This window comes from Lissotriton helveticus, chromosome 3_1, assembly GCF_964261635.1.
Source record: "Lissotriton helveticus chromosome 3_1, aLisHel1.1, whole genome shotgun sequence".
In the NCBI taxonomy this organism is placed as follows: domain Eukaryota; kingdom Metazoa; phylum Chordata; class Amphibia; order Caudata; family Salamandridae; genus Lissotriton; species Lissotriton helveticus.
In genome coordinates, this window is record NC_136061.1 from 876,274,307 (window position 1) to 876,346,395 (window position 72,089).

The 72,089-nt window shown below is 43.3% G+C and overlaps 1 protein-coding gene across 1 annotated transcript; it reads left to right on the forward strand.

Annotated features, from left to right (window-relative positions):
* Positions 1 to 8,412: 8,412 nt before the first annotated feature.
* On the forward strand, positions 8,413 to 60,431 carry ZC3H12A (zinc finger CCCH-type containing 12A). Its single transcript, XM_078681212.1, has 6 exons — positions 8,413 to 8,716; positions 13,708 to 14,326; positions 49,176 to 49,315; positions 54,581 to 54,815; positions 56,807 to 56,913; positions 57,017 to 60,431. Exons 2-6 carry the CDS (start codon positions 13,752 to 13,754, stop codon positions 58,120 to 58,122), a joined length of 2,163 nt encoding a protein of 720 aa, XP_078537338.1. The 5' UTR covers positions 8,413 to 8,716; positions 13,708 to 13,751; the 3' UTR covers positions 58,123 to 60,431.
* Positions 60,432 to 72,089: the final 11,658 nt, after the last annotated feature.

Below are 72,089 nucleotides of genomic sequence, written 5' to 3' on the forward strand. Positions count from 1 at the left end.
ATTAGCATAGTCCCAGACTCCTGCTCCATATGGAGCTATAGTAATACATTGTGTCTTTTATATTTCTAACATTGGAGCAATTGGTTTACTTTCAAGAGTTGGGTGTGGGATGAATAGTGGGCAACTGAGTCCAGCTACCCCTGCAGCCCCTTAAGAATCTTAAAGTATGTCCCAAAATCATACGAGGCTGATTAGGATATAACATAATTGTGAACACAAACTCGGTCCCCTAATAATGTCCTTCAAGTGAGTTTCAGGACATCAGAATGTTGTAGAATCAAATTAGACTTGCCTGTCAAAGATTTGTGTGGCCTGACGTTAAAACTTGAGGTGGGTATAATGGATGCATCTTACATTGTTGCCAGGTATCTTAAGCCCGGATTTAAAATATAAAACAAAACACATGCTCAACAGAAATAGAAAATAAAGCAGCTAAGGCACCTTGTGCCATGCAGTGGTATAGGTTTGTAAGATGATTCATTATTCATGAAGACAGACAAGTTTGATTTAACTAAAAAGCTATAAATAAATATTATTTCAGGAGCATAGAGCCCTGAAATGTGTAGGCTCTGGGTCAAAATACCCCCATTTCCCCCTGCTTGCGATGGCCTTGTTATCCCCTTGTTTTGTTACCAAAGGTAATTTACTATTTCTTTAAGAACTTAAAGTTAAAACAAGATTACAAGGGGGTAAGAAAAACTTCACTTTTTGTTTCTTTCAATTAATGAAAAAGAGTGTAGCAGATATTTGCGATGCTTTGCATACGACTGTGGCTTACTCGTCGAAAAACTATAGCAAATCATATCTACATTGGTAATTAATTATACTAGGTCACAGGAAAAAAATATGAATTGGGTCCTGTTTGTCCTAATGAAGCCCTTTAATGTACAAAATCCAAGACAACTGTTTGTCGTGCATGTTTTATAATAGTTGTGTTGGCAGTGCTACAGCTGGCAGTTACCACTGGTGAGATGCTCTTTGAGGACTGAGCGGTGAATGCAAAGTCAGTGTACTTCCCTCTTCCTGTCTGGTAAGGTGAATCACTGTGCTTGAGAGAAATAAAGAGCTGTACTTCCTGCTTGCTGCGAACAGCAGAAGGTATGAGGAAGTGAGGCCTAGCTCTGCCTCAGTGCCTGTGGGTTCGGCAGAAGGTTTAGGAGTCCACTCTAGTCCTGTATAAAACTGTATTTGGGGAAAGAGAAGCTTATATATTAAATAAGGATACCTTCTAAGCACGACCTAGGAGGGTTTACAAAAAAAAGGGGATGAATCTGAGTTTGCACTTCCCTGAGACTGGAGTAGAGAGTCTAGACTCTAGAGCATATCGGTGGATTGACACTGCTCCCTCTGGCCCCTTGTGGATGAGTTCAAATCATAATGGGAGAGCGCTAGAAGTAATGTAATGCCACCTAAATGTGCTTATATATTAATTTGTGCAATTACTGTAACCTTGCAGGTCAATGTATAACTTATTTTACCCCAGGATCCTACTTTGAGTATGATTGCTTTGTTTCTGATGCCAGTAGTGTTAGAAAGAGCAGGCGCTGGGCGGATCCAGTTACAGCAGCTATACTTGAGCCAGAGTAGGGTAGCAGCCAGGCCCCAACAGATCATCTCATGTAATATTGCTGTGTGTCAGTGCTGTGACTAATCCAGTGACATGTAGTGTGAGCGTTAGAGCAGCAGCCTGCATGAGCTGGGGGTGGAAGGCTAATGTTCCCCTCCAGCAAGGGCCAGCAGTACAATAAATGCCTCCGTTCATGTAAAATCACGAATTTATTTGATTCAAATTAAGTCCTGGATGGGAGTAGGTTTGGGTGGTCAATTGTAACACAGCAAGTTACTCACACCCCGCAGCAGCAACCAACAGCCAAACAGGGGTATACATTCAGCATGTCACTTCACAAATGGACAAGAAATAAGCTGCAACCTGAAAGTGTTTTCGACTTTCTAATGCTCTATATCTTTGTAAGATACAAAAGTTTATGTCTGTTCTGTGGGAATGTGCGTGAGTGTGATAATACACTAATCACAACCCACATCGTAAACTACAATCTGTTTAGTCTGAGGCACATAATAATGTGTGTTTTCTCTAGGCAACAGAACCCGTTTTCACAAACTTAGAATAAGCAAAAAACGATTCAAGGTATCTGCTTGCTGATGAGGCACATAACATATTAAGCAAGGGTACTGATATTTTAACTTGTGGTACAGGGTTACATATGGATCTCTGTGAAAAACATATCTACCGAATTTTACATAGAATATAAATCTGAAACATACGTTTTAGACATAATCACTGCTTAATTTAAGCCAGTGGATGCAGGTGGGTCCACCTGCACTCATTTTTAGGGGCAGACACATATTTTTCCTCATTAGATTTTAACCCATAGCAATTGAGATAAAATCCCACAAGAGGGAAAGAAGGATGAAGAGAAAGTCAGAAAACCATGACAAAGGAACAAGGCAGGAATGAAAACGAACCTGCAAGAGTGAGATAAAGAGGCAAAGAGTCTCTAGTTTTGGAGCACAGAGTCAAGAGGTGGAATCAAGACTACACAGCATTCCTTGATATTCGGCACACTGACATTGAAAAGGTATCGGCCAGGGACCCCTGAGCCAAACTTTGGGCCTTAACCACATCGATGCTATGCATTTTCCCGCTGTGTGCTGGAAACAACAAAAACACATGTTACATGACGAGCTGGGCTCGTCATCAGCGTAGCAGGAGGCTACCTCATGACGAGCCCAGCTCGTCATGAGTGTGGAAGGGGTTAACACTAAGGGGCTTATTACGATGTTGGTCCGAGTTGCCTCCGACCAACATTGTCTTGGACTAGGGACCGACCGCATTGAGGTCGGCGGTTCCGACTGCCTGATTACGATGCAACCAAACACTGTTCGGTCGGATTCCCAATGTTCTCTAAGGGAGCTTGTGTTATGGTCATAAACAGGTCCTAAGATAGGCTCCTATAGAGAAATGGGTGTGTGTGAAACCCTGCACACTGTGGCAGGCACCCCATGGAGCCTGCCACGCAGTGTAGGCTTTTACAGGGTATTTACGAGGTACCCCGTCGACCACCAACTGTAGACTGCAGGGGCAAGGGAGCCCTGCTAGAGGCCCAATGTTGCTTTCAGAAAAGCCTTTCCATGTCGGAAAGGTTGGCGCGGAAAGGCTGTGAGAAACCGACATTGGACCGACGACGGAAACGCCGTCCATAGGGGATTACGGCGTGGTTCCGACTGACAGGAAGACTACGAGAGCCGGTTGGAACCGAGTCGGTATGACCGGCCGGTTTACGTTCCAACCGCCGACGTTGTAATTGGCCAGTCGGACTGCAAACTGACCTAGTCGGTTTGAAAGCCTCCGACCGCGGTCAGAAAGCTTCCGACTAAAGGTCGAAGGCTTGTTTTTTCATTTGTCACCTCGAGTGGGACGGGTATGTTCAGATGTGAGTCCCGTGCTCTCCATGTCACTGGAATCAAGCTATTCTGGCTGATGAGGGCTGAAAGCCTGAAACCGGTCCTAGGATGCTTGTTTCGAGTCCTGGGAGGACCTGGCTTGGCAGTTCGGGCTGAACTGTTCTCATGGGGCACAGGGTCAAGACTGATTTGCATATGGCTAGGTTCAAACTGGAATGGCATGGTGAGCAGAAAAACGATGGATTTAGGCCCAGATCTCTGTACTGGGGTGAATGTACGACAATGTTCTGCATTCTGTCCATTAACTGTTGTTTTTGCATTGGAGGTGGGGGCGGCGCTCCTCCACCTAAATGGAGAGGTTTGTAACTCACATTTGCTTGCTTTCTATTTACTGCCTTTATTTGTTTTAGGCTGTCCAGATTGAGTTTGTCCCTTCCCCTGCCCAAACACTATTTATTGTATTCCTCCACCAGTACTGAATTTCTGTAAACAATAATAAATCTTGTTCCTATCTTATCACATTTGTTGTGCATTCACTGAAAGGGGTCAAATGTCATGCTCCATCTTCCAGGGAGCTTGGTGTTTACTTTTCTGTCTATGACATCAAAGTCAGAGGATTATCGTGACAATCATGCTGGCCACTCGGGTGTGCAGTACAATGTTATTTTTCTAGCACAAAACAAAATGTACATTTTTTTAAATGCACTGTGCAGATATTTCAGAATACGGAAAGAACCAATGAAGCACATTTTTGGTTAATTTTGAAGAATGGTGGAAACAAATATTTAAATAAGATCAAAACAAATCAATAAACTAGGTGATGACATTTCCCCGACACTATTGTTTATTTGCTGAATATGTTTATGACTAAAACTGTATGTCTGGGAGTAGGAAAGTGGGCCTTTATGACATGGTCACCCCCTTTTTTGCCTGGTACTTTATGTTGTTTCGACTGGAAGCGCAATGGGTTCCTGCTAACCAGGTATCTAGTGCCAGATCTCTTTCCCAAAACTGTGTGATTGTACCTGAATTGGCAGTACCTTTGGCCCTCCCTGTAAGTCCACTGCATTTTATGTGACTCTACGACACAACTTCGCTCTATGACACTCTAGGCAGGTCCCTCTATGACACTTTATTCTACGACCCACTACTTCACTGCTTCACTCTACGTCACTCCATAACACTCTATGCTATTTCACTCTCCTACACTACTCCACCCTATGACAATCTACCCCGCTCTACGCCACCCTACTCTACAACACTCTACCCAACACCCTCTATGCAACCCGACTCTGCTCTACACCACTCCACGCCCTTTCACTCTACTCCCTCCATGACACTCCACAACTCTCTACATCATTCCATGACACTCCACGACACTCAACTGTACTCCACACCACAACGCTACACTCTATGACTCTCTGAGCCTCTCCATGACACCAGTCGTGGCCGGCATGGCTCGCGGGAGAGGTGGCAGGTAGGGGGGGTCATGCAGGGGAAGGGGGTTGATTAAAAGAAAATAATAATAAACTTACCTTCCCTGTTCCCGCCCTGTCTCAGCTTCAGCCGGGTCCCGCGTCTGAACAGGAAGCAGGCAGAGTAGTCAGCCTCCCACCCTTCCCTAAGCCAATCACAACGCTGCAATGGCAGCTTTGTGATTGGCTGGGACGCCGACCACACAGGCATCTATGGGGAGGCCATTTTCTCCATATAGCCTGCATGCAGCCTACATGGAGAAAATGCAGAGTTTGTATGACTGGTTTGGGCAAGCCACTCCTCCCCCGGACTCCAGCAGACCTGCCCAACCACAACCATACCCTTCTGCTTTTCACAGTGCGAGAAGCAGAAACATAAAATGGTAGTTTTATCAATTTATGTTTCTGCTTCTTGCACTGCGATAAAGCAGTGGGGCGACACTCCTCTGCCCTAATAGAGGAGCCACCCCTGCATAACACTCCATTTTACCACACTCTACTCCACTCTCCCTTACCCGCCTAACTTTTAGCCATGCTGAACAGCAGCCACGTTCACGTAGTGAACAATATGGCTAAAACATATTAACAAAGCCAATAGCTATTGCATAGGTTAGACCTATGGGCTTTGCCAATGCATTTTTAGGTTGAGCCTAGAGCAGTGCATGCGCTGTTTGCTCGACTTTTAGTAAAGGGTAAAAAAAGTGCTACCTACCAGAGGCTTTGGCTGGCCTGAAGCTTGAGTGCACGTGCACGCACGCAGCCACCATCGGTCTCCTCTATCACGGGTCATTAAGTTGCTTACCCCTCTGCCTCCGTCCGATCACTTTAACTTTCACTTTCATGGCTTGACTTATTTTTTTTCTTTTGCGTTCAGCACTCAGCCTTCAACTTCATTTGTGTCTTCTAGCTGTGAATCATGCTCCTCTGCTCCACTCCACCTCCCTTCTCCCCCTCCTCTTCATCAGTTTCACTTGTGTCTTCTATCACTGTGAATGTTCCTGCTTCCACCAGGCACACACACCATCAGTCGTCAGTGCACGCTTTCACCAGGCACACGCACAACCAGCTGTCAGTGCACGCTTCCACCAGGCACACACACCAACAGCTGTCAGTGCACACTTCCACCAGGCACACACACCACCAGGCACACACACCACAACACGTCAGTGCACAATTCCACCAGGCACACACACTACCAGTCGTCAGTGCACGCTTCCACCAGGCACACACACCACCAGCCATCAGTGCATGCTTCCACTGGGCACACACATCACCAGACGTCAGTGCATGCTTCCACCAGGCACACACACCACCAGATGTTGGTGCATGCTTTCACCAGCCACTCACACCACCAGCAGTCAGTGCATGCTTTCACCGGGCACACACAACACCAGACGTCAGTGCATACTTTCACCGGGCACACACACAACCAGCCGTCAGAGCACGCTTCCACCAGTCACACACACCAACAGCTGTCAGTGCACACTTCCACCAGGCACACACACCACCAGGCACACACACCACAACACGTCAGTGCACAATTCCACCAGGCACACACACTACCAGTCGTCAGTGCACGCTTCCACCAGGCACACACACCACCAGCCGTCAGTGCATGCTTCCACTGGGCACACACATCACCAGACGTCAGTGCATGCTTCCACCAGGCACACACACCACCAGATGTTGGTGCATGCTTTCACCAGCCACTCACACCACCAGCCGTCAGTGCATGCTTTCACCAGGCACACACACCAACAGCTGTCAGTGCACACTTCCACCAGGCACACACACCACCAGGCACACACACCACAACACGTCAGTGCACAATTCCACCAGGCACACACACTACCAGTCGTCAGTGCACGCTTCCACCAGGCACACACACCACTAGCCGTCAGTGCATGCTTCCACTGGGCACACACTTCACCAGACGTCAGTGCATGCTTCCACCAGGCACACACACCACCAGATGTTGGTGCATGCTTTCACCAGCCACTCACACCACCAGCCGTCAGTGCGTGCTTTCACCGGGCACACACAACACCAGACGTCAGTGCATACTTTCACCGGGCACACACACAACCAGCCGTCAGAGCACGCTTCCACCAGTCACACACACCGCCAGCCGTCAGTGCATGCTTCCACCAGGCACATACACCACCAACTGTCAGTGCACACTTCCACCAGGCACACACACCACCAGCCGACAGTTCACACTTCCATCAGGGATACACACCACCAGCCGTCAGTACACACTTTCACCAGACACCAACACTACCAGTCGTCACACACTACCAGCCGTCGGTGCACGCTTCCACCAGCCGTCAGTGCACGCTTTCACCAGGCACACACACACCACCAGCCGTCGGTGCACGCTTTCACCAGGCACACACACCAACAGAAGTCAGTGCATGCATCCACCAGGCACACAAACCACCAGCCATCAGTGCACGCTTTCACCAGGCACACACACCACCAGCCGTCAGTGCAGCAGGTAAGCTCTTCTCAGAGTTTCTTTGTAAATATGTGTTCGATGCCTGGGAGGGAGTGGGTTGTGTTTCCTTAAACCATGCTGAGTACGCAGGTGCAGTGCATGAACTCCTGTGTGACTGAGTCATGCTGCATGGGGCTCACTCACTCCACACTTGTAAATTGCACCTGCACCAGGCTTTTTCTCATTTGCAAAGTTCGGCGCATGCGCACAGCTAGGCAGCCCCCACAGCCCCGGGAATGACTGCTTCCTTCAACCAGAATGGAAACAACATTGAGAGCAATGAAAACAAGTTCATTTGATGCAAAGAACTGTTAATATAAACCATGTCCAGCTATTGTAGATCTGGCAACTTAAACAAAACAGCAACAAAAAACAAACAAGCATTGGCATAGCCAATAGGTCTCGCTTTTTGGACCCTATAAGTATTTAGTTATGCAGCAGAATATCCTTGGTGCAACAACACCAACTGTTGCATGGCTAAACACTTATAAGGTCTCAAATGCGAGACCTAATGGATATGCCAATGCTTGTTTTTTTATCCAACTTAAAGCCCTGCGTATGCCCCCACTGAAGCCTGGGCTGGTCTGGAAGGGTGCTTGATATGAGAGCAGGGTGTGCCTTCTCAGAGCCTCGCTATCAAGGAACTAACTCAGTCGAATAGAAGGCAAAATATATTTTGCGCTTGTTGCTAAAAGAGAGTAACATAAATGGATTGACCACTGCTGGGAAGACTAATGCTGTACATCGTGTGCCATTCATTGTATGCCTCTGTTTATCTTTTCTTTTTACTTTCGCAATACGAGTGTGGTTTTCATAAAACAAACCACTTTTTAAAAAAAAAACTTTTTATTGTGGATATAACTGATGGCGGGGCGAGCGTACGCCCAACGAACATGCGATGTTATTCAGCCCGCAGATGAGCCAGGCTGCTATTATTCAGAGGTGCCGGGTGTGGGAGGGCAGACCGAGGGGGGCGTGGGCTCCAGCTAGTCAGGAGGCGGGTGAACACACTCCCTCATAGCCTGGGCAGGCCGTCGCTGTACAGGAAGTGCACAGAGCACCTAGCACCTTCACCCAGGCAGCAGCAGAACCTTTGCTGTTCCAAGTCGAAAAGAGACAGTGGTCCGAGCTACTCCTCTCGGAGCCGAGGGGAGAAAACACGCAGTAGCAGCCACTTCACAGATGTGTGCCACAGCCTGATGCCCTCTCCCGCGGCTCTGTTGTGCCTTCTGTCCACCTCTCTGAACATAACAATAAGAAATACGGCCTACTGTGGAAGTAACCCACCCAGAAATGAAGCAGCAAAGGGTCGAAAACTCACGTAAGTTTACAATTGTTCCGTCTGAGCGGGAGGTAACGCCGAGGGAGATGTTACTTTAAATCTGGGCGCCTGGTTTACTGAATTATGTAACTGCGTGGCTTATGTAACTTTATAAGCAATCGTTCTTTACTGGCAGGCTAGGGGGAAGGCGGGGGACTGGACATTTTACTTTCTAACGCGTCCTTTTTCCCCTCTGGTTGTTGCGATCCCCGCTTCCTCTAAACCCGGAAGCGGACGTCTGCGATGAGGCCCTTTGAGATCAGGAAGAGGTCACGTGACCGGTCAAGGCAATGTCAGGTCACGCGAGACTCACCAATGCCTGTTTTTTCCGACCTTGCAATAAAGTCAACATATCCTGTTCTGACTGTGGTAGTTTACATTTTCCTGCATCTTTGTCGTATTAGAAAGTTGGAAAGCGGGACGTGTTGAGTAAGGGAAAGAGACCATAGTTTCGATCCCAATAAGCGCTCCTCTAAAGATGGACGAGGTCCCTCTTGTACTTAGACCGTTTTACAACTGGCGTTTCATTGGAAACTGAACAAAATGAGTGGTCAATCGTGTAGGCCGTATATCCCAGTTTAAATTTAGCTCTAACCCCGATCGTCCTTGCCTCCCAGGCCTGACATTTTATAAGTGGATAGCACGCACACACTTATTGATGTTGTACGTACCTAAAGTAATACTTCGCAGGAGTTATTGATTCAGTGACACTGGGTCACAGCGTTTCCTAAACTCTTAAATATCCCGATTCAATGTGGGGGTAGATTATCCTGGCCTGGGGTTTTACGTTGCAGTCTGATCCAGTTAAAAATGGAATTCACAGACCACTGAGAGCAAACCTGGACTGAAGAGCTCATAGCCCATGGGAATAGGGAAACCCATGGCCTCAAAATTAATCTGAACTAAAACTACAGCTCCCTCAATACACCATACTTGAAGAATATACCATATTTGCATGAAAGGGCAGTCTTGGTAACACAGAGACATCTGCCAACTCTACAGTACCACCCACCCTTTTTCTTTCCTCATAATGCAAATGGCAGGTCCTCCTGTCCCAGTGACTCCAGGGGTTACTGACCACCAGCGTGCAGGTTGGTGGGTGTATGTGTAAGGTAGATACCGTACATTACATATTATTCGTCCGGTGCTCCATGATTTGACTGGCATCTTCCTAGCTGATGAATACTTTGACATACATACACTGAGATCATTTATGCTATAATTACAGACTCCTAGGAATTATTATGGTGCAATACCTGCATAGCGCGCCCAAGTAACTTGCCACTGGCACTTTAGTCACTATGGACCTTTAAGCAAGCAGGATTTGTACCATGGTTTTTGTGCCCATACTAATAACCTCAAATATGCGCACAAATGTACCAGTTTACAACTGTGACAATTTAGAACTCAAAGTGGGATACATTCACCACTATTTAATAGTTGTATTTTTCAATGGAAAAAAACCTCCATATTCATCAATTTCCCTTTTGGCGTCGTAATTGTGTGCAGTCACTGTGTTCCTCTTGGTGAACTCACTGTGCAAAATGTATTTTAACGGGAGTTTGTGATTATCTGAAATACAAAACATTATTATGAGCTCTGTGGTGTCTCAATCTTTCCCGGTCCTCCTGTGAGTCCAGACCTTTATAGTTTGCTTTTCCTTTGTAATCCTGATTTTATTAATGTGATACAACTAAAACTCCAGGGTGTAAACTGGGCTAGCTACTCACATGGGCGTTGAAAGCATGAGGGCTCTGTTGTGAGTTGCTTTGCCTGCATTTGCATAACACATTCCTACTATTTATACTGTACCAAAGCTCTTTCATGGTCTCAGAAGTTCAAAAGGGCTTGGTATTCTCCTTGACCAGGGTCATGGTGGTCTTTCATAATTGTGTTTGGCTAGAGATATCCTGCTCACAATTTTAGTCGCTGTGGGTGAATGGTCTCATAGAAATAACCAATGCAATCCAGTAACGTTTTAGGAACTGTGTGAATGGAGGTGAGCACCGTTTATTTCTTGCTATGATCTTCCATAATACTCCCTAATATAAGCCAAGTTATTTGTAAGGGTACCAAGCTTGCCCAGTACTGTCCCATCTCTGAATCTGAGGAAGGTGCGGTGCTTCTGCACTTGTGTATTTTTTTCTTATTTTTTTAAATGTGGTTCTGCTGTCTTTTGGACAGATAATATTACAAAGGCAGAAACACTGCGTGAAACAAATGCCCGCTCCCATCTTATTTTAATTTCTGCAACTGGACTGCACTTCTGCTACTTTGTGAAAATACGATTGGGCAGAATTTACCTTAGATTTGTATCTTTTTGCTTTGCAGGCACCTTCCTTGAAATGCTTACTGTACCGTACTTTTCTGAATATAGGCACGCACTTTTTTATCCTCCTATTAACAGCTTTAGTTGTCTTGCCAGCCCATTGTCATTACAAATCGTAAATAGAAATAGAGGGGCTTTAGACTGACCCTGTTCATCCGTTTGCCTGTTCAGTTATCATTCATATATTTATTCTACCCAACACAACATACAACGTGGGCAGTCAGTCCCCTTCAACTATTGACTCTGTTGCTTTGAGTGTCTGCATTTTTCATATTCACCTAAAAGTAAATGGACTTGAGTGCTAGTACTCGTGGTCAAATGCTTTTCTTCTTTTCATTTTTTTGTCATACATGTGTGTTTGAACTATGTTTTCACGTTATAGTGAATTAAAACTAAAAGTACCTTTTTGTGCCAATAAAATCGTAATTCCTTGTGATATGTATTCAAACTAACAAGGGTTTCTATGCCTGTTTTAAGTACACCTCTCTCCTAGGAAGCATAAACAAATTTCTATTAAAATTACATGCAATAGTTCATTTGTTTTTAATCAACATTTTTTGCAAGGATAGTGCCACCTCGTATATGCAGTGGTAGGTTTTCTTTTATTTTAGTGGCATAAGTTTGCAACAATTGACTTAAAATAAAAAAAAGATTGCACCAACTTGCCAAGCCCAGATTGATTGGCATTGGCAATGCTATTGCTTCAAAGTGGCAGCGCATTAAAAAAAGTACGCATAGTAGTTTTTTATTGAAAATAGCACGCCCCTGTTGATGTTGAGGTGTGCATTCTGTAAACCTTAACATGAGTGAACTTGGGAAGAGGCTGGACGTGTATTCCTCGCAGATGCCATTTTGCAGGCAAATACGTGTTGCTACAGGAAATACAGATGCCTGCCTGTCTAAGGGCGCGTCTCACCTATTGAGATTGTGCCATTTTTAACCTAAGGTCAGTTAATTGTCAAGAATGCTATTTTCCATCCTCTTGACGCGTACGTTCTTTATGATCTGCTTTTCTAAGAATAGGAGTTGGCTCTTTCGAACCTGTGTTGTGCAGGAAGTGGAGGTGCATACAGGACTCCCGCCTTTCTTTGCTTTGTGATTGTTGCTAGAGGGGATTTTCCAGTTCTTGTTTCCTCTTGACACTGAGAGTGATTGTGATAACATTATCTATTTGCACTCCCAATATACCCTAGTTAACCAACCTGCGGTCAAAGGGATTTATTTTCTCAGTGCACTGTAATAACCTGTTGCTTTGAGGTTGGTGCCCAATGGAAATCCTCATTAGTCGAACACACTCATAGTATGCGAATGTAAACAATTTCCTGATAAAACTTACAGTGGGGTTCAAAATGGCAAGGGTGCCGCTTGGAGCTGATCATAGACTTTTTAGTGTTGGCAACAACTATACTTTTGTTCTTGTAGATTCCTTGTGTAGCACTGCTGCTTTATGCATTTGTATTCTAGTTTAAGCATCACAACTCCCTAAATTGATTTTTAATGTGTTATGATCCGTTCAATTGCCAGATCCTTTTACTCTTCTCGTAATTACCCAGCCCTCCCTCTTTCAGTTACTGGGTGCAACTGTTGACCTGTACCTTTGCTTTACGTATTTTTCCAAAGTACGGGGCAGATTTACAAGCCCCTTGCGCCACTTTTCCCATGTTAAAAGTGACGCAAATGTGGCACATGGGACTTGTAAATTTGCCCCTTAGTGTTTTTACATTCCTGGGACGACAAAGTCCATTTCACGTTTAACCCATTTAGTCACTCGTAACAAAATGGTGCTAAGTAGAACTGCGTTGCTAAACACTTTGGGGCAGATTTACAAGCCCTTTGCGCCACCATTGCATCACTTTTGTGACGCAGCAGCGGCGCAAAACCAGCGCCATGCTGCTGCGGGGTATTTACAACATGACACATCTGGGAGATGCGTCACGTTGTAAAGCCCTGCGCCACATGTAGGCGTTCCGGCGCAGGAACGCCTCCTAAAAGTGGCTGAGTGAAATCTACAAGATTTCACTCAGTCACTTTTAAGGCCAATCAGTGTCAAAACCCTGCGCCTGCTTGAAGCAGGCGTAAGGATTGACACACCATGTTAGGGACAGGGCACCCCAAGCCTTGCTGGAGCTGCATCGCGCTTGCGACGCAACTCCAGCAATGCGCCACCTTTCCGACGGGAGATGCAACACGCATCTGCCCATCAGAGCGCCGCATTGTAAATGCGGCGCATCAGTGGTGGCGCAGGGGTGGGCAGATGCATCGCAACTCTTCTGGCGCATCCCTGCAGATTAGCAGAGATGCACCAGAAGTAGTAAATCTGCCCCTTAATCTGAGAAGTCAGCCACTTGCTATACACATATCAAGTATTTTTTAAAGTATGTGAAAGACGGGTTGCAGCAGATATAAGCTGACTCCCATCCCACCCCCCTGTTTTAAACTCTGCAAGAAATGGACTTAGATTTTATTTTCAACACGGTTTGCCCCAAGATACAACATTCTTATTTGTTAATGAAAATCTTTTTTTATTTCTATTTTATGCCAGTTTGTCATACATTCAAAATATGAGCCAAATCAACTGGACACATAACAACTTGACTGTAAAAAAAATGTATGTTTGTTGATAACACTTCAAAGTTAACCAGTACTTGTTATTTATTTGCAGGAGCGCAGTGCAACTGATTCTGACAGAAGCAGCCGGGAGCAATCATGAATCTTGACAACAACCTTGCATTAGATGCATTCAGCAAGCTGGACCTGCCACTCTGGAATGAGAGGTTCTATGACAGTAAGCTCAAGACAGGCCCCATTATCCAGCCCGAGTGGGACATGCCTTCTCTCCATACATTCGACTGTGACTTTCATAGCGATGACTCGTTAACAAGCAAGACTCTGAAAGACCTCAACTCTTCCAATCGGGTGGTGTCTGCGACTGCCCTCACACCTGAGAGACAGAAAAAGGCTGAGTCGGAAACCATAGATGATAATGAAATGCAAATCAAAATGGACTTTTGCCGCAAACTTGGCTACACCTCTGAAGAGATCTCTGCAGTCCTTCAGAAACTGGGTGTGAATGCAGACACTAATGCAGTGCTCGGAGAACTTGTGAAGCATGCACCGGCTGCTGTTGATAAAGAGATGGTGCCCGAACCTTCTCCAGAATATTGTCTGGTACCACGAGGAGGGGGTTCTACCCCGAGCCCTACCCCTGTGGTGGCTCCTGAGGAGAGTGAAGGGAAGCAGTTTAAACCTGTGGTTATTGATGGAAGTAATGTGGCCATGAGGTAAGATTAACTCTCAATGCACGTTCAGGCCAATGTACTACATTTCTGCTAAGGATCTTTTAAAGCCTTTATTGCCTTTACCTGTGAATCACAAATGTAATACCCTTGTGTTCTCAAATCACATTCGTCCCACCGTTTGCATTTCGTGATAGTTAGCAGATAATTCCATGTCAGATGTACACAATGGGCTGACTATGGACTGCTTTTTTTTAATTTGTTTTCCAGATCTTTGCATTTGTGTACTCCAATCGACCTATCTAATTTAGTAATACATAAAGCTATCAAATGAAAGCCTGGGACTGGAACATTGCATCCCTCATGACATGGATTCTTCTGGTAACCCAATAACCCAACATTTAGATCAGGTTGAAAGCTGAGCACGGTTTTTGCTAGCCTAAGAAAAAAGTTTACCAGGTCATTTCATTGGTGTTAATTGGTTGAATGCCAGTTAAGCCTTTTACTAGCCATATGCAAGAAGACTACTCAAGGCTCGGTTAGTTGTTGATCATTCACCCCTACAACATTCTCATTTTGCTTGGCTTACAATTCTAGGGTCAGCAATTTACCTCTTTTGGATAATAAGTGATATGAAGCCCCTCTTTCGTTCAACTGGAACACAAAAAAACCCTTTTATTGCCTAATGCAGTGGTCTTCAAACTTTATAATGTTGCGCACCCCCGGACCCCACGGAAAAAAAAATAATTGTGGCCCATCTCAAAATTTTTCACATTTATGCTGTTAAACTGGCAATGTTGAAAAAATGTCTAGACTTAAACATTGCAGCTAAGTTCTGTACTGTACAAAATGTAATCTAATACATGATTGACAAACATACTATTCTGGTCAGGCAGGCCTTACTAACAAGTAAAGGTACTAGCCACAGTGTGATTATTAGAAATGGAGGTGGAGGTGAAGAATATTTGGAGTCACTTCCCTTTTGACACCTTCTCCCAGCCAGGATATAAATGACAAAAGATGTCAGTGATGGCCCATTACAGACCAGCTTATTGCTGCTAATTTTTCCCCTCTGAAAACAAAGCACTGTTATCAGCATAATGATTCTTTTGGCCAGAGCCTGTCGCCCCAACAGCCCTTCCGGGATCATTTGAGGACCCCCTAGTGGTGCCCTCCTCATTCTTTGAACACCCCTGGCCTAATGCTACAAATGTAGACGTTTATTGATTAATTTGAAAGCTCGTAGGGGTGTGACATTGCTTATACAGGATATTAACAAATACATACTATGGGAACAATGTAATGCAATGTGGGGTTGTAGAGTGCAAACTTATCACCTGTGAGGGTATCCAAGTGCTGAGTTGGTACAGGCTCCGCATGGTGGTTCAAATGAAGAGCCAGGTTTTCAGTTTCTTGTGCAATTCCATAAGTGATGTGGCTGACCTTATGTGCTGGGGCAAGTCGTTCCAGGATTTGGCTTCCAAGTAGAATGTCCAGCCTCCTGACTTGCTTCTGTGGATATGGGGGGGCGTGGACAAGCGCGAGTGATGCAGAGCGGAGGTTCCTGGTTGGTTGGTGAAAGAGTAGATGTTGGTTAAAGTAGATGGGACCCAGGTTGTGTAATGCCTTGGAGGCATGGGTGGGAGTCATGATCTGGCAGCGTTTCTGAATGAGGAAGCAGTGTAGTTCTCGGAGGTGAGGTGAGGTGAGATGAGCATGTGCTGAGGAAAGTTGAGTACTAGTCTGGCGGCTCCGTTTTCAATGATATGCAGCTTGTGTAGCAGGTGTGTGGAGAAGCCGTAGTAGAGGTTGTTGTCGTAATCCAGGCTGCTTGTGATGAGGGCCAGCGTGACTGCCATTCTGGTGTCTGGAGAGAGCCATATTGATGATTTTTTTCCAAGCATGCAGAGGATGTGAATGCAGGATGAGATGACGGCATTAATTTGATGTCTCATGGTGAGGTTGGTGTCTAAGATGATGGCCAGTTTTCTGACATGTTCGGAGTGTGTAGGAGTGGGGCCTATTTCTGTGGGCGAACAGATGAAGTTGAAGTGTGAGCTTTTGTTGCCGAAAATCAGTGCTTCTGTCTTTTCGGCATTGTGTATGAGGTAGTTTGCTCTCATCCAGTTGTTTGCCATATTGGTCATGCACATTTTGAAGTTACTTTTGGTGAGGTTGGTGCCTACTGAGAGGGTTAGGATTGTGCTGGGTGTCGTCAGTGTATGAAATGTTGTTGAGTCTGTGGGCCTGAATGATAAGGATTCTTCACCCCCATTCATGCCAGCAGGTCACAAGAACGCCCACTGTACCACCATCCACCTTTAGATAAGCAGAAAGCTGATCATCTGAATGTGGGTGGTGTAATGTGTAGCACTTCCGGCTCTTTGATAACGAGGTTGGTATATTGATCTGGCTGAATGAGTGGGCAGCAATTCCTACTGGCAGGAGTTTGCAGGTGTCGCTGCCTGGATACTCTAATAGGGCGGTAGCTTCTGCCGGGTGACGAACAAGGTCAAAGCTCTGTCTGTATCAGTTATAGCCGTATCTGGGCATGCATTCTCCCCATTTTAGTGGTTGAGTAGTGCTCTGATGAGCGCCATTGGGAAAACATTTAAGTATGTCGCAATCATTGTTGGATACACTTCTTTTACTATATGGCTTTGCAGGCATTACTGTGGCTTAAAAAAAAGAATAACCATAAATATTTCATTTTTTCTGCAAGGGGCTTTGATGCTCAAGTATTTGAAGGGTTACAGAGTTGAGGGAAATGCTTCAGTGACCCGTGAAAAGTAGGCAAACAATGCTTAATGGCACCCTGCCTTTCTCTGAAGGCAACAGCATATTATCCAGATGTTCTGTTCTTAATGTTTGAAAAGAAGCACCCAGCAACATGTTGTGCCTTTTGAAGTTAAGTCACTCAGAACATTGACACTGGAGTGCCACCCATTAGCATTGGCCACCAAACCATTCCCTATGTGGTCATGGTGGCAGTATCAAATTTATCCCTACACAACTTTTACCGGTATATGAATTTGAGTGTTTCACAGGTTTACCCTAGATGTGTAACATTATGTGCTTTAGTTCTGTTGGGTAGTTTTTGTAAAGCTCAGAGTGCTTACTAATATTACTTTTTCTTTGGTTTGCAAGCTTTTTATTGTTTTGGAAAATGTGGACATCTTCTTTGGAACATAGACCCCTTTGTTGTTAATACATGGTCATGTACAATATTACTTGTGCAACAGTGATTTTAATAAAACCGTGTTAATCTTGTCCAAAAAAGAAAGACTTAAAGCCCGAAATGGACTTTGGCAGTCTGACTGGGTCGGGAGATAGCCGCCAAGCCAGCAGCATCCAGACGATGCATTACAATTTTACCACTGAGCTGGTGGTGTTGCGGCGGTGGTGCCGAGGCGGCAGCATGCTTTGGCTTATAGAGAGCCTGCAGTACATGCCGCTGCTGTGGCACTTGTATGTCGGTGCACTGTGTACCATGTGCCATGTTGTGTGTGGCACACAGTCCATGCATGCATGGGGCTCTTTGTGGGCCCTCATCCATGCCTTTCCACTGACCGTTTCGTGACTGGGTCCTCGCCATGACAAGGTCAGCAAAAATTCAGGCTGTGATCAGCAGGACTGTGCCAGCATCGCCACCTCCGCCATTGATCACTGCTTTCGCCACCGCCGCTGGATCCAGGATCCTAGCGGTAGCAGCGGTCTTGCGTCAGTCCTACTGCCATGGCCGTGATCGGTCGATCGGACCGCCACCCTGGGTGTGGCAGTCATAGGACCGCCGTACTCTTAATCCTCCCAGAAATGTGAAAAAGGTAATCGAGGTCTGGAGTCATGTTTTATTATTTGTAATATTTGTTTTATTCAATGAAAAATGTGATCCACTCCGCAAGGTGAATACTTAGCATGTATTATAGGGGTGCCTAACATGTTGTCTAGTAATATTATTCTATATGTATTAGTTTCCATGATGTTAATGTGTTGTTTTTTTCTAACAAAAGGGGGTATGTTATATTCTACTGTAATGTTATTGGCAGCAGGCACATCCTGAAGTCATAGAATGGGGGTGGAAGTTTCAGAGAGAGAGCTGGAAGAAATAAGCAACATCTAATAAAAATAAAAGACATTCTATTTATTGGTTTCTGTGAAATGGTAAATGCCATTCATTCTGAAGATTTACATTAAATGGTTTAGATTAAATGTTTGTCAACGATGGTATTATGATAAATTGTTTTTTCACATACAACCCTCCACAGAATTGAAACATTGTGGCCCTTTTAAAAAAAAATATATGAAGATATGCTCTCTACAATTGACAGGAAAGTGTACATGCATATATACCTACACTTAGCACATTTTACACGTTTTCTGTATTCAAGGGCAGGACTAGTATGTTAATACACACTTTATTTACAGTTGGTGCCCTCGGAAATGTGCTGTCAGATTTATGTGTAGATCTAGATATAGCAAACACAAGGAGATGATGGACGGAGTGCTGAAACTTTTTTCAGACATAGGCCCCCCCAGTCACAGATCTGGGTTGAATCCATCATCGTTCTTTAGCTCCATTCTCCACCTTAGTTCAACCCCAGCTATATGCAAATCAGTCTTGACCCTGTGCCTGATGGGAACAGCCCACCCCGAACTGCCAAGCCAGGTCTCCCCTACACCAGAAACAAGCATCTTATTATTATTGTTATTATTATTATTATTATTATTATTAGTAAGCTTATAAAGCGCAATGGTTACTCCAACCGGAGTGTCACCGGTTTCGGGGTAACACCCCTCATCAGCCAGGCTAGCTTGAATCCAGTGGCAAAGTGAGCAAGGAACCCACATCTGGGCATACCCTGCCAACTAAGGGCGAACAAAGCAAACATAAGGAGATGATGGATGGAGTGTGGAAACTTTTTTCAGACATAGGCCTCCCCAGTCACAGACCTGGGTTGAATCCATCATCGATCTGGATATCAGATATGATGACTAACCGGCCCATTAAGAAGGTGATGTTAGTGCCTGCTGTTACATTGTTCCCTCTGGATAGTCTCCAGCTTTTCTTTGTTCTCATACAATGATCAGTCCTGTCAAAGGAGTTTCGGAATTCTGTTATTGATATTTCCAACAGGACAACTGGTAGAAAGCACTTCCATGCGTTCCTACTATCTTTTCATTGAAGAAAATGTTCCTCATCACCTGTATCCCGCAATATGCAAACATACAGAATTGACTGTGTTACTGTACTACTTGTGGGCATTCCTAAAACATTTAATTCACCAGCTTTACAAGTCTTAACATCCAGGTTAATCAAATAATGTATGCAATACAAGCAAGTGTTTTGGCCATTTTGCGTTATTGGCTTGGAATGGAACCTGGATGTGTCTTAAAATTAAGCTTTGTCCACACATGCTTTCATAATGCGCCCTACTGTGCCTGCAGCAGAAGAACACTCTACATATGTCACACCTATGTCTCCGTGTCCTCTGTGGCACATTCATTAATTTAGCACCTGACCCAGTGACTTGTGATTGTGGAAGTTCTCTGTCCTCGTCCTAGAGGGGTAGAAAAGACATCATCTGATTTATAATTTGAAATACTCATCCATTTTTTGGAAAAATCTCAATGTACTTCGCATCACTTTGTAGACTTGGATGTGGGAAATAGCTGTTGCTTTGCCGCAAGCGGCTTATTCACTCTTAACCTTCATATGATTTCTGGTGTATTTGATGTGCCTTCATAATAGCTCACCTTTGAAATGTCTCATAGTTTTATATAGAGCATAACATGGTCCCCCTTTATGCCATACTTCTTTACAACTGAAGATTACAAAAAATAACATATCACAAGTTGCAAAGGAAGAATAATATATACAAGGGGAGGATGACATTAAAAATGTGTGTAATTTAATTTAATGCATAAAACAGTATTTTAAGTGTGGGGAGTTTGGTCAACCATGGAAGTAAATTTGGCATAAAATGTCACGTGCAATATGTACACAGCAAATAGGTATCACAAGAGAAACACCTAGATAAACTAATTGGGGAGAAGGCAGAAGTTGTGTTATTAGTTTCGTTGGGATCAAATCTTGAAAAGGGGATGGCGTCTTCCAGGGCACTGATTTTGTCTTTTCCCCGAAAATTGATGTACAGAATTAAAACACTTAATGACTTTGTCGGATAGTCGTCGTTGATACACATATTGTAGAAACGGCAAGAGTCTTATTTCCAATGCAGGTCTACGATTTTTACTCAACTCACTGCTCATAAAACATATGCAAAAGAAACAATTGGTGGACGGAATGCTGAACAATGCAAACATGCACGCCCAGTCACAAGGATCTGGGTTTAATCCATCATTCTTTTGCTACCCACGCCACCCCAGTTTGGACTCAGCCATTTGCAAATCAATCTTGACCCTGGTCCATATGCAGCACTTCATTATTGGTTACAGATTGGTGGAGTAATGTTCACAGATAAGCCTTATCACGCTAACTGTGGCTAGTATGACAGCTTTCAGAATTGTTTGTAGACTTTGGAATTTAATCAGCAGGTTCCTATTTCTAGGAGCTGGTCTGTTGCTGTCAAATGCGTAGCTTTGAGCTTCTTCCGTGTTGTGGAGAAGTTTGTAATTTTTTTTAGGGTTCAGTGCACTCTACAGTAATTAAGCCTGCGAAGTAATATACATTTATTACTGATTGACGGGAAATGTATGCTTGTATAGGTTTTAACGATCAGAATAAAAAGCACATATGATTGATGGTGTTACCAAGGCATGCAAGATGAATGTGAAAAGGGTATTCCTCAATTTAATCCTTTGTCAGAGTACATATGTGAACGAATGGTGAGAACTTGTAAAATAACAGAGTTCTCCTTACATTTCGATTGCAAGTTCTCACCATTCGTTCACATATGTACTCTGACAAACGGCTTTCCGCACGGAGGTGTCTCTGCAGTTTGTTCCAAAGAGTGGGTATGGAACTGGAGAAGGCTCATCCTCCTTTGGTAACGTAGTTGAAGCGAGGGCTTTTTAAGCGGCAGTCCGTGGAAGACCTGAGAGAATGGGTGGGTATATATTTCTGAAGACGTTGTTTAATATATACAGGGGCTTGGCCGTAGATAGCTTTGTGAACTATGCAGAGGCCCTTAAATGTGGCTCTTTGTTTGAGGGGCAGCCAGTGGAGGCGTTGAAGGAGGGGTGATGCTCGCGTGTGCCTCGGGAGTTTGAAGATGAGTCTGGCAGCATCGTTCATTACAATTTGTAATCTGCTCACTAAGGAGCCCGGCAGTCCAATATATAATGAGTTGGCATAATCAAGGCGGGCTAGGATCATGGTGGATACCACTGTTCTGATGGTGGAGAATGAAAGGATGGGGGAGAGTTTCCTCAGGAGTCTGAGTAGGCCGACACAAGTGCCAACCACCGTGGAAACTTGATTGGCCATAGTAAGTTTAGTGTCAATTTTAATTCCCAGACTTTTAACTACTGGGGCTGGTGCTGGGGTGTCGCCCAGCTCCTGGGGCCAGAAAAGGGAGTTCGAAGGATTAAGAGCGTCCGTCATGGCTAGAACCTCAGTTTTGTCTGGGTTAACCTTCAAAGAGTTGGAGGTCATCCAGTTGATGGTGAAGCGGAGTATCTCTTGAGCCCGGGAGTGTGCTTGAGGGGAGTTTTCAATTTGCAAGATGACCTGAGTGTCTTCAGCATTATTAGCATTATTATACACTCCATGTCTGCAAGGGCATTGATTAACGGTCTGAGGTATATATTAAACAGGAGAGGTGATAATGCCGACCCCTGTGGAACTCCACAAGGGATTGGTCCGCTCTCAGAGACCCAATCATTCATCTGAATTTTCTGGGTGCGGTCCGTTAAGAACAAAGTGATCCATTGTAGGGCAGATCCCCCAATTCCAATGGAGCGAAGTCTTTCCAGGAGAATGGCGTGGTTGACCGTGTCGAACGCTGCAGACAGGTCAAGGAGTACCAGTACGCAGGGTTTCTTGTTGTCCACAGTAAGCCTGATGTCGTCAAGCACCGATAGCATCACTAATTCCGTACTATGGTGGGCCCGGAAACCCGCCTGCCTGTCTCCTAGGAGACGGTGCTCCCCCAAACAGCTAGATAAATTTTGCAGGACATGTTCTAGAATTTTTGCGAGAAAGGGGAGTACGTAAATGGGCCTATAATTTTTCCTGTTGGATAGATCCGCACCTGCTTTCTTTTGAAGGGGGATAATTCTGGCTTCTTTAAAGTGGGTAGGAACCTCACCAGACTCCAGTGAGCGGTTCAATAGGGCGAGAACTTCCTCCTCAATTTCCGGGAGAGCAAGATTAAAAATGCTAGGAGAGCAAGGGTCGGCCGGGGAGCCAGATTTGACCTTCTTAGCCAGGCGACGTAGGGTTTCCATATCAAGGATTTGGAATGATGAGAGAATTTCAATTTTCCTTTCAGGAGAGACCACCTCAGCATTGGGGGGCAGCTTAAAACCTTCTGTCAATTTCTGACAGAATGTCCTGGATCTTATTTGAGAAGTATGTAAGAAAGAGATCACATTGTTCTTGATTGGGTAGTGCTGACAGTGATTGTTTTTGATTTAATTCTTTCAGTACTCTGAACGTTTCTTTTTGGGTGTTAGTGGCCACGAGTATTCTATTCTCATAGTAGTCAGCCTTCTCGCTTAGAGTGCTATTTTGTACATGTTGATTTTGGCTCCGTATTCTACTAGCGCCTGGGGGTCATAATTTTTTCGCCATCGTCGTTCATGGTGGCGAAGCGCGCTTTTTAAGGTCCTAAGTTCTTCAGTGAACCAAGGGGCGCCTTTCCCTTTACTGCTAATTCTTATGCTCTTTTCTGGGGCAATTTTATCAATGGCAACGCGGAGTCGGCTGGATGTGGCTTCGGACCACTCATCAATATTCGCTGTCTCCGGTTTTTTAAGTGGGCATTCTCGGAGGGTACTTATCAGTGAGGGACCATCTATCTATTTTGGACCACTTACGAACATGTTACCAGTCTGAGGGGGTTGGAGCCCTTCTTTTGGTAAGGGGGAGTGATAGATTAATACAAAAGTGGTCAGACCATGCACAAGGGCTAATGTCCGTAAGCCTCATGAGGGGGGATGAAGTCCAGACAAGGTCTAGGGTGTGTCCTTGCTCATGTGTGGGGGTGGTAATTAACTGGGAGAGCCCCAGATTAGTGAATGTTTTCTCTAATTGTCGGGCTTGGGCCTCTTTAGGTAGTTGTCCAACATGTGACAGCTCCTACTCGTATTAAAGGCCACACCCATGACCAAGTCTGGAAATCTAACCTGACGGTTACTACTTTGAGTGTCTCCCCAAATACTTGGTCAGATCACTACTTTATTAAATTCTCCCTTTGCAACTTGTACTTAGCAAAGCCCCAAGCCAAGGAAGCAGAATGTCAAGAAATTGGGACCGCTGCAACATTGATGATTTCGGTAAATTGCTAGCTACTTCGGCTCCATCTGAACCGTTCTCGATTAACAAGCATGAAGAAAGCATTAAATCTTGGCTAGTGGCAGTCAGTGACTGGTATGCCCTTTATAGGAAACTCATCACAGTCAGAAACCACAATGCTCCCCACTGTTTTTCTGAAGATTTAAAACTTAAAAAACGTGTGCTTTGTCACGCTGAGCGTGACTGGACACTATTCTATTCCTTAGAAAAAGAGACTAATACATAACCCTACTCAAACAGTATAAAATGCCTTTTTACAAAGTAAGGCAACTTTTTTTTCCAATAAAATACTGAGTTCGTCTAATAGATCTAAGGACATCTTCACTATTGTTGACAAGCTATCTAATCCTGACAGAGTTACAGTAAAACCTGCCCCCACTCAAGCACTATGTGACTCACTTAACACTTATTTCATTGATAAAATTATCACCATCAAGACTAGTATTCCTGCTTCCTCTCCCCTTAAAGCTTAGACACCCCCGCTCAGGAACTCTCACTCCTTGGAGCAGTTCCCTCCCATCACCAGAGAAGCCTTCTCAAGCCTACTGATGAAGGTCAGATCAGGCTCTCCGATGGACTGCTGCCCCCGCACATCTTAAGGGAAGTTGTCCTCTCAAGTCCTGACCCTCCCCTCGCGCTATTGAGTAACTCCCTTACTCAGGGGTCAGTCCCCAAGGCATTTAAAGAAATTGTCCCCATTCTGAAGAAAGTAGGGGCAGATCCTCTAGCCCTCACAAATTATCACCCCATCTCTTTACTTCCCTTCTTAGCCAAGATAATGGAAGCCCAAGTTGCAAACTGCCACTGTTGTTTTATTGAACAATCCCACTTTTTCGATCCCCATCAGGCGGGTTTCCGAACTTCTCACTCCACTGAGTCTGTTATCATGACTGTGCTAGACTAATTCAGGAATGGGGAAGACAAAGGCAAAACGCAGGCCCTGGCACGCCTCGATCTCCGCCGCTTTTGAAACGGTCGACCATAAACTTCTAGTCTACTGCGTCAGCGACGCAGGGATACAGGGCCTGGCCCTCAAGTGGCTTGCATCCTTTTTTGAGGATCGCTCGCAAGCGGTCCGCATCACTCAATTCCACTCCTCTAAAGTCAAATTGACATGTGGGGTGCTGCAGGGCTCCTCCCTTTCGCCGCACCTTTGTAATTGATATTTGTATCCCCTTATTCATTCCTTGGGTGAAAAGAAGACGTGCACCTTCCACTATGCTGATGATCTTAAATTGATTTTAGACATTGACAACTCTCCCGCCTCCAACTTTCAAACAACTATGCGATACATTAGTAACTGGATGAACTGCGATCACTTGAAGTTGAATCCAGATAAAACTGAATTGATCCGAATTTGAGGGCCCTTAAACCCCTGGAGCTCCAACTTATGGTCGCCAGAGTTGGGAAACCCCCCCTTCCGTTGAGCTCTATCAAAAACCTCGGCATCACTATTGACAGCGACCTGTCGAGGAAATCCCATATTGGGACAGTTGTTTCTACCTACTTCTTTCAGCTCCGGAGGATCAGGAAGATTAGAAGATTTCTTACCACCGATGCCCTGACCCATGTAGTACTGGCCTTAGTAATTTCTCACATTGACTATGCCTACTCTCTTCACTTTGGTATACCAGCATACCAATCCAAAAGACTGCAACTGGTGCAAAATTCGGCCGCTAGATTGATTTATCACCAGCAAAGACGGCGCCATGTCAGCCTGATTATGAAAAAGTTACACTGGCTCCCGGTTGCTGAACGCAGTGCGTTCAAGTTAGAATGCATCATATTTAAAGCGCTCTATGGCAAATGTCCAGTTTTTGTTTCGTCTCAGGTTCAGAGATACTCACCTTCTAGGAATCAGGTCTTCCCACTTCAACCTTAGTTACCCCTTCTTTTAAACATAGGAAACTGAGGGGGGGGGGGGTTCTAAGATTCACCGTCCTGGTCCCAAAATTCAGGAATTCTTTACCTCCTGACATTAGATCGACGACTTTGTATTCTCAATTCAGGAAGCTTTTAACGACCTGTCTTTTCTGCCAGGCGTACAAATGAACCACTTAGCGGCAGCACTCCCTGGACCTTAGCCCCATGAAACCGTATGGTGTATGTGCACTCAATAAATACTGTTAACATAACATTAACAGCAGTTTTTCTATTTACAGAATTGGTTCAGTAAAGTGAGTAGCGCAAAAGTGTTTTCTGCTTTATTTTATTTTTTCAAACACTGGTGGGGAGGGGCAACAATGTGTGGGCTCCAAGCCCCTGTGTGTTCTTGGTAAGTCTACAATATGTCTTTTGCAATCAGACACCTTTGATGACTAGTAGGCTCGACTTAAAATATTGAGGTGTCCAGAAGATCAAATATACAAGCTTGAAGTAATAACTGATTTAGGTATCCAAAGGTATGCTACTTTAGTTGAGGTATTTCTTTAACAGTAGATGCTTTCTTTGTTTCAAGAGAGGAGTATTGAAGAGGAATTTGTTTTTGCTTATGAGTAGGGCTCATGGTTTTATGGTATTTATTTTTTTGATATTTCCGTCGGTATTTATCCATATTTATTTTGGGTTTCGTGAAAAAGTGAATCTGAAAGAGTATATTTCTACATTTATTTGACCGATAAATATGCACACATGCCTGAACGACTGACTGGTTTCAGGGAAATAAACACACTCATATGATAAAATATGCTCTGTAAGAAAACATGCACATTTTAATATCAAGGTTGTGCAGATCTATTGCTGTTTAAGGCTCTTTGCTGAAATTCCCCTATTTTTTTTAACCCCCTTACCTTTTGATTCGACAGAGCTGTTGGCCTGGTAGTCATGACTGACAGCATTCAGAATCACTCAAAAAACAACCCAATTTCCATTTTTATCCACATATAAAAATAAATGCAGACAGGAAAATAAATGGTTTTCTGTCTGTATTTATTTGTAAAAATCAGTAAAAACGGAAAACAGGGAGGCCTAATTATGAGCAACATACACTTCCGGTGGTTCTTGAATTTTATTTTAGATATCTAAGCATAATAAGGTGGAGGTCCTTGCATGCAAGAGTTGCTGTTTTGCGTTTGCATCAGTATTAATATGGAACCGTTTAATAGAGAGAGGATAGTGCTGAGGTGAAGTGGTCAGGTTTTTATGTAGGTTAGAAAGCAGGCTGCCTAATGAGGACTCCTGCGAGTGGGCCAGATGATTACTAGGGAAACTAGTGAAGATGCTTTGGGCATCTAAATTTGGACACTTAAAGAGACTCCTTAATTTTGGTGCATTTTCACAGGTTGTTCTGTTACAAAGGCAGAGAGAGAGAGAGAGAGATCTCTCCAATAATGTAAAAACGAACAGTGAGTAGGCAAACCAAATAATTTGCTGATCTGAATCCAGACTATGAAGCATCTATGGAGTAAGTAGTAGACGATGTACCCAGCGTCATGAGCAAGGCAGTGAGTGGTCAAGTGGCTCTGTTGGGATTCAGGAAGTTAAGTAGACAATAACTCTATTGTCCACAATACCAACCTTCTAGTATTCTCCCCTGCCTGCTATGGCAAGCTTCACATGCTCCTAGCCCCTATTCTTTTGCTTTCTCTGTGCTGGGTACTGGAGCCTCCATAGGCTACCCACATTCTGTACTGTTACCACGGAGCAGTGATTTGTTGCTTTATAGCTAAATGTCTACCTCACATTAATGACACTTGATCTTTCCCAGCTCATCTCATACTTTGACAATGAAAGCAATAGGTATTCAACCTCTTCCTGTTGATTTCAGGACTGATTAGCTATGAGGTTGGGTCAGTTCATCACAGAATAATCTTCCAATGTGCCCAGGAAGTAGGGCATACAGAATTGTGTACCAGTAGCCGATTACATAAAAGAAAATGGCCCTAATCACTCTTAAGTTTATTCTGATCTCAAAAGTTACTGGGCAATATGAATGCATCTCTTGGAAATGAGAATTTAGCAGTGGAATCTGTAATTCCATGCCAAGTCCTCAAGCTATTCCACCCAAAATATTTCACCAGAAAACACTTTGGCTTCAAGACACCAGATGTTTGGCGCTACTGCGGCCCTCAGAATACTGAAGGCACCGGTAACTCACTGTTACAGCTCCATCGAATTTACAGGGACCTCTTAACCGCTACCGCGCTAGCGGGTTTTCCCGCTGTGCACTGAATTTTGAAAAACGCGCGGTTTGTGACAAAGCCAGCTCGTCATCCGCGTAGCGCAGGTAACGCCCATGACGAGCTGGCTTTGTCATCCGCATCGAAGGGGTTAAAGAGGCGAAAGGGAAACTTTGTATGATTTTGTTTTAAATATTTGCCATGCTGGTGCACGCCAAACCCAAGAGAATAATTCATATGTATGAGGAGACTATACTTGTGTGAACTGTTTGCAGTTAACAATCTGGGTCCCTTTTGTGTCAAAGGAACCCCTTATACATTGTACGTGGTTGAGGGTGGTTTTGTGTAGGTTGATAAAGTAGGTTGGTACCATAGAATGAAGGAAAAAAGAATGCATGTGGCTCGTCTTCTTCATTGGCATACACCCTCATACTGAGTTGTTTGAAAAGTAAATGATCCCTCGATAGTTAGAATTTGTGGAACTACAAACTTGAATGCGCGTTAGGGCGCTGCTGGGAAATAAATATTGTGACGAGGACATGGGTGGCTGTTAGAGAGAACTTCCTACATTTTCTGTTTGTGCTTGCACCTTGCAAGTTAACGCTGAGGGTAAAAAGATGTTAAATCGTTTTCTAGATTGCAGCTAAGCTAATTGTTGTCCTCTTTTACAGTTTCTGCATTTTGACAACATATTAATTATTTAATATTATATTAATTATTTACTCCTTATAGAGTACTAGAGTTAAACCATCATCCACTCATGCTGAAGAACGGTTTACCCTTTTTTTTCTCAATTCCCGTAGGTGGTACGAATTTTGTTAAGGTACACTGCACACATGGCTGATGTTCAAGGCATTACGAAGGAAGGTTTCACTGAAAGGGTGCAGTCCATTAGAGTTTAGATGAAAACAAGTGCACCACAAAGCCCTTAGAGGGTACATTTATTAATAGTCTGTAGTTAGATTTCCACTGTAAGCTGCCTCGTTAAATACCAGAAAAACCGTACATAAGCACACTTAACAGCAGCTCTGATCCAACATTAAGGTACTTGGGAAGATTTGGCTGGCTCCTCCCATAGGTACATTTAAAAGAGAGACATTTATGAGACATTCTTGTGCATGGTGAGCATGCAGTTAAGGTTTGAGGTGCTGTGTTTTTATATACCAACAAAACTGGTTCATATGGCTGCTTGAAGTGTGCTATGTGTGATTACATGTTGGTAGGAATGTGACTTGTAAGATTTGTGACTGAATATTGCATTGCACCGCTTAAGGCTTTTCACCTACAGGATTCCTGGACTACTCAACGCTAGATCACACTAATGTACAAAAGACACACTGGTGCATAACTGTTTTATTGGCACCAAAGCCATATATTTTCAAAGGGCTATCAGGTCTACAACACTGTCACGCACCACACTAATGTGCACCCTAGAAACATGTAAATAAGACTAGCAGAACCTAAAACATGCACAGCATTGCATCATAAGACACCGATCTGGGTTGTGATGCAAATGAGGCAAACACTATACTCTGACCTACCAGAGGACAATTGAACCACTTGCTCCGATCAAGATGAAAAGAAAATTCCTTCAGCTCAACCACCTATACACATAGGCCATAAAAAATATCTTCCTAGATCGAACTTTTTCTATTTTCACTATAACTTTTGCATACAATTTCGAAGTTTAAGACGGGCAAACTCAAATAAAATGACAGTCAATGCTTTCAGAGTCAATTGATTTCTTTCCTAGATCCTGCAAAAATGGCCCTGGATGGCATAATAATGGCGTTAGTGCTTCACAAAGAAATGCATATAACATAACCTGTAGGCAGGTTATGAGAATAGAGTTTAGTGTACAGTTGAAAAAAGCAATAATTAGACGTATTCGTTGTAGTCTCCATCGCGCCAACTATGGGACGTTTACCGGGCATGGCTATAACGGACGCGACACTGCGAAGTATACAAATCATAACAATACATCGGATTTATCTGGACATATCACCCTCTTACTGACCTAGGATCACCACCAAACAGACGTACAGGCAGTTCCTTGGCTTAAGGACCGTGGTTGCTAAACTTCACGTTCTGAAATGGACGTTTCATACCGATTTCAGGAACATTGATCCTCTTCACCTGTCAAGACTCTGGCAACATTGCCTCTGCCCTGAAGAAGCCCATGTTTGGGCAAAGCGCGTTGGCTGTCTATATGGTGCAGACCAAGCACATTTGAAATAAAGGATCAGAAAGACTACAACAAATAAGTCTAATTATTGCTTTTTCCAACTGTACACTAAACTGTATTCTCATAGTAAACATCTTGTTTCTATTAATGGTCAAGTGGCAGCTGACCATTTCAGGCGGGCAATACCCATTACTATGTTCCTATACTTGTCAGTGCAGTTTTTTATAACCCGGCTGCTTCCTCAGGTGTTAATAGGTTTTCTGCATGGTCTGCTATATGTAGAACCATGTTTTGCTTGAAATTTGATATTAAGTACATTTAAGGACAAAAGTATCAAAAAGAGAATGGAGTAAATCATGGTGTTAGATAATTTTGTAATACAAATTCAGTTTATGTCTTCATTCAAATTCAAGGGCTTTGAAAACAGGAAGAGAAAGAGTGGTGTTGCCCCAAGACCTAAATAACACTTAAAATGGTCACTACCCAAGCATTAGTTCTAATTTGATTTTGATTAGATTTATTTTTAAATAGCGCTCGTATGCCCTGTGGCATCTTGGCACTGCTGCTGTCATGGATAGGACCGGTGGAGAAAAATAAATAGTGCTAAACAAGTGGCTAAATAGCCACGTGTAAGAGATTTCCTAAAGGACGAAAGGGGAGAGATTTCCATAGTTCTAAACATCATTATATAAAAAAAGATCACTTCCCAAAGTTTGAGGGCAACATACATTGAAGCAAGAACAGTGTGAAAAAGGTTTATGGGTTAGGAGTACAGGGTTTAGATGTTAAGGGTGTATGTGGGGTTATGGTTGGGGTTTGGGATATGGAATTGTACATTTTGGGTTAAAACCTCTGCATATAGGTTTAGGAGATTGGGGTACAGGGTTAAGATTCTGAGGTGAAGGATATACTATTTACGATATGTGTTATGTGTTGGGGGTTGGAGTATAGGGCACAGAATGTATAAAAAATAGATAGTGTTAAAGTTAATGGTTTTAGGGTAGAGAGTTAAAGCTTTGGTGTATAAGGTTAAAGAAAGGACTTTGGGTTATAGGTGTTACCAGGTTACATGTATACGGTTTAGTGTATATGGTTAAATAAAGGATGTAGGATTAGGATTTAAGTGTTAAGGCATTGGGTTATAGGGTTTAAACATTGTGTGTAAGGGGTATAAAGGTTAAGGGCATGGGGTAAGGGTTTGAGTTAAAGGACTTGGATGTATTGTTGAGGTTCTGTGCTACAGGGATTATGGGTATAGGGTTAATAGTATATGGCAGGCGTCTCCAACCATCAACCAGAGCTACCAATATTATTAGTGTTGTAGTGATGTAACAGCAACCACATCAGACAAGATTGTATTAGTGGCCACCCTATGCAAGATTCGCACCAGTGATCACCCTAGTGCGTCAGGCAGAGTGTCTAGCAGTAACATAAAAAAGTATTTGCCGATTTGAAATGTCTTTACATGGGTAATATTTAAAAAGGATCTTTTGCTATATTTGTAACCAATAAATTCACGAGATACAACTAAAAACGTATGCGACTGACACGTGTTTGCCCTATAAGGAGTCTTATGGTATCATAAACTGGGCACATTTAAAGCCTGGGTTCTTTATGCTGATGCATGTTTAATAGAAAGAAATTATGGTAATTTTTTTAAGGTAGCTGTCTAGGTCAGTGTCTGTGAACTTATCTCCTGTGTCGTTAATGTTCCATGAGCATATGCTTAGGATGTTGGTGGTGTTGGCTGTTTAGGTCGAGCCTGTCCCATTCCGCAGGAATGGATAGGATCGAATTCAAGTGCTCGATCGGCTAGTGAAACCACTGGCGTTTCTTCACAGTGCATGTGAGGTCACGTGGCCACAAAGCGGGTCACGTGACCACACAAGCACGAGCATCTCCGTAATCCGCCTGCCCCCACCAGGCTCGCATTCCCGCCCCCTCACCAGGCCACACATCTGCCTGCCACACTTCTCCTCCCCTAATTATGTGGCCGGCCGTACTTAGTTTTCTGGCCGCTTCCCGGCCGCTCTTGTTTTTAGCTCCCCTTACCATTTGCTCCTGCCTCCGAGAGCTTCAAAGGGATCTGCTTCACACTTCACGGCCGCCGTGACTCACATTTCTCCTTCCTTCGTGCCCAGCCCCCCTCCCAGCGCTGCCTTGTTTTTCATGCTCGAATCCTTCACCCTGCTTTGGCCTGTCTTTCGTTCTTGTTCTCTCCTGTCCTCTATCTCCCACCTTTATGTTTAATCCTTTCTGCCTCTTTCTCTGTCATACAGATTTACATGCACTTCCCAGAGCAATGGAGAAAGCCAAAGCACCCCTCCCCACGCCCCTTTATGTTTCTCTTACTCCACCTATCTCTCCTTCCTCTCGCTCGCTTTTTTCCCCTCCCTCCCCTTTCTTTCTTCCTTTCTTTCTTTCTTTCGTTCTTTCTTCCTTCCTTGCTTTCGTTCTTTCGTTCATTCTTCCCTTCTTTCTTTCATTCTTCCTTCCTTTGTTCGTTTCTTCCTTCATTTCTTTCTTCCTTTCTCTCTTCTTACTTTCTTTCTTCCTTTCTCTTTTTCTTTTTCTTTCATTCTCTCTTTCTTCCTTTCTCTCGTTTTCTTTCTTCCTTCCTGCCTTCCTTTTTTCTTTCTGTCTTCTTTCTTTCTTTCTTTCTTTCCCCCTTTATTTCTTCCTTTCTCTTCTTTCTTTCTTCCTTTCTCTTTTTCTTTTTCTTTCATTCTTTCTTTCTTCCTTTCTCTCGTTTTCTTTCTTCCTTTCTTTTTTCTTTCTTTCCATCCTTCTTTCCTTCCTTCCTCTTTCTTTCTTTCTTTCCTTCTTTCTTTCTTTCCTTCTTTCTTTCTTTCTTTCCTCTTACCCCCCTATCTCCCCCTCTGCTTCTTTCTCTCCACCTTTCCCTTCCTGTGTCTCTCTTTCACCCCCTCTCTCTACCCCCCCCCCTCACACACACATTTCCATCCACTCCACAGTACAATGAAGAACAGTCAATTCCCCATTTCTCACAGATTGAGGCTGCAATCATTTCATTATAAAGTGCAAAATGTCTAATTATCTTGGTGATTGCGAGGGGGAAAAACCGAGAAAGCACATAATATTGAAATGAATAGTTCAGATTCTTGAATACGGAAATAACTTGATTAGTGCTGGGGATCCGGTGTGCGTTGTCTGGCAGAGAACGAAAGACCCACAAGCGAGACCTATTGGCAATGCCAATGCTTGTTTTGTTTTTGTTTGTCATAGCCTTACCTCTTTTGCATTTAAAGACTTTGCAAGACAACTCCAGTTGGGTGCAGGCCTTGTGTCGTTGGCCAATGATCTAGTTTCAGCCTGGTCTAAGTTCTGTTGTCTCTCTGGCGTTTTACTTCGTGCACCTCTTAAGACAGTTCTTTTGAGAGACGGCTCCTTGGCCTTCTTTTGATGACTGTCATTAAGTAAGGGCTCAGGGTATCTAGAATGCAACAGGATTTCTAGTTTTATTCCCCAAGAGTCGAACTTTGTCTTTTCTTTGATTATTCTCTCTGGGATTTCTCCTGTTGTCCAGGTTGTTTTTGTTGATTCAACGCCTGGATACCTTAGAGATTCAATAAATTCTACGATTTCCAAGTCTGCCGATGTAATTTTTTTCAGGCTTTCTATTGTTTTCAGTATCCGTAGGATGTTACCCCTGTTTAAAGTGTCCATTGGGCCTCTTGAGTGGTACTCAGGATGGAATATTATTGTTGTTTATGTACCCTCTGGTCTTCTCTCATTTGAATGCATGTTGACACGGGCAGTGGAGTGGGTTTCCCCTTGAGTGGGGAGTACCATAGGTAATACTGTTTTAGGATGGTCGTTCATAGTGTTGACATCCCGTGGGTCTAGTCCCGGGGGGTTTGACCTCATCATTACAGTCATCTCGGGACTTACTGGGATTTGTTTTTCATCCCTGTTCTCCAGCGACTTTTTAACGTGATTTGCCTTACTCTGTCGTGTTTGTTCTTGTTTTTCTCTATCAGTTGACTCTGAGGTTGTTGGTAAATTATGCCTCTTGTCTGTGCCGATGTTTTTATCCACTTGGGTCGGGCTCAGCATGCCTTTCGGACTTTTGGACGAGGTGCTGTAGGTAGAACAGCTTTGTGGAGCCGGATCTGTCTCGGGTTTATTCTCTCGGTCGATCTTTTTACTGGGGATCCTCTCGGCGACTTGTACTTCATTCTTCTTTTTCATCCTTGCTGGTGGGGAGTTAGCCTCTGAATGATCACTGTTGCAGCCCTGGCACCATGCTATGATCCCTGTCAATTTCCTTTGGTTTCTTCCCTTCCTTTTCTGTCTTCCCGCTTTTTCTTGAGGAGGGGGCAATGCTCCGTCTTTTTGGTTGGTTTTGCCTGGGTGGGCTGTGGCCTCAGTGGCTTTTTGCCCTTGTTCGGATTGTTGTGTGCTAATAAATGGTGTGTTCTTCTTGATTGTTTTTTCCCTTAGCTGGAGTGAATTAGTAGGTATCTTTGCAAACTCTTGCTTTGTGGACTGTGGAACATCTTGCTCAGATGATATAGTTCCAAGCGGTCTCTCTGGTTGATTATGAGGATTGTTATTTTTAACTGCCGTCCTTATGTCGGATAGAAGGTTGTCCCTACTGTTTAATAGGTGTTGTCCAAAACAGGGATCTCCAACCTTTTCTATGATGAGAGATATCTATGTTAAAAAAAATCATCTCGATCCATTAAAATAAATTTTCAGTGTTATAGTAGTGACCACTTGACACACAATTCCATTAGTGGCCACTGCAAGCAGGATTACTAGCAGTGACCATCTCGTGCATCAGGCAACGTCACCAGCAATAATCTTTTGATTTAAAAAAATGTTTTGAGTGCCTTTACATATCATAGCAATTATATACACAATGGCCCCTGGCACGTAAGAAAGAACCTCCGTGGTAAGATTCCCCAATGCAGCCATATACATGTCAGCCTTAAATGCATATTTTTTTGCAAACAGCAGCTTATAAGGTCTGAAAATATACTCATTGTACTTTAAAAAAATAACCTTTTCAATTTTGAAAGTATAACTAACTGAACCAAACAAAAGATTTTCGTTTTACTAGGTTTGGCTATACATAGAGGATCTATTAGCTGGTAAATGTAGAGCTACCAGCAGCTCCAGAGCTACTCTTTGGTGAAATCCTGGTCTCAACTATAAGTGATTACTCGCTGATTAACACATGGCTGTTGTTCCCACCTCATTGTTTTTTACTTATTGCTGGTGGATTCTCAAACTTTACTTTTTGAAACTATTGGCCAGTGATCTTGGCATCGCCTAGCAGCATTTAAAAATTTGAATTCAAAGATTTTGAGTCTAGAGTAATTATATGCTATGGATAATATGATGGATTTGCAGCAATCCACATCTGAATTGCACCTGTAATTTGTCTTTAATTTTTGCGCACCCGATGTATCTACCGAGCTAGCTAGAGGTAGGCACTGTCAAAACTATTCTGGGTTCTTTTATATCAGCCTGAGCAGTTCGGTTTTGTTCATGCTAATTTCTGCAGGAAAAACTACTCATTAAAATGTACGATTTGTTGGCTATTCCAAATCCCTGACTGAAAGTATTTTAGTACTTTTGTTATTTTAACAAAATAGTACAATTGTCAATGAATCCTGCTCTGTTAGCACAATGTAACTGTATTGTGGGTTACATCTGAGGTCGGTCTCAGTTCCACATTCTTCCTAGGGATAGGAACGGGGTATTTGCTACATTGATGCTTTATAAACCTTCCAGAAAGTGCCACAAAAGGGCATTGGAATTCTCCTAGCATCGTAGCCATTATATTTGCATGTGTACTACTGAATGGATGTGCTCTACATAAAGCCCAATCGGCCAACAGAGACTGAACCTCCCAAAGTTGATCTACCAATGGGCCTTAATCCACCCGATCTGTTCACTGTTCACGACACCAGAAGATATTGAGAGATCATCAAATCCCAAATTATCAGTTGTCCTAGGTTGGAATTGCCCTATAACGTGGCTCTTGATGTTTGCTTTGGTGAGTCGGTTATGGGGGTGACACTAAAAATTGTTACTACGAGGCCTCCAAATTCAGTTTGCACAGCTTGCCAATCAGCTACCAGATGTTGGTCTCTGCGACTCTCAGCTGACTGGCACGGAGGTTAAAGGTTCCCTTCCCCTGCCAGGATTAAACATAGCACAGACCTGTAACAACTGATTGTCTTATCACAAAGAGCAGCAGCTCTGTTGTTTCATTGGCTGACCTTGGCCTCTTTGTGGGCACGGAAGAGTGTGTGTAATGGAAGATTCCATGTACAGCACTGTTTAGGAGTTTCAGCCTGACCTTAATATACCCCAATGGTTACGAAACAAAAATTCAACTTGGCAGTTATGGAACTATGCGCAACACTTTTGAACTTTCTTGCAAGCTGCATACGACGAGAAAGCAATCACCATGAAAGCATTACCCACAATGACGATGCATGGCTTGCTCCGATTCTGTAATGCAGACTGTAAATGTAGGTGCATTAACCCATTCATTCCCATCCCCACACAAGGATTGTTTTTACATCTATGTATTTTTGGAGCAGCTGGATGCGCCAATGCTGTATGTGGTATGCTTGTGTAGAGTAACCATAGACGTTGCCAAATTGGCAAGTGGAACCATGGGATGTTGGACGGAGCAGATTAATTATGGAACAATATATCACAAAAATAAAGTGAATAAAATAAACATGCTTCCCTTTTAAACTCAGTGACTGATAATAATATGAATCGGAACCAAGCTCCGGGGCAGTAGCGGTGTTCATAGTAGTGTTTATACATTAAAACTAATCAGAAAAATCTTTCCAATCAATTTACGCAAGTTGGCGATTTCTGAATTGGTGCTGTCCAGAGCTGATTATTGTAACGGTCTTTTCTTCAACCTCAGAACCAAATGTCTGAATTAACTACAGATTGTGCAAAATGCTGAAGCGCCAATTCTGTTAGGTATTCCTAAACACAAATCTGTTCCTGCTGCGCTAAAATAACTATACTGGCTACCACTAAAGAGACGTATTGAGTTCAAGGCTCTTTGTATAGCTTTAAAGGCTACCCATGACATTGGTCCAGCCTTTTTTAAGCAGCACCTTCATCTGTACATTCTCACGTGGCACTTACACTCAGCTGAGTCCTTTAATTTGGTGATCCCGAGGTTCAAGAAAAGTCCCTGGCGTGAGAGAAGCTTTCTGGTCGTCACGGCCAGACTCTGGAACTCCCTCTCACAGAGGTTAAAAAATGAAACTCACCTACTGCCGTTTAGGAAAGCACTAAAAACATGGCTGTTCTTTCTCTGATAGTGTAATTAAACCCCCGGCAACTTTTTACTAGACGAGCTAGCGCCTTGACACCTTCGGGTAGTATTGCACTTTATAAATCTCTTTTTCATTTCATTTCATTCTTCGAGTCAAAGGAGGTGTTGCTTGAGTGTCAGAGTGGTAGTAGATCACATAGGTGGAAGCTGGGTGATATCTAGGCATGGTGTTCTGGCACTGCGGATCGAGCCATTTCATGCTGTAAAACAGTTTCTAGGAAATGCCGTTTTCGTCTTAGCTTCAGCAGTGAGCTATTTACGTTATTGATGGGTATTTAAGTCATTTTGAAGTCCAGCAACCAGAAAAAAACAACTAAAAAGAAGTAAAAAATGGGGTAGCCAATTATCATTTGTTAAATCGAGTAACTACTTCTGAAGCAGACTAATGGGAATGGCTGCCCACTCCTCCCCCCCCCCCCCCCCCCCCTCCGATCCCCTATCTCCCACCCACCCCTCACCCCAACCCAGAGTAAAACCTTCCTGGTAAATGTAGGTCTGCACAGTTTTTTCCCCATTTTAGAAGAGTTAACTCCTAATTAAACTGTCTGGTGGGTTGTTGCCATACATTAACATTCATTTCTTGTGTGGAGTGTGCACACTGCCATGTCCATGCAGCTAATAAGGAGGGCACAAATAGGAGTGTCCTTTCTTCGCCCACCTAAGCCCAGAGGTTCTCTATGCAGCCGCACCGGAGGACCTTAGTGAGTTTGCTATTAACATTGTTACCATTGTATGCTTCTTTTGAAAGAATTGCTGACCTAGAGGCAAACAAGGCCTTGTGTAGCAAATGCATTTCGCCTCTGGGGAGCCCCGAGTTAATAAGCTAACTGTATTCACTTTGCAATAGCTCCCACGTTATTGCGTTACAACCTATTAAATCATGTTTTTTTGCCAAATAGATAGTCCAGCATACAGCACTGTACTGTGGCGATGTGCTTTTCAAATTGTGATTGCTGGATTGCAAAGGGTAAATCTTTCTAACTTCTGTCTGGACCAATCCTACCTTAAAGGGCAAAATTAAGTAAATTGTTCATCAAAGGAAGTAGAGCTCTCTTTAGTAGATCACGTTGGCATACCGGTGTAGGAGGCACGGGCAAATGCACCATTATAAGATGCCAGTAATTTGGTTGGGATGTGTACCATTATTTTTTTTATGCCTTTGGGAAAGCTATGAGAAAACAAAAAAATATATAATAATGGCAGCACTTTAATTCTTATCATAAGCCTAGATTTGTACTTGCAAATTGGCTTGTAGAGCAGCGTTCCTATGAAAATAGAGTAATCGATTTTGGTTGTATCATGCATGCTTTTTGGTTGTAGTTTGGATGATCAAAATCCTCCATGTGAGTACAACAAAGCATGAATTTAGGTTGATTTTACCAATCATTCTCTGCAGCTCATATACATAACAAAACGGTGGGTAACGTGTATTTTATGAAGCATCCTAAGTGATAGTTTCCATATTTGTGTCCAAGTGAAACCTGTGCACCTCAGTTGGCTTGCAGCACAGGGAAATGAGCCACATCCGGCATTCCATTAAATCCAGCTGTATTAGAACATCCTCCCATGTTGTGTGACTGGTCTGACTAGTGTGTCATAGGAAACCTGCTTATTCCTGGGCAGGCGGGTGCATCTGAAGTGATGAGGTAAAAGGATTATTTTCTCTGCCTGACCTTCACTGGAGCTCCAGATAAGTAACTGTAAACAGTACAATTATAGGCATGGTTGCGGGTGATGTCTGACCCTCTGGGGGTGCAGGCTTTGTTTCTGGCACCCTGTAATGACTGTTCCAGCAAAAACAATTCTGTGGTGACCAGTTTATCTCTAAAATGTATCCTATTATCTCTGAATACCTTAAAAATGTCACCAACCCAAATGACCCTTTTCCAAGTAAATTTTCAGTATCTTGCAAAGATTAGTATAATTCCATTCGGCTGGTTTTGCTGTAATGAAGAGCAAATATTCCCTTGGAAGTGAAAAATTGGAAACTTTTTTTCCCTTTAACTCCTCCCCTCCCCCAGACGGATATCTATTAAACTTGACATACAACAACATAATAGGATTTGTGAATTTGTCTCAGATTTCGTGCAGAGTAGTCCAACGTCGTCAATGTAATTAGAAAGCCAAACAAGTATTGGCAAAGCAAATAAATCTTGCCTTTACAGGCCTTGCTAGTGGGTTTTTTTTGGGTTGATATTAATTAGGGCCCAGCAGCTGGTAATTACTACCAGGCTGCTCACTTGCCATTTTGCTTTTTTTAGGTAGTTATATTTTTCCCTTCTAAAATGGCAGTTAGCCATGCGAGAATTGTAAAGCTAACACAATGCAAGTAAGCATACAGCACCCATTTGTTTTTTATTTTACCATTGTAACACATCCGACAGCTATTGAAGAGTTGAAATATACAAATACCCAAATAAAGTTTGCAGGAAAGCAAGCCCCTTGGTAGCTTTTCACAGCTGCTATAGAGTTGCATGGGGATGTGCAGTGGAGCACTGAGCTGCATCGGATGAGCAGGCACAGGGGTCATTTAAACCACCTAAGGAGAGCTTGGGGGCCTACGAAGTAAAACCACAAAAAATACAGAATTAAATGCTACGTTTATAGACTACATTTTGAAATTGTTTATATGCTCAAAATGCAGTCTTTTGATACCAGTGCTGATGGACAATTTTGTTGGCTAATGCCTAAAGCCAGCTGAATCACAGTGGCTGGAAGGGGCTGTCTAAAGGCACTTTATGTATTATTATGCTGATGCATGTTGTATAGTGGGTGGTTTGTGTCTGTAGGTGAGATCTAAAAAGGACTTTTCAATGTAAGGGTCGGAATATCATGGTTTAATATTGTATCGGTATAAAGTTTTATGCAAATGGTTTTCTGATTAGTGATGTTTAAAACCAATAGTCGCTTGTCATAAAGTAGTAGTAGATATGCTTGTCTAATTTATTGAATTTCTGAGGTCGCCCAAAATCAACAACTTTTATGTTGGGAGAAACAATAAAGAGCGATTAGTGATTGTAAACTGCTGCTATGTAATGGAAACTACATACATTAAATTTCCTTAGCTTCAGTATAATGTCGTGTTAGAAAAGGCCAGTATAGTCTGTCTTACAATTACTAATTAAATTAAATATATGACAATCACATTGAGGTAAGGCAAGTTTGCAATTTAAATAGTGTTACCTTCTTAAGTGTGAAGCTCACCTGAATCTCTTCTGATTTTACTAAAATACTCTGTTGCTCTCTTGAATTCTATCGCTTATGAAAATGCTCTACTGTAAGATCAGTTGTTTGTCCAGTAGACTAACAAATGGGCCAATGCAATAGCTAGCCAGAATTGGAAGACCCGGTGTGATTGTACAAACACAGCACCGGAAGACCTCACTTCATTCCTGCTGTGTCTGCTCTAGAGTTAACACGAATTTACATCAAACTACTCTATACCCCACATGAATGACAAAAGTCTATCCTTCATAGGGTGCCCTGTGGTTCAGGACTGGCCTAACTAGTTCACTCATGGAATGCTCAGTAAAAGTCAGAGAAAACTTATTTTTCAAAGGGACCTATATTTAGACCAAGGTTGAATCCATCTTTCTCCAGGGCAGTGAGAATACCTTTTTAATTCTCTTCCCCCCTGCCACCCCCCCCTATGTTGCTGGGTCTGGACAACAGGCAGTATACCATCCACCAGATCTAACTTAAACCCATGACAGGGACACTGATATTTCAGCTTTGAAACATGCCTATTTAAACAATGACAATCTTTAAACAGTTCATAACTTAGTTATGTCTCAAAATAGGGCCATATGTCTATGGATGTGCATACACCAAAGCAAGATGCTAAAACTTCCAACGCTTGCATCTTTTTGTCAGTTAAAAAAAAACCCTGAAGACTTGAATACACCCTTCAGAAAGTACGAGAGCTCTGGTGGTCCTATTCTTACAAAATCAAAATGAGTTCACTCTGTGTTTTTTATAATTTGTGTAGTGAAAAATCATGTTTATTATGAATAAATCAGTATGAAATAGGTTGAAGTTTACTTTAAGAGCACCTCCGTCTCACACCGTGTTTTCTGTTCTTAAAATGACAGAAGAATATACAAATGTGTTGCAGTAGAACTAAGTTAGTTTTCTGAAAAACGATGGGCAGGGTGGTGAGGATGAAAATAGAATCACATGCAAATGAGTGTTATGCTTAAAACCACATGGATGGCTTCAACGTAATGCCTAGATATGAAGCAAACTATTTCTTGCACATTTTAAGGCTTACTCGTTAATGTTGACTTTAGTCAAGTGGTACTGTGGCAGCCAAATCTTTGTAGGCTGCACTCCACCATGCAGTGTGGTCTATTCTCCCTTTATCATTGTTTCTTTTTCGTTTTCGTTTTCATTTATTTTGGGGGTTTACAAAATACATGTTCTATCCTTATTATGAAAAAGTATTAATTCAATTGTTAATCATCAAGGAGAATCTCAGGGCTCCTCCTTCAGCCCCACCCGTTGCAATATCTACATCACTCATCTAGCTGGTGTCCTCCACATACACAACAGCATCATTTTCTGCGCTGCTGACAAGCAGCTGATCCTGTCCCTCAGAAAATTCCCCCAGAACAAGGAACAACTTCATCACATGCATGACAGACGTGGTCACATGGATGAAGTCCAACTGTCTTGAGCGGAGCACAGGCAGGATGGTCGTGGTGAACTTTGGAGTAGATGCTTCGCTATTGATCTCCATCTGGTGGGCTGCAGACCTTGCATGCACTCTAGACCCCAGCCCAGAAGCGAGAAACCTCTGGAGCATCGTTGACAACAAGCTAGGCGTGTCTGCCCAGTTCAATACTGTCACCACAACCTGTTTCCATGCCCTGAGGATACTGAGAAAGATCACCAGGTAGCTACTTAAAAGAAACACCAGCCCCCAAGCCTTCATCTCGATCAGGTTGGACTTTGGTAACTCCCTGAATATAGGAATCACCAAGCAACTCACAAAGAGACTACAGACCATCCAGAGTGCAGCAGCCATACTTGTCCTCAATCTCCTAAGCCAATGACAGCAAAGAAAAAGAACAGTTTTACAACTGTCTCCGGTTCATCCTGGAGAAAAACCGTGAGAGAGGCATCACCATACTAATGGGAGACCTCGATGCCAAGATTGGAAGCAATAACACTTGGTATGAAGAAGTCAAGAGCAACTATGTCCTTGGCGACATTAACGAGAATGGTGAAAAGGCAGACAAGTGAAGATTCATCAATGATATTGCCACAGAAGCCTAGAAAGCAGTAAGCTATGAAAAAGTGAAAAGAAACATATGACATAACTAGGAAACTCTCCTGCAGATCCAGCAAGCCAGAAAGACCTGTTGAAGACAACCTAGAGAAGAAAATCAAATCATGGGTAACGAAGGCCAACAACGAAGATGTGGGGAGAATGTTGAAGAATTGCTGAACCAGCCCGTGCCACAGTCTCCACCAAACATGTAGCCATCTGGCAAGGACTCGCAAATCGACTTCAGCAGGCAAGCCAAGGAGATAATATGGTAAGTCATCAAATATTTTAGAAATATGAAGGCAGCAGGACCCGACAGCATTCCCACAGAGGCGCTGAAGGCAGACATTGAAACACAGAAAACATACTCAACCCCATGTTCTACAAAGGGATAACTCTTGTATCAACCCCAGGCTAAGTATTCAACAGAGTCACCCTGAACAGATTGAAGGAACAAGTCGACACTCAGTTGAGAGACCAGCAAGCTGGCTTCCACACAGATAGATTGTGCACAGACCAGATTGCAACATTGTGCATCATCCTTGAGCAGTCACTGAAATGGAACTCCCCCCTATATGTCAACGTCATTGACTATGAGAAGGAATTGTACTTCATGCACAAAGAGACCCTCTGGAAACTACTCGGCCACTACGGTGGGCCAGATAAACTTTGAAGAATCCTATGGAATTCTTATGAGGGAATGACCCACATGATAGTCCATGGAGGACAACTCGTGGAAGCCTTCCAAGGGAGGTCTGGAGTCCGCAAGGGTGGTTTGCTCTCCCCATTTCTCGTCCTGCTGGTCATAGATATGAATACATCCACAGCAAGGACAAGAAATGGGATCCAGTAGACTCCTTGGATGGTGCTTGATGACTTGAAATATAGAGACAACTTGGCCCTACTCTCCCATACCCATCTGCAGATGCAAGAAACGACCGACAATGTGACTTCCTCATCAGCACAACTTGGGGAAAAATAAAGATCCTGAAGGCTAACCTGGCCAGCACAACTGCAGTCACTCTTGCAGGCGATGCACTGGAAGAGGTTAAGGCCTTCACCTACCTGGGCAGTGTCGTAGATAAACCGGGCGGCACATACCCCAACATCAAAGCAAGAATCAGCGAAGCAAGGACTGCCTTCATTCAGCTAAAAAAGATATGGAGCTCCAAGGACCTAACGCTGCAAACCAAGGGCAGGCTTTTTAACACCAACGTAAAGTCGGTCCTTTTGTATGGAGCAGAAACCTGGAGGACAACAGTGACCTCTACCAACAAAGTACAGACATTCATCAACACCTGTCTGAGGAAAATCCTCCAAATCCGCTGGCCAAACACCATCAGCATCAACAACCCATGACACAGGCTTCCAACTCTGCTCATGAAGACACTGGGGCTAAATAGATCACACTCTCCACAAGTCCACATCCAACAAAACTAGGCAAGCCCTGACCTAAAACCCTCAAGGGAAATGAGGAAGCAAGGGGATGGGTTACACCTGGAGTCAGATTGAAAAAAAAGAGATGGCTGGAGAGTCCTGGTTGACGGTCTATACCCCAGTAGAGGTAGTAAGTATAAGTAAGCAAGTAAGTCCTTCACCGATCTCACATCACACCACAGCTTTGAGAGCTCCACAGGCTTCCAATACACAAGCAAGCTAAATTCAAGGTTCTTGCCCACACATACAAAGCACTACACAGCTCGGGCCCAGCCTACCTCGGCAGCTGCATACATTTCAACCAACCTACCATGCATCTCCTCCTAGCCGAACTCTCACTAGCACATATCCCACGCATCCATAGAAGCCTTTGCGGAGGTCGAGCCTTCTCATACATTACTCTGAAAGCGTGAAAGAACCTCTAACTCCACATTAGAACCTCCTCCTCTCCTTGAATTCCGCAAGAAGCTGAAGACTTGGGTCCTCGAGTAAGACCACAGGCTAAGACTGGCCTTGCACACCTGTGAAGCAGCAGGATATGCTCATGAGTGATGTTGCGCTTTACAAATACATATAACATAACAAGGACTAGAACATAAATGGTACAATGGAAGTTGTTGCTATTTATTATGTGTGAATCTAGAACATTTGGCTCTTCTTTTATGTACGTTATCAACTGAAGGTACTTGGCACTGAGAATCTGACATGTTTGTGTTTGATAATTTGTTCCACTTCATATGCATGAAAAGAAGGCTTGCATTAGGGTAGCCTGAAACTTATAACCTGTATTTATAATGTGGCTCCCTTTTGCTAGACCTAAATGGTGTGTGCTTCCTCTCCTGAGAGTGCAGTTTCATGAAGTAACTGTGTTTCGTGTTTGCTCTTTAAATCACCTGATTAATTGACGGTGTATGCACCGGGAGGGGAATTCCACCCTGTAACTTCCTGTATTGTGAAGCTTGTACATTGTTCCTGGTTGATTCATGTGCACGGTGTTCAGCATGCTCTTGATAAACATTATGCAAAGATGTATGTAAATCGGAACCTACTTCCTCCTCGCGGGGAATTTTTCGCAGCAGTTGCCAAATCCGATCACCGAGTATACCAATGTGCGTTTATGTGTCTGCCAGTTTGCTTGCTTATGTTACAAACGATCAGTTCCAACGGGTCAATTCGCCTTTTTTGTGTCGAGGAAGGAAAGATTTTATTACATTTTGACAATTTCAGTTTTGCAACGGTTAGTTTCATAAAATGCAAACGTTTATGGCTCGACCTTTTCGACAACGGAGGTGTTTTAAATAGCTGGCCTTTGCAATAGCACTATAATTTCGAATTTTAAAGTTCTGTTTGTTTCATCTGTTTACTCGTGCAAAGAGAAGGAAGGCCGATATTCATTGACCACTCCCTCCAAACCACTCGCCTAAACTTAATGAAAAATGAGTCTTTAGCGATACTGCATATATAACTTTTTACCATTTTCTAAAGTTTATAATAATATATATTTTTTTTTATCTGACTTTTTCATACTAAGTCTGCCGACAGTTATACTGTGTGAAGCTTTAGCTGCAAATGTTTTAATTTACGGGTACAGTTATGTACCAACAACTCGATGCAGGTAATTTGTCACTTTCTGTAAGGCTATTAATATTAGTTCTTTGATTTCTAAATTATTGCATTATTGGTAAACAAAGCAGGGCAGACAGCTCTCTGTATTATTTTTTTTGTTGGCAGACATGTCTACTGAGTGAAGACGATAAAAAACACTCTTGAGCTTAAATATAGTGATAGATGATGACACCAGAGTGTAATGGCAGTGGGCCGCGTAAGGAAATCTGTGAATCTCTGTAGTTTTCATTTTTAGGTCTTACCTGAGACAGACATTTTGTTTACATACAGGGAGCTCAAAGTACATCCATTGCTTACCATTGCTTTGTCACTCTCACTTCCTTGCTTCTCTTTCGTAAGGACATTCCGACATCACTTCCTTTGTTTGTCCCTACACTTGAGCATGCCCCAAGTACTGCCTCCTCACTCAGTGTCTGTCCGCTGGTCATGCTTTCACTTTTTATTAGTTACAGCACTTCATAAGAGTGCATGTGTTTGCAGGCTGTCTCCCCCATTTTGCTCCATATTGTTGCTTGCACAAGCCCGATTCGCGTTGTTGCTTGCTCCATCGTTGGTGTTCGCCCTTGCCCTGTCCCTCTCTTCACTCTTGTTGCTTTCTCGTCACTCTCTTCTGCATAATTGCTTGCTCCAGTACCCCTTGTGTGTTGATGCTTGCCCAGTCGTTCTGACCGCTCCAACATTATTGCTTGATCCCGTCCTTCCCTCCAACCTCCTGCATTGCTGCTTACCCTATCCCCTCCTGCGTTGTTTTCTCCTGCCCATTTTCACTTTGTTTCTTGTTCCTATCCTTTCTGGCCGCACACACTTTGTTGCTTGCTCCAGTCCCCTCCTGCATTGTTGCTTGCCATGTCCCCTCCTACATTGTTGCTTGCTCCCGCCCCTCCAGCATTGTTACTTGCCTGTCACTCCAGTCCCTCCTGCCTTTTTTACCCCAATCACTAAAGCCCCCAACCTGCAACTTTGCTTCCTCGTGCCCATCTGCTTCCCTCCCATATGATTGCTTGCCTCTCCCTTCAGAAAAAAAAGCGCTATGCTGCCGCCAGCACTGGCCACGGCATAGCACTTTTTTGTTCTAACTTTTAGCCATCCTTGTGTGAAACATAGCTTAAAGGCATTGAAAAAGCTGATACCTCTCACGTAGATGAGACCTGTTGGCTTTGCCAATTATTGTTTTAAATTGTAATGTTATTTTAAGCAAGGCCAATGTAAGGGTTAGTGGTAGCTATGGGATAAAGAGTGTTGTGAACAAATGTATTTGAGTAGCTGATTTATTGTTAAAAACACTTCTCTTTCATATTAGTACAGCATCAAGTGAACTCCTGTACTAGATCCGACATTCATTTAACGTGGTCTGCTTTAGAAATGGCCAACTCATGGGAAGCCAAATAGGTGGGAAACTGCTGAAGTTAACGCATACTCCCCAGCTCATGTTGAGCAGTTTAAGGAACAGTCTGCCCAGGAGCTTGCAGATAGATGGCTCACTGATGACCTCATCTGTGTTCTGCATATCAAATTTGAAATCCTGCCAGAGCTAACTCAACCTTTTATCCTTCTGAGGAGGAAATATTGAGTAGATCAAATTGGGCATTAGTACCACCAGCGTTAAAAAATAACGAAGACTCATATTATTGAAGCTTTGATTATGACCGATTTTCAGGGAGCAGAGGTACCAAGAATGCAAACACATACATTGCCCAGTTGATCTGTAGATGTGCATTTGACACACAGCTGAGCTCCGCAAGCATGGTAGATTAACAGTAACATTTAATCATCTGCTTATATGCCCTTGCAGTTGTGTGCGCAATACACCACAATATGGACAGAGATTCCCAAATTTTCTCTGCCAGAAATGAGTGCCTGTCACAGCTGAAATATTCTTCAGGAAATGTTCTCAAGTAAACACATGATGTCAATTTTACTTCATTCACAAACTTTATTTGATCCCTAATCCTATCTGAATGGATGTGTGGCACGGCACTAATGTTTGCCCGTGAGGCTGCGAGAAATTATGAGACCAGTTTGTGAGAGTCCTGTCGAAATCTGCTATATTGCTTCTTATATATTCTATGGCCACCCCCTGTTCTGGCTGTAAGATAGGCTTGGAGGCACAAGTGTGTTCTTCTGTCTATTCCACCCTCAATTCACCTGATCTTGACTTAGCTCAGAAATTAAGCAGGGTGACTGGCCTATAAAATATAGGATACTTTAATTGATCCAAACAATTACGGGTATGTTTATCTGGTCTGATCTTCAGTCGCTTTAATAAACACCAACGTTCAATTATTGACAATATATTGGATCTTAGCAACATAAATGTATGTACTAGTTAGACACAGTGTGTATATTTAATAGTCTATTGCCTGTGTATGAATTCGAAGCATATCACTCCAAGTGTTCAGAAATAAAAGGTATATTAATTAATTTACATAATAAACATAAGCAAGAGACTTTGTGAATGTGAGATTCTTTATTAAATATTAGATACCTTGACTTTTTATTTCAAATTGTACAATCGTATAATTGGATGTGCTGATTAAAATATTCAGTCACTGTGAAAGAATTTCATTGCATTGGTATTTTAAGAACAACACACTTAAGAAGAATCAGTCCCTTCTCACTGAACTAAAGCAAAATTCCACCCATTTGTCGATTTTGAAAAACACATTAGTACTACTATATGTTATCTCTTTGAGGCATGCTTTGGCATAGTCATGTGTTGGCGTTCCTGGCTTGATTAGTCCATCAGTCATACAAGAACAAACATGCGCTACAAGGGATGATGTAGCTTTCTGTACTGGACACCATTATCTGAATGGCTGGTAAATGATTCATTCTAGGATAGAGAGAGAGAGGACAAAAAACACGAGGTTTTGTCATGGATGTGTCCCATCTGGACCTATATTGTATATCAGCGAATATAGAGTTACACCACTGATTTGTCTAGTTAATGAAAATCTTTTAGATATTTTTTTTTGTGACAATATACTTTCTTGTTACAAAGAAGAGGATGTGGCACAGCAGACAGAGCTGCCAACTCGGGCCTGCTGGGAATCTGGGTTCGGGTCTCTGCATCTGCCCAACAACATGTGATTTTGGGCAAATCACTTAATCTACCCGTGCCGATGGACAGCGCCTGGATACCGTCACTGGTGATCAGCTGCGCTATACAAATATACACATTTAATTTAACAAGATTTTTTTTTTTTACTGACTCACTTTATTTGTCTCAGCCAACATATAGAGACAGTTTTATCATGTTTCCAGATCCAGTCCACTTTCGTCCTTCATTTCCAAGGCAGTTTTATATTTTAAAGCATGCAAAAAATGTTTGAAGGGGTTCAGAAACTAGCTAAAAAAAATGCTCATTTCATGCTGCAATTCTCCCTTTTAGACTGTTGTAACAACCTTAAATGACCAATTGTGTGTTTTTCAACAGCCATGGCAACAAAGAGGTATTCTCATGTCGTGGTATTTCATTGGCTGTGGATTGGTTTTTGGAACGGGGGCATACTGATATCACCGTTTTTGTACCATCATGGCGGAAGGAGCAACCCAGGCCAGATGTGCCAATCACAGGTATGCTGAATGTTAATTAAACACATTTTAAACAATAGAATATGATTTAGCTCGGAAATTAAAATCATAACATTGTGTATGCTTTCTAGCAATATTCCTGCTGCTGTTTTGTGTTTCATTTGAAAACATATTGATGACTGTTGGACCTGGCCCTTTTGTAGGGTTATCCTCAAACTTTTTGCCTTCTTCTCCCCCCCCCCTATTTTCTGTGCCCTCTTTTTGTTGGTTTTAGGACTCTGGGCACTATACCACTGTTAACCAGTTCTAAAGTGCATATTATGCCTGCCTACGTTGTATTGGTGATCGGCTTATTCATGATTGGCATATTTGATTTACTAATAAGTCCCCAGTAAAGTACACCAGGTCTGCCCAGGGCCTGTAAATCAAATGCTACTAGTGGGCCCGCAGCACTAATTGTGCCACTCACATGAGTAGCCCTACAAACACGTCTCAGACCTGCCACTGCAGCGTCTGTGTGTGCAGTTTTTAAACTGCTATTTCTACCTGGCGAAGTGCACCCACTTGCTAGGCTCAAACCTTCCCTTTAATACATATAAGGCACCCCATTGGTAGGATGCAGTGTATTTAAAAGGTAGAACGTGTGCCGTTGTGTTTTTCATGTCCTAATAGTGAAATACTGCTAATTTCGTTTTTCACTACTGCAAGGACAATCTCTCCCATAGGGTAACATGGGGATTGCCTTCAAATAGATAGTTGTGTAATTTCCCATTCAAAGCATATAGAGATGTAGAGTTTGGGGTCTCTGAACTCCCAATTTAACAATACATCTTTTGATGAAGCTGGTTTTTAAATTATTTAATTTTAGCAAGTGAGCCTTTTCTTGCTTAACCATTCTGTGCTTCTGCCTGTTTGTAAAATATATGCCTTGGTTAGGATGATAGGTGGGCTTTTGTGCATTCACTCTAGACCAGGGGTCTCCAACCTTTTGTGTAGTCAGAGCTACTTCTGGCCAGTGAAAATCGTCGTGAGCTACTGAACCAGAAGCAACTTGCGCATTTTTTCCGAGAGACCTCCCAGTTACATTGACTTTAAGCCTAATTTCATCAGAGCCCATACTGTGGTTTGAACAAAATACCCAAGACAGGCCTGACTTAAGAGTTCCCTAGAACACCAAACGGAATGACTTTGGATTTGTGACGCTTCAAGACATTTCAATTAAAAGGTCCGAAATTAAGGTCCAAAATTGAGACATCGTTTTTTGTGCCCTTCTGCCCTCTGTTCCACTCGTTATTTGTGCCTTTCTACTCTCTGTTCCACTCGTTTTTTCTGCCTTTCTGCCCTCTGTTCCACTCGTTTTTGCTTTGTTTTTTGTGCCCTTCTGCGCTCTGTTCCACTCGTTTTTTGTGCCTTTCTGCCCTCTGTTCCACTCGTTTTTGCTTTGTTTTTTGTGCCCTTCTGCGCTCTGTTCTACTCGTTTTTTGTGCCTTTCTGCCCTCTGTTCCACTCGTTTTTGCTTCATTTTATGTGCCTTTCTGCCCTCTGTTCCACTCGTTTTTGCTTCATTTTTTGTGCCTTTCTGCCCTCTGTTCCACTCGTTTTCCCCTTGTTTATTGTGCCCTTCTGCCTTCTGTTCCACTCGTTTTTTGTGCCCTTCTGCCCTCTGTTCCACTCGTTTTTTGTGCCTTTCTGCCCTCTGTTCCACCAGTCCTCTGATGCCTTGTCAGCCATCCCTCCCACGGGATCCCTAATTCCACCATTGAGCTTACCTGCGGTGGAAGGCACGCCTCCTGCCGTTGGAAGGCACGTCTCCTGGCCTCTTCTGGCGGTGGAAGTCACGTCTCCTACTGCTCCGCGCTGGCACCCGTCGCACAATGGCAGACAATGCGATGCCAGAGCGTTTTCAGTACACAATGATGTCACAAGAGTCAGACTCTCACGAGAGGAGGCTGCAGCTCCAGGAGTGGAGCGTCATCCTCTTCGCCCGCCCCCACCCCAGCTTAGGTCCAATCCGAGTGGCTGGTTTGGGTGAGGACGGGCAAATGGAGCCGGAAAGGCTAATAGCCCAAAATACCACCAAATACTACTGAAGGGCTACACGAGCTACTCCCGGGGTCTCTGCGAGCTACCGGTAGCTCGCGATCGACCGGTTGGAGACCCCGGCTCTAGACAGTCACACTAAGGGAGCTGAGGTGTGCCTTGCAGATCCCGATGGGCCATCACCAGGCTGATGGGTCTTCCTGACCCAGAGTGGTAGGAGGAGTTGTCACTGACACCTGAATAGGGCTGTGCTTGTCCTCACACAAAATTGTGTCCACCCCCCTGTAGTGTCTAGAGCCAGGTCAAGGAAAGGCCTGTTCGTGTGCACTACAAAGACTTTACTTTGAAGTTTGCCTACTTCCAAGGCAGAATGAGATATAAGCATTGGACCTCTGACACTCTCAAATCGTAACACTTCTGGAATGAGGACATTCTGCCAGGAAGAAGAGCTGGATGCTTTAGGTGGGACTGTCACTCTGCCTGTTGCTTTGTTGGGCTGGCCTGTTGCTTGCTGCTTCTGTCCTGGGAGTGAAAGGACTACTTTCTGTATCCTGCTTCCAAAGGTTCTCCAGGGGCTTGTTTGTGGTTGACTCCTGTTGGGTCTCGGGACCATCAAAGACTTCAGCTATCAGTGCCTGGGCTCTTCTGTGGAGAGTCTCAACTTGCCAAGTTCCTGGGCCCTTAGAAGTAGAATCTGGTGAACTGAAGGAGAAAACCCACAAATCGACTCCCAGCGTCTGTTTTAGTTGACGCATCGCCAACAGCGCCTGTTTTAGTTGACACATCGCCAACAACCTCAATGCATCACCACTGCTAGCACCGTAGCATGGTTCCCTATCTGCACATCTACCAAGGCATTCATTGCAGGCTCCAGCTTTCAGTCGCAGTGTGTCAGAAGAACCGCCGCAGCATCAGTTTGGAGCACCGCATCCCCAAAGTCCGTGACACCGCTCTCCAAATCAGACGCAGTGCCTGTTTCATCACTGTCAATCGACTGGAATTTCAATGAATCGTCACTGGATGCTGATTTCATCATCGAAGTTGCAGAGCAGTAAAGAACCGAGGCTGCGTACCCAGCGATCAACGCATCACCTTCCCCGACAGTAAGAAACCGACGCATCACCTTCCCTGGCAGTAGGGAACCAATGCATCACCTCCCCTGGGAGTAAGGAACCAATGCATCGCTGTGCTTTTCTGTCACCTCACCTCCCCTGGCATCTGTTTTGTCTTTGAATTTTGACGAATCCAAGGTACCTTATGCTAAAGGAAACTCATCCATAGATTTCTATAGACTGAACTTATTTAGCCTTTGAAGAGTGATATCTTTACTTCTGCATGTTGAATTTTTGTTGTTTTTGTCTTGTTTTATTCAGATAAATATTGGCTATTTTTCTGAATGGATGTGAACTCCATTTGGAGTGTTTTCACTGTTACTCTGTATGACTATGACTGCTTTCACCATTCGTCTGTGGTAAGCCTGACTGCTCGTGCCAAGCTCCCAGGGGGGGTGAGCAAGGGTTATCTTGGGTGTGTAACTCCCTTACCCTGACTAGAGTGAGGGTCTCTACTTGGACAGGGTGCAAACCACTGCCAAGTAGAGACCCCATTTCTAACAATGATCAAATATGGACAATGCGGACCTGTTGTACAAATCTTTAAGGGGCAATACAAAAGGCGTGCCATTTGAGATGAATGAAAGGCTCTCTTACTGTACTAACTTATTGTTTTTCAGATTTTTAAGTGACTGTTGTCGTAGCACAAAAAGAAACAAAGCCATATCCAGTAAATATTTTCTATACTGGGAATTACATCCTTCAGTTATAGATTTCTTCTAACGTGAAACATAGAACATTATTTCTTAGTCTATTTTTTATTATTTTTTCTAAATACTTTCTAAGGTTGATTCTCTAAATAAAGAGAAAACATCACTCATTGTAAATCTGCACCTGTAGATTTGGGTCTCCGTTTGGGTGAAGATTTTCTAATTCTTAAGTTTACCAAACATGCCCATAAATACACCTGGAAAGCTGCTCCACTCACATGCTTCCTGGTGTGCTTCTGGGAATGTCATGCGACTTTTCCCAAAACAATATCCCCCGTAAGCAGAGTCCTCCATTGCAACAAACTGCACATGAGGTTTGTGTGCATAAGCACTGGGAAAGCATTTTTTTCAGCATGGAGAGATTCCTTGCCCTAAGCCCCAGCAAAATTGGTATTCAAACTCCTTCCAATCCTAGAGAGAGAATTACTAATTGAATCTCCGACTATTTCCAGGATGGGAAGAGGGCAGAGAACATTTTGGCAATCCCCACAAATGTAAATGTTTGTGGGCATACCCAAACAACACATTTTTTACCTATTTACCACCCCATACAGAGATTTATAAGTGCCGAGTTATACCCACTGTGGCAGTTATACTCACGTATAAAACCATTTTGTGTTGAAATTCCTTGGTGTTCCTCATAAAATGTACTCAATGTTTTTACATTTTTCAGCGCAGCTAATAGCACAGAACGCATGCCTGGGTTGAGCTACTTCCAGTAATCGCGTATAAAACGTGAAACACAAACAGATGGGATCCAATGAGGAAGTAAAAAAAAAACAATGAGGAACTTATTTCATTATGGAGAACAAACTTAGTAGTCGTTTCTAAGAAACGACCTCTGTGGCAATTACTAGAAATGTCAGTGCTCATCTAAGTGAGAGGCACTAACAGTGCTGTCATTTTTCAGCAAAATAAGAACTTTTAATTAAAAATAGATTTACATAATGTTCTGGTCTTGTCAAAAGTGCATAGAACGATTGCCTATAACTAGTTTTAGAAACAGTCCGTTTTGGTAAATCTCTCATTGCCTTATAAACGGCTCATATTTGAATTCCCTTAAAGGGAAGCTTCCTATACATATTCCGTAGAGGTATACAGAGCTAAAGAAAGGCCATAAAGCATTATCGTAGTTAGGACTGACCCTTCAGATGGGCAGTTGACTTTAGTTTGCACTTTTCAAATGTATTTTTTTAATCTTTATTTTTTTATGCTTGCATTGCTTAGAGCAGACATGTGTGACTTGGAGTTATCCCCACCTGAGCACCTAAACAAAACGAAAAACTATGCTTATTTTATTTAGATTTGAACCTGAAACGTTTGCAGTACATCCACAATTCTAAATCATATTAGTAATACACACACATGGTTTTGCATAAACTTCTCTTTTCTTGACTATCAAAATGTCATAACTTGTTCCCTATTTTGATCATTTTCTTTTTCAGATCAAAATTTACTTCGTGAGCTTGAGCGGAAGAAAATCCTTGTCTTCACCCCTTCTCGGCGTGTTGGAGGCAAGCGTGTTGTGTGCTACGATGACCGTTTCATTGTGAAGTTGGCCTACGAATCTGATGGCATTGTTGTATCAAATGATACCTACCGTGATCTGCAAAATGAAAGACCTGAATGGAAGAAATTTATTGAGGAACGACTACTGATGTACTCTTTCGTCAATGACAAGTATGTGTTGCCGTTGCCTGCTAGGAGCTAATAAATAAGTGTGACAGGATACAACATTCATGTTTCATAAGCGGAGGATCCACTTAACATATAAATCTTGTATAGCTAGCTACGATATTCAGCACTCCTGAACATGAAGTGGGCATTTGTAATGCAAATATTATGGCGACACTGTCTTGGTCCTGGGACTGACTGACCTCTGGTCGGCGGTCCCGACTGCCTAATTAGGATGCGACCGAACACTGTTCGATCGCATTCCTACATTTCCCCATGGGAGCATGCATTATGGCCGTAAACCGTCTGCAATACATGCTCCTATAGGGAAATGGAAGGTGCTGTTCATCCCTGCACCCCGTGGCAGGCACTCTTGAGGTGCCTGCCACAGGGTGCAGGCAGGGATCAGCATGTGATCCCTCGTCCCCATACCGGAGGCCTGGGGCCCCCAAACACGCTTTCCGACATGATTTTCATGTCAGAGAGGCTGGCAAAAAAACCATGCCGGAAACTGTGCATCGTAATCCCAAGGGCAGGAAGGCCCACCCTTTGGGATTACGAGCCAGTTACGACTGGCCGACGGGCGCCTTCATGAAGCCAGCCGGAATGGCCAGCCGGTTTTGTTTCCGACCCCCAGCATAGTAATGTGACAGTCAGAAAGTAAACAGAGGAGCTGAATACTATGCGGCCCGGAAGGCTCAGACCGATACGGGCCGCATCGTAATCAGCCCCTACGTGTCTCTTTTAAATGGTGATCTAAATTTAGTCTTAGATCTTTTTTTGCTATATCCATGTCCTAATTTCCCACTTTTCCGGATTTTTGCTGTGCATATTTAATCAATTTGGAGGTGCAAAGCTGTATGTTTTTTCTGGTTTTGTTGTTTTCTGGTCAAGTGCAAGCATTAATTGCATACGTTTGCTTACCTTGTAAATCATTGAATTTCAATTAATTGTCGTAATTTTACAAAGAGAACAGAAACTGCGAATACATCAGAATTACTGCTTTGATAAAGGGATGATATTCTGTGTTTTAGACCCACTAAGAGAAATACAATTGTCTTAAACTCTCCAAAAGTAAGGATTGGAAACCGAACTAGCTTGGACTAATGTTAGAAATGCAAGTACATATGTACATCATGCTAGTTATGTCCTACTATGCTGTTATTGTGACTGGATGATGTGAATTTGATGATGTCTTTTGGTGTTGTTTGGTAATGGACAGATATGAACACCAGAAACAAGTGATGCAATAAATTGTGGAATTTAGTAATATATACTTGGGTTCAAATATTGACTTACAGTGAAAGCCATTACCCAGTCAGAACTTTTCCTTTGTGCAAATCAAAACCACAGAAGAATGATTCACAACCCTTAAATGCACAATGAGTGCCCACAAGCTAATTGCTTGGGTGGGTCAGTGCACTTGTAGAGCACAACCCGGGGAATTACCATTTGTAGGTATTATCTGAAACTGTTGAAAAATGTGCTCAACATTTTGAAACACATGAAGGTTGTTGCAGTCTCTCGTACAACTTGGTGAAGATTGTTAGTTTGCCCAATCTGAAATGGTTTTAGAGGCGAAGTCCGGGGATACTAACTTTGTTAGGATTGTTGGCCCTTATTGAAATCTAGAATCTCCTGTTTTGGGGACAACAATGGTCTCTGGTAATGGCTAGAATGTGCAGCCCGCTACTATCCAGTGGCTCCATTTGGGGCAGCTTAGTGAAGAAAAGAGATGACTGATGAGGTGAGGTAACAAGCGGGTTGGAAACAATGAGGATGGGGAGAAGACTTGGCTCACACCATCATATTCTCTCTACTCCTGCTGTTTCTGTGATCTTGAAAATATTGGCACCTAGTGGTGGTTGCAATGAATGTAGATTTACCTAGCATTTTTGATTTTGCAGTGTGTTTCTGAGAGTTTGAAATGTATTCAAGATAATAATCTGTGCAAAAACTGAAGAAGAGCTAGTTGTAATTCACATTTTGTATTGTAGGTTTATGCCTCCGGATGATCCCCTGGGTCGCCATGGACCAAGCTTGGACAATTTTTTGAGAAAAAAAGCCATTGTTCCAGAGCACAAAAAGGCTCAATGCCCATATGGTAATGTGATGTAGGAAGTACATTGAAAGCAGTAAACGTTTTGCTTCACGTATTCTAATTTCATCAGGTTAATTAAATACATTGCTGTTTCTGTTCTTTTCAGGCAAAAAATGTACATACGGGATAAAATGCAAATTTTACCACCCAGAGAGGATCAATCAGCCACAAAGGTCTGTCGCAGATGAACTTCGTGCAAACGCCAGGCTTTCCCCTACAAAGGGCAATGTGGGCCCACAAAGAGAAGAAAAAAAGACCAGGAAGCCATCACAGACTGAGCTTGCACCAGCAGTTTCGAAAGAGTCTGACAAAGCACCTCAGCAAACAATTTCAATAGAGAGAAGAAATTCCAGCCATAAGGGAAATTGCTTTGTGGCTGATGCTTCTGTCAGAGGAAGTGCTTCAAACAGTGTGTCTTCTCATGACAGCTGCTATGGATCTTCCGATTGGTATCCACATCACCCCTCTCACCTGGACTCAATTTCCTATTCCTCTCTAGATTGTGCAGACTCTGGTTTTATGTCTCTGTCTCTCGAGAGCCAAATCGCTAACAGGTGGAGTTGCAGGTCAACAAGCCACTGTGAACACTCTCATTCAGACCAAATGGGACCGTGTAGATACTGTCAATGTAATAAAGAAAGACAAGCCTACCAATCCTCTGGTGCTGCAAAACATGATGACTTTCATCACCGGCCTCCCCAACAACCTCATCATCATCATCAAGACTTTCACAAAACAATTACCTCGAGTTGCTCTAGTGGCAGTCTCTTCCCTTACATACAGGACCAGTCTCATTCTAGGTCATCATTCAAGTATCCAGGTTTTGTGAGATCTGAGCACCAATCTCCAGCTGACATACATAGTCTTCCCAGTGACTATCATTCTGCCTCAATGCCTACTCAATATCGTTCTGACCCAGGCTCATATCACCCCATCTCTGCCCCTTCTCAGTTTCTTTCAGAACCGCACCAAATATCACTTCAAACAAGATCTCGGGATCTCTGTCAAATTCCTGGTGCATCTACATCAGTAAACCAGTGGTCACAGAGTGATCCTTTTGCAAAAGAGCGTTCAAGTACACGCACAAAATTATGTGGAATCTTCCACCCTCAGTTAGTAGACCGAGTAATGCAAATCCACCCACATCTGACAGACCCCCAAAGGTTAGCTGCTGAGATATTCAGTTATAAGTCTCAAAACCCAGGGATGTGAGTTCATGTACTTTTTTATGGGTGCCTGTTAATTGAAGGGAGGTGGGCACATTGAAGGCAACATAGTTGGGCAGTTTTCATCGATGCTTTTGCACCCTGTTTAATACCACAGAAAAAACCTCCTTGCTAATCCCGATTGAGGTGTAAACGGGAGTAAAACCTTGTACAAATTTTGTAGGCAAACACCAGGCATTCTGAGTTTACTCGCCTCAGAAACTGGAGTGCACACACAATTAGTGTGTTGTCCCCTTTTTGAGGTCCAAAACTCGAATTGTGTGGGAATACCACAACATCAAATTGCCTCGCCATGCGACATGTGACATTCCAGGTGTAGTATTTCTGTACCACACATATGTGCGGCTTAGAATGATCCCTTTACTTGTTATCGTTCGTCTCTATTTTTGAACTACTATGGCTTATCTATCTGTCCTAGGTCTTCCTGAATCTCTTTTTTTCTGTACTTCTGATTTTGCAGAGGATAAGCCCCGGCTAGTCCAACTCATCTGCCTATTTCTTTGCTTGTTTTTATCACAATACACGTTTGAATTTCTTATTACACCGAGCTGTCTGCACCAGTCCAATAATAATTGAAGGATAATCTTTACATTCACTGCCTTTTCAGCTGGAAGTTATTTCAGACTTCAGTAGAAAGTGTTTTTCTTGCATTTTGTCGTGATGGCTGTTTAAGTGTATCTTGTATCTGCTTTCTTCATGTTATAATCTTTTCTTTTTCTTTCATTTATGTTTTGGCTTGTCTTACAGTTGTCTGCATAGTATTAGGCATGTGCCCAATGGCATAAAATCAGGACACTAAGTTGAAAGTGTCAACATATGCATATTAGTCCCTGTCCATAACTTTAAACTAGAGTTATTCTCTACATGTCCCCGTCAAAGCCCATGCATGACCTGTGGTTGCATTTTAAGGATTGTGTTAAATTCACCAAAGTAGTTTAGGGAGGCGAACCTCAGTGTCACAAAGCATCTACTTCTAAAACCAGATATCTATGCCCTTTTAGGTTTACTATATACAGTTTTTCTTGATCTGTAACAAAGCCCACAATAAAGAAAGATTTATTTTTTATATAAATAGTTTTAGTGAAGTGGCCTTTTAATGTACTAATCCCCCTTCATTTAACAGACAGGCATTGTGCTGGGTTTGAAATGTTCTCTTCTACGCAATCTTATGTTGCAGTTAGAATAACCTAGCCACCGGTCCATTGGCATTGTATGCACACAGGTAACTACTTACTGGTGCCAGAGTGTGCCAGAAGCATACAGTTAGCCAGTCTGTTTGTAGACTCAATGTTGCGTTCTGTTATTTTTATCACTGTCGCATTTTGTGCCCTCCCTTATAGAACTGCGATTTTGCCACGGTCAGATTTTGTGAACAGTATATGACTGAACAAACATTTTTTTCTCTCAATTGTGAAGTGTGTATACCTCTTACTTTGTTAGATAAAACATCTTCATTGGTGAATTTTCCGATTTCAGGGAACAACTAATACTGTATTTGTAAATACTGTGTAATTTGAAGAAAAAAAATAGTAACCGAAAAAAACCTAATCCAATCTGTTCACAAACATCATTGCTGTTTTAGGCCGCAAGTGAATGTACCTGCAAGACCAGGCAATGGATTTGTTGATACACATTGTATCGTTATTAGAAATATGTGTTCATATGGGTCAATCTACATGTCCCTCAGTGTGCCAAAAGGGGATAATCAATAGAACATGGCTGTAGCAAATAAGACAGTCCTCGCCTAAACTTTTTTCTGAGGCATGTTCTATTTTCTCGTTGATTGATTGTTCACACTGGCTCAATTAGCACTGTGTGCTAAGAAACCACAGGGGTGTGAAATACCCTTGTATTCCAGTTAATTATCATTACAGAATTGTAATGTCATATGTTAGTAAGCAAACTGCTTCCTCGTTGTGTGGAATGATGCAATTATCAAATGTAAAGACGTTGGATTATTTGATTGTGGTTATAGATTGTGGAATTGCTCTGTATGGGACAATGTGCAGTGTTGCACCTAACTTTCGTAAAGTGCTTACCTTATGTGTTCTTGGAAAACATTGTATAAAGCACCTGGTTCCCTCTGAACTGGAAGGGATATTAAAAATTGATTTGTTATCCTTCATAAAAGGTGTGCTTTGTAGTTTATAACCTGATTTCACCTGCATTGTTTATCAATAAAAATAAAAGTGGACATCTAACGCTTCGGGGTAAGGCACTTGCGCCTCCCTCACCAGTTTTTTTAAAGTAGATGTGAATGGAATTCCGTAACAGAAATAAAAAAAAATGCATGTATCAATGTATGCGGTATTACTTTTTGTAATGCTTAAAACGTGGCTTGAATCATTTCTGTTAGATGCTATGGTGAAGCAATCAAGCAGTGCTCCTCGATGGATATGTGGGCTCAACAAATGGTTATGGAATATGTTAGGATTTGTATCTTGAATACCTTTTTTCATATAGGTTAATTATATTGGTCCTTTAACAAATGACATCATCTGCACTCCTTCCGTCTTATTCCTAATATCGCTGGAAAGCATTTTTATGTACTATTTGTGATTGGGATCAGTCTGAGGTATTGCTTTATGCGGTGGAAGTACCCATGTATATACATTTATATGCATTTTGGCTGATTTTACTGCATGAAAAGCAATCATTAAAACCCATATGTTCGAGGCATGTGTGCTGTAGATACACTTGCTATGCATACTTCTGCCATCTAGTGTTGAGTCTGGATGTTTGCAAGATGTTTTTCTTCAAATAAGTCTTTTCCAGTCATGAGGTAAGGTGACGACTTCTTTTAGTGATGGTGCGCATGGGCATCAACTCCATTCTTGGACTGTTTTCTATCCGCCATTGGGTTTGGGCCTTGTTTGCGGCGCTCTGGTTCGAAACCGTTCTTTGGGATCCCCTCGGTGCGCAACCCACTGTACCCTCGTTGGTATTGTTTCTTATGCGTTCCATCATTCTCGGCGTGCCGAAAAAATAGAAAATGTCCCATCTTCGATCAAGAAGACGTCGTTGGCGGTCTTGAGCCTAGCTGTGTCTGTTGACTTCCACTCCATTATATATCATTGAGTCTTCTGCCGATGGAGCGGACTACATTTCAATTCTGTCCTCGATGCCACTCCAAGTATCCGCGCACTGACCTGCATAAAGTCTGCAACTTGTTCCTCTCACAGGAGCACAATGAAGAAGATTACTACGCTTGCTAATTATTTTGATAAAAAAAGGCCTTGCGGGATCATCGGGTTCGATGAAGGGACATGCAGTAGCAAAACATTGAACACACCCCGGATATCTTAGGAGATTATTATTATTATTATTATTAGAAGATACCGAGCAGGAGAAAATGAAAGCGTCTGTAATGGAAGAGGAGGAGGCTTGCTCTATCCAGGAATTGGACTCAGAGCTGCAGATCGACCTAGAGTCTGAAGATCTTCCAGGTTGACAGGGTGCTGTGAGTAACAAAGCCCCTCTGCCCACCAAACTTATTTCCACCAAACAAAAGGCTTCTGGGCCACCACTGATTTCTGGCCGTGGTTGGCACTGAGAGACTGCTTTTAACACCATCCTTCGGGCTCAGCACCAAAACAGCACACCAAGCCTTCCTGCTCAGGCTCAAGCTGAGAAAAGACACTCTCTGAACCGAAACCTTCGGCTCCAAAGGATAAAAAAAGACAGGTCAAGCTTGGCACCGAAAACAAAAGATGCCTTTTAAAAACCTCCGGAACCTATCCTGGAAATTACGAAGGAGAAACTGGATCATAAGCAAAAGAAAATGTACATTAGTCCAGACACTGGAGCTATATATTGGCCAAGGATGTAACACCTTCCAAAAGAAAGATTATTTCAAAGGAAACAAGCTACAAAATTCATGGCTATAAGTCCTCTCTATCCTAACCCTCAATCCCCTCCACCATCTTCACCACTACCAGTTTCAAACCCTTGAGACGTCACACCACAGGGTTCCTGGCACACAGAGCCTGATATGGGGGATGAGGATGACAATAGTCCACCGCCAATAGGTCTTTGGAATGACTATAATACTGATCCACCAATGGATAATGATCCTGGTTTATACGCTGCAAAACCATCACCTCCTGATGACAACACAGCATACCAGGAGTTAATTTCAAACACAGCCTCATACCTTGGAGTTACACTATACAAGAAATCTTTAGAAGAAGATTTTTTTATGTGAACCACTTAGTTCTACACATAGAACAACTCCAAGTTTACCCATGTTAAAAGGCATGATGCGACATTCCGTTGACATTTTTAAAGACCCCATGTGTACCGAATACGTGCCTGTATATTAACACCTAGGGTTGACAGAAAAAATATACAAACCTCCACCATCTGACCCAGTTTCTATTAAGGGGCAGTTGGCTTTAGATTCCTTAGTGGTATCCATTGCTAGGAAAAGAGCAAATAAACAGACTTCAGCAGATGCACCCCCTCCAGACATGGAGTCTAAATTAATAGATGCGTCAGGTGAGTGGCTGCACAATCCGCTTACCATTGGCACATTGCCAACACCCAAGGCCTATTAGCAAGATATGATAGGGCCCACTGGGACGAAATGGAGGAGCTACTCCAACACCTCCCAGAGGAGCATAAGAAAAGAGGACAAGAATTAGTGCAAGAGGGAAAATTAATATCTAATTTCTCCATTAGATGTGCACTGGGCACTGCTGATACTGCATCAAGGGAAATTAACACTAGCATTCTCCTTAGAAGGCATGCATGGCTCAGAGTCTTTGGATTTAAACCAAAGGTTCAACAATCTATTCTCAGTGCTTACTTTGACATACCACACCTTTTTGGACCTCAAGTAGATGAGTCACTTGAGAAAATGAAAAAAGACACAAAAGTGGCAAAATCAATGGGAACACTTCAGTCACCATCCAATAGAGGTTATTTTTGCCGCTCATTTTATAGAGGAACATAAAAAGTACTACCTCAGATTCAAATGTATCCTCATATAAATCAAACACACAACCCTCTCTTCCTAGGGTTTTCTATAAAGGCGGTTACATAGGGAACAATTTCAAAAGCAGAGGTAAAGGCACACCAACACGTATCTCTCCATCTCCCAATATATATGTAAATGTAAATTGATACTTGTATAGCGCACTACTCACCCGTAAGGGTCTCAAGGCGCTTGTACGAATACCGCTGTGGAACCCATCCTGGCATTCCCTGTGAGGTGTCCACTCCTGGCCACACCCAAGGTGGAGGCCAGGCATCCTTAGCGTTGTGGGGGCCGTTGTAGAGATTAAGCAAGCTATTGCCCAGAGTTGCAGAGTGGGACTCCATGATTGGAATAGGCACCGAGGCGAGAATTATCAGGTCCGTGGAATTTTTTAGCCCAAGACCCGCCGAGGCGGGGAATTGAACCCTGGTCCCGGGCTAGACTTCTGCATCAGGGTCTGCCGCTCTAACCATTGAGCCACACTTCTCCAATAAACAGTGACTTCCCTCTAATCCCCCCCCCGACTACCTTACACCTGGTGGGGGACGACTACAACAATTTCTTCCCATTTGGCAATAACATCAGACAAATGGGTATTAGACATTATCCAACATGGTTATTGCCTGGAACCCACTAACAATAATCCTCCCAATATTGCATCTCGCAATCAAAACTTTCATTACAACACCAACTGCTCCTCAAAGACGTACAAGCTCTTCTAACAAAAGGAGCTATTGAACCAGTTCCAATACAACACCAAGTATTACAACTCACTTTACTTCCTAATTTCCAAAAAGGACGGTTCTTTACTACCAATATTAGATTTCAGACCATTAAACCTATACTTACTATCAGAGCACTTCCATATGGTCCCGCTTCAGCAAGTGCTTCCGCTTTTATAACAAGGCAACTTTATTTCAACAATGGACTTAAAGGATGAATATTTCCACATTCCTGTTGACGCAGAACATCGCAACTATATCAGATTTGTGATAACAGGAAATCACTATCAAGTCAAAGTACTCCCCTTCAGGGTGACTACTACACCCAGAGTGTTCACAAAATGTCTAGCAGTAGCAGCAGCTCATCTAAGAAGACAACAAATGCATATCTTCCCATATCTGGACGATTGTCTAATCAAAGCCAATGCACAGAAAAAGTGTTTAAATCACACTCAAGCTACCATAAACCTACTCAATCAATTGGGTTTTACAGTCAATGCACAAAAGTCCCATCTTCAACCCTCACAACTGAAACCATATCTAGGCACGATGCTAAACGCACACATCTCTAGCCTCTCCCAATACAGCCAGAATTCAAAACTTTCAAACTTTATTACTAAAGTTTAAAAACAACCAATACCTAACAGTCAAAACTTTCTTGGAACTATTAGGAATGATGGCATCATGCATTGCAATAGTGTGTCACGTAAGATTACACATGCGTCTTCTACAGGAATGATACAATGTCACTGAGATCAATTACAGGGTCAATTAACCGATCTAGTGTTGGTGTTGCTCTCTGCAGTGGTGGAGCACACAAAACAAAAACAAAAGTGCGCCCCTTCATCAGCCCGATTCCACAAGTCGTACTAACAGCAGTTGCATCTCTCACAGGTTGGGGTGCCCATCTCCCCAATCTAACAAATCAGGATTAATGGGACACAAACACAGGTGTCTCCACCTCAGTTACTTGGAGCTTCTAGCTGTTTATCTAGCACTAAAAGCGTGTTAGCCTCACCTCATAGGGAAAGTTGTTCTAGTGTGGACGGACAATACAACAGCTATGTACTATGTACAAAAATGGGAGGTGAGGACATTCTCTACAGTTGTCACGTCTCTCTTAAGCCATTTGGCATTGGGCAATATACCACAAAATGTATCTTCTGGTAAAACACCTTCCAGGTATGCACAATCGATTTGCCGACCTCCTCAGCAGGATGTGGCAACAAGTACACGAATGGGAACTTCACCACAGGTTCTCCTTCCATACTTCAAAAATGAGTTTCCACAGATAGACCTCTTCACCACAGCAGAGAAATGGAATTGCCCAAACTTCTCCTCCCAGATTCCCACACCATCTATCCAAAGGCAATGCCCTGTGGATAAACTGGTCAGAGATATTTGCGTAACCGTTTCTGCCTCTCCCTCTCCTATTTCCGGTTCGCAAACTCAGGCAGACATTACTCGCACTCTTTCTAATGGCTCTCATGTGGGTTGTCAACCATGGTTCACCACACTACTAGAACTGTCATTGGTTTCACACCAAAAGCTGCACCTCACTTCCAACCTGCTCACGCAGAACCATGGAGAAATCCGACATCCAAACCCGAAGGAGCTCAACCTAAATCTACCACCAGCTTGTATGACAATTCTTAAAGAAGCAAGAAAACCTACCACTAAAGCATGTTATGCAGCAAGGTTGAAAAGGTTTATTATATATTGTAAAAGTAACACAACTGATCCGCGTGATGCATCTTTGCAAAATATTATTTGTTATATTTTGCATCTACAGCAAGTTGGCTAAGCCTACACATCTATTCGACTACACCTTGCGGCAGTAGCTGCATTTCTGCAAAATAGGCAACTTTTGTCCTTATTCAAAGTTCCAGTAATTAAAGCTTACATGGAAGGATTAAAAGAATACCAGACAGGGTACCACCTCCACCTGTCTGGAACCTTAACATTGTTCTCTCAAGGCTCATGGGGTCCACCTTTTGAGCCATCACACAATTGTTCATTACATTTTCTTTCATAGAAGGTTGCCTTTCTAATTGCTATCACTTCATTAAGATGTGTTGGTGAGCTACAGGCATTAACCTTAGAAGAACCTTTCTTTCAACTTCGTAAATATAGAGTGGTTCTTTGTACAAACCCAACATTCCTTCCAAAAGTAGTTTCTGCTTTTCATGTTATCCAATCAGTTGAGTTACTTGAGTTCTACCCTCAAACTGATTCAGCAGCGGAAATGGCTCTACACACACTTGATGTAAAAAGAGCACTATTATAGTAAATTGATAGAACAAAAGATTTTTGCAAAACAAAACACCTTTTGATGCATTTGCTTCACCTCATGAAGTAAATCCTATCTCTAAATCGGGAATTTTTAGATGGATTGTTAAATGTATTCAAACTGCCTACGTGAAAAGCTAAAGTAACTTTAACTATACCTCCTAGAACACATTCTATTCACAAAATAAGAGTGTCTATGGCCTTTTTAGGTAACATTTCCATAGCTGATGTATGTTAGCCAGTTACATGGTCTATACCACACACGTGCAGATGTATTAGCGCGTTAACAAGCTAATGTAAGACAAGCAGTGCTAAAACAGTTTTTCAAAAAACCGCAACAACCACCTGTTAGCCACTGCTTTGGGAGAATACTGCTACACAATCTATGCAAAGCATGTGCATCTACAGCACACATGCCTGGAATGGAGGATGTTACTTTACCTGTATGCATCTGTTCTTGGCATGTAGAGCTGTAGATTCACATGCGCCCTCCTCCTCCCCGGGCATCTTCGGCTGTTGCAGTTATTAGTCACATTACATATGCATAGACAGCTCTTACTACAATAACTCAATTCTCACCCTCTTGCGGGTAAACAATCTAACAGTGGAGTCAATGCTCATGTGCACTATCACCGAAAGGAGGAGTCCCCTTATCTGTGATTGGAAAAGACTTCTTCAAAGAAAAACAACTTGCAAGCATCCAGACCCAACACTAGATGGCAGCAGTATGCAAAGCTTGTGAATCTACAGCTCTACATGCCAAGAACAGTTACTTACAGGGTAAGTAACATTATCCTTCACAATCATGATGTCATACCCGTCCAATATTTTACAGAAATGATGGCATAAGTACTGTGAAATCTGGGATATCTGCTATGGTAGGCCCTGTCTCAGTCTCGTGTCCTTCCCTACAGCTAATTAGTCTCTAAGCATCATAGTACATTTAAATAATAACTGCTCTAAACTTCTCTGCTGTGAGTTACCATTATTTATTCTTTAATCTCTTAAAAGGGAAACGAAGCCTGCATATTTACATTCCAGTGTTGGTCTTGTTAGTTCATTACTTGAAGGTACCAGTTAGAAAATATGATTCTTAGTGGAAAACATGTGGAGTTTTGGTTTAGCAAAGCACGTTTCTATAACTCTACATTTCAAACTAAATATGTAAACATTGTCTCTTCTTTTACTACAGATAACTAAACATTATTTTCAGGGTTTCACTTAACTCTTTTCAGTTAAATATGTACTTGTGGGGTAGGGGGTTGGGACTTTTTTTCTAACTGCACCAAAATAAACATGCAGTATAAAATGCATCATGTGTAACATGCAGTATAGGAATACAGTCCTATATGGCTAACTATGTCTTGTAGTGAAATTTACAAACCACCGGTTCTGTGTTTTATGGTACATAATGTAAACTGTGTAGTAGGGTCCACATATACAACAAGGCAGTTTGGAAGTGTCACTAAAACCTTGAGATGGTAATATAGGACTAAGCGCCAGATGTACAAATGATTTTACCGGTCGCAGACGAATCAGGCTGGTTGCAACCGGAAAAATTTATTTTCTGATGCACAAATGCAATTCATTAACTTGTTTCTAAATCGCATTTTGCATTTGTGATTCAGTATTGGGAAGGAGCGTGTTTAAGGTGTCCCTTCCAAATACCGAATTGGTATGGTATGTATAATTGTTTTGCGACTAGAATTCGATCGAAAAACAGCAATACTTTACCCTTTGAGAATGTAAATATTATTATTTTTTTAAAGCAGGCAGTGGTCCTACAGACCACTGCCTACTCTGAAAAAATAAAACTGCAATGTTATTTTCTTTTTAATTGCATCCCATTGTCCTTTAAGGAAAACGGGCTGCATTTAAAAAAAGATTGCTCTATTAAAAAAGCAAAAACGGGAGGAGGAGCCAAGCAGCCGTCCGAAATGGCCGCATAGTCGCTCAGCTCCGCGAGCCCCTCTGCCCCACACGTCTATCCTGCTGAATATCCTGCCCCAAAGTGCTATCCTTTGCCTCCGGAGAGAAAGCGAACACCTACCGTCTGCTTCCGGTGCGTCTATGTGCCGCCGATCCCTAGAAATCTTCCCGTCTGCTCTGCGGCCTGTCTGATGGTGAGACCGGGGCGTTGATTAGGCGGGGCCTCTGGCCTCGGCCGCAACATCGACGGCCGTCGAGGGTGGAGCGGCTCCTTGCCGGTGGGGGCCGATGTTCTGATCAACCGCTGCCAGCGTTACCGACACAAACTGATCGACGTGGACCCTCGTGGGACAGAGTGGCGGTGTGGGCTCGGAGGGGGCGCTTGCCTTCTGCCCCCTCCCCAGCGTTTGTTGCCCAGGCATAACCGGAGATCGCTCTGATATAGGTGGGCGACTCCCGGGGCCCGGCGGGACTTTAGCCTTTCGGTGGCTCTCCTTTCCGGACCCTGCCCCACCATTTGTTTGTCCTGGAGACGTATCCTGTGGTGTCCCCACGGTGCGGCCCGCTCCCTGGATCTGTGCAGGGGACCGGTGCCGATCGGCTCAAGATGGCGGCTGGCGCCTTTCTTCGCGGCTCATGTCCGGGCCGGGAGGCTGTTGCTGAGATGGGACAGGGATGCCCGCATCGTACGACGGAGTTCACACCCCGAGATGTGTTGGCTGCCTTAATGACTTTACAGGAGACTGCTGATTGCTACGCCCGAATCCTGGGTATAGGGCTGGACGCCATTGCTGTTTTGCTACCTGTGTCGACTGTGGTCCTACTCCGGGAGTCGACCGCTGACCATGCTGCTGCCTCTGTGGGGAAGGTTTTGGTTCCTCGGAGCCTCTTCGGAACGCTTGGAGCCCGGACTTCTTTGCCCGTGCTGGCCATCTTGATCGCCTGTATGACTTTGCCCTCGGGGCACATGTTTGACTGGGGGATGGGAGTGGAGTGCTGTTTTCCGTCTTGGACTGGCCCCGGGGGTTCGCGGCCATGGCTGGACTGTTTGACTTTTTTCTCCTTGATGCTGTTCTTTTGTGTCGGCTTTTGGAAGTTCATGGAACCGGCGCTGTGGTTGCCTTACCTTTACTGTCTGTATTTAGGTGGCTCTGACTTATTATGCCTTTTTATGGCCCTGTTCCGTCCGGGCCTACCTACCCTGTTCGGACCTTCGAGACTGTGCTTCCCATTGTTTATTGATAGAACTTCAGGCAGTATTCGTATCAGACAGGGTCAGGGCTGAGGTGCCTGTCCTCTATTTACTTTATCATTGACGTGCGGTGTCGTGGATATCTGTGATTGCTACTTCTTTGTTCATATACTTGGGCTTTATTGACCTTTGTGGTATTGACTCCTTTTTGGGATTTTCGTAGTGTTGGGGTGCCTGGCGGGGCCGAGCGGCGCACCAGGGCTCCTCCTCCATTTCTTTTATCTTTTTTTCTCTTTTCTTTTTGTCTTTCCTTCTTTTCTTCTTCTATATTTCGGGTTCTATTAGGGCGGCAGACACGCGGCTGGGGGGTAGGCCATGACCTTCTGCGGGTGTGCAGGGTGGGGGGTTGCGGGTAGGGCGTATGTTTGTGTTTGTTACTATGGCCCTTTAGTCTTTTCTTTTTTCTGTTGTCGTCGTTGCCTGTGTTTCTTGCGGTGTGTATGGCGCTGAGGGGTGGGTTTGGCCCTGTTGTATGCTGGGGCTGCGCCTTTGCTTCTCCTGCAATGTATATTTTGTCCCTTGGGGCCCCCCTCATTGTATAGACACTGTTTCATCTATCCTGTTTTCCGCACTATCGTGGGAATGCGTGTGACTGAGTAACGCTTCCTTTTGCTCCTTATTTGTAAAATAAACCTTTCGTATCCTTGCTCGAGCTGCTATGCCGCATCCGAATTCTGTACTGTTATTGTAGTATCCTGTATTTCGAATTGTTGTCATAAAGCTTATCGCTCGCAATGTTTTTACCTGACTAGCGGCCGGCCGAGATGGTTGTAGGCCCATCTCTGTACTCTGATTTGCTACAAATAAAGGTTCGATTTAAAAAAAAAAAAAGCAAAAACGCACATGATGGAAGGAAAGCAGAGCAAATCAAACGTTCACCCCCAGTCAATAGATCTGGGTTAAATCCATTGTTCTTTTGCTCACCATGCCACCCCAGTTTAGACCCAGCCATAAGCAAATCAGTCTTGACCCTGTGCCTCATGGGAACTGCCAAGCCAGGTCCTCCCTGGAACGGAAACATGCATTCAAGGACAGGTTTCGGGGTTTCACCCCTCATCAGCCAGGATAGCTTGAATCCAGTGTCACAGTATTGAATTGTATTGTATCAGCATTTATAAAGCGCACTGTAACCCTACGGGTTTCCTGGCGCTAAGATACAGTGAAATGCTAAGGAGTGAGCTGCAGAACTGATCAGCCAATTATGCTAGTTGTGCTCTGGGAAAGAGCCAGGTCTTAACCTTCTTCTGAAACAGCAATATATCCTGTATTTGCCTCAACTCTAGAGGGAGACTATTCCATAGGCGAGCAGCTGCTACGCTGAACGCTTTTCCCCCCCCATTGTCGATCTCTTAATCCTTGGGATAGTTGCCAGATTGGCTGATGAGGATCGTAGGCTTCGTCCAGGTGCATACCAGCCAAATCTGCTCTGAAGCGGTTTGGGCCCAAGCCCATGGAGCGCTTTAAATGCGATACACAAGGACTTAAACAGTATCTTTTGGCTCACCAGGAGCCAGTGCAGCTCAGCTAGCGCCAGAGTTGTTGATGACCAGCGTATTTTTTGTAGTGCAAGCTTTGCTGCTGCCGCCTGGATTCTCTGGAGCCTCGTGATTAAATATCTCCGGGACTCCAGTAGCAATGCGTTACAATAATCCAGACGGCTAAGGATAACACTCCTAACCACTCTACCTCTAGCCTGAGGAGGTTGTAAAGGTAGTACCTTCCGGAGTCCTCTAATAAGAGTGTAACAGTTCCCAACCAGCTTATTAACATGCGATTCCAGGTTCAGCTTAACATTGAAGCTGACCTCCAGATTGCGCACCATATTCACGGGTACCAAGGGAGCATCTGTAGGTATAGGCCAAAAATCAGATGGTAGAACTGTGGGCACTCTGCCCACCCCACAGTGCAGAATCTCAATTTTTTCATTGTTAAATTGCAATGAATTGTTTCTTAACCACTTCGCCATTTCACACATGCATCTATGAAATGTTTCTAAAGAATCGGCATGATCACCTTCCAAAGACACTATCAATTCAGTATCATCTGCATAATTGACCACACTAATATTGTGAGCTTTGGTGACTTCCATGAGCGGCCGCATATAAACATTAAATAAAATGGGACTGATTGAGGACCCCTGAGGTACCCCATGCTCATTGTTAATAAATTCTGATTGAAAGGGGAGGGCTACGGCCTGTCGTCTTCCAGCCAGATATGATTGCATCCAACTCAAGGCCATACTTGCCACCCCATTTCTTCCAACCTTGGCAATAAAATGGCAGGGTTCACTGTGTTGAATGCAGCGGACAGGTCCAAAAGGATCAAAGTCGCAGATTGTTCCCTGGCCACACGCATTCGTACATTATCCAGCACGAGGAACAATGCCGTCTACGTCCCATGGCCTGGGCGGAAACCGAATTGCTCTTCCTCCAGCTTATTATTACCCTCCAGAAAGAGAGAAAGTGCTCGGCTCACCAGGCGCTCCACTATCTTTACTGGATACGGTAGGAGGGAGATTGGTCTATAGTTCTTGGGGTGGGGTCCAGTGAGGATTTCTTGAGAAGAGTTGTTATTACTGCCTGCTTCCAACAGGGTGGGACCACCCCACTACTAAGAGACTGATTACCCAGCTGGTATAATATTGGAAAAACCTCGGGCCCAGCTCTTTCCAAATTTTTTGGGGGGATCGGATCCAACAGTAAGCCAGGCTTAGCCCCTAAAGCCACCCAAATAAACTCTTCCTCCGAGGGCAGTTCAAATTGGTCAGGGGTTATCCCCTGCAT

Excerpts from the sequence above, each read along its gene's own strand:
- ZC3H12A (XM_078681212.1), top strand. The coding sequence starts at position 13,752 with ATGAATCTTGACAACAACCTTGCATTAGATGCATTCAGCAAGCTGGAC. Across the intron at positions 14,327-49,175 it reads GGAAGTAATGTGGCCATGAG|CCATGGCAACAAAGAGGTAT; the intron begins GTAAGATTAACT and ends GTTTTTCAACAG. Across the intron at positions 49,316-54,580 it reads GCCAGATGTGCCAATCACAG|ATCAAAATTTACTTCGTGAG; the intron begins GTATGCTGAATG and ends TTTCTTTTTCAG.